Here is a 72,089-nt window from a genome sequence, read left to right on the forward strand (position 1 = left end):
CACACCCAATTTTTCAATGTTTATTTTTTGTGCTTTTTGGAGTTATATAAAAATCAGCCACAGTAACAATGCCAGCTCATCTCCTCACATTTGAGTTTTTTTACAACTCAAAGTTCTTTTCTAGTTCTTGTCTAGACTTTTGGTAACTACCAATTTACGTAAAACTGAGACTCACTCCATGCTTTGGAAGAATATTATTTGGTGCCATTTTCCTCCCTTTTATATGGTTATTTTCAGGATAGCTGACTATTTGATTGCCTTTATTTTTTTTTTCCTTTGCCTTTTTCAAAATAACTTTTATATAACCTATTCCTCATATAAGCATGCATCTCAGTCCCATCACATATTAAGCCAATTTACCCACTGGGGGTGTCATAAGTTGGAGTTCGGGTCTTATCACATAGTCTATTCTTTTACATGGCTTTGGCAAAACCTATTTAGAAAAGCCAACCAATTTGAAGGAAACAAAGTGATTTAATACAGAAGAAAGAACAAGAAATGAAAAAGAAAATGAATTACGCTTTATGATCATTGCTCAGCAAATTATATACGAAGCTATAGGAATTTCATTACAAAGAATGAATCCACTTGAATTCTTCCAGGAATTGTTCATAATGTTGATTTTAATAGAACTTGGGCATAGGTAACAGCTGAGCTATTGACTCCTGACCTCACTCTAGTACCTTATATAGCAATTGTTAATCTATGCAGCACAGTTCACCAATCCCAGTCCCTTCTTTCTTTTCATTGATATTGAGCAGTGAAAAATGAAAGGACCCCTCCTTTGAGGGGGAAAAATGTGGATCACTGAAAAATCATATGAACAAACCGGAATTTGTACCTCTTCTCCAAAGGCTCTTAAATAAAAAGACATCCCAGATGGCAATGAAGCCTGGAGCACAGTGTGAGGTAAAATATGCAAGCTTCTCCAAGAATCCAAATAGGAACTTTCTGTATTTTCTTTTTAATGGAAACCATTGTATAATTTTATGTATTGACAAGCAATACCAAAAGCAACTGTAATAGATATGGATTTTATATAACAGCCTGCGACCTTTTGAAAACATCTGGACTACTCACTTCCCCTCCTGAAATGTTTTGGCGGATTAATCAAATAATAAACTCAGTTTGAACAATATCCGTAGAGTTTCTGAAGGAAAATATTAATTAATTGTCCATACCCATGTTTCTTTCTTAAATTTTGATTTTAAAGAAAATTCCAGGACTTTATCTGGTCAAGGTAATGGTGCAGTAATGGTGCTTTGGGGAGACCTATGGACATCCTATCCACTTCCACCCAATCCATCCCAAAGTGGTTTTCCAAATAACACACCTCACACTAAATACACACATAACACACACACTGCTACTCTCAAGAGTAAACCAAAATAAAAAGCTGAATGTACAAATGCAAGAATAAACTTCTTTTTGCCAGCTACTTTCTACATGCAAAGGAGTTTTTCTACTTAGGACAGGGGTCACGGAACCTTCAGTCTGTGGACCAACACTAAGCCGCAGCATATCAGAAACCGGGCCATGCAAACAAACAAAGCACCATCCACAGGATGCATGCAGAATGTAAAACCACATCCTTATTGGTCCACAGAAAAACCTCTCTCCATGGAACCAGTCCCTGGTGCCCAAAAGGTTGGGGACTGCTGATTTAGGAGATTAAAAATATTCAAGACTATACAAAACAGGCTACAGTAGAAGCCAAATGACCTTTCTGTATAACAGTGCTTTCTTCTTTTAAGGATAAAGAATCCATCCCCAACCTTACCCCAGAAAAGATTCATGTCTTGGGCTGCTATCATACAGAGCTTTGTGCCCTAATCACTTTGGCCTTGAGTCCTTGGAACGACCCACCATCCTCCTCAGTGGTGGGTTTCTACCAGTTCGCCCCGGTTTGGGCAAACCAGTAGTGGCGGTGGCAGGAGGCTCTGCCCACCCACCTGGACGTCATCACGGACACTCTGCACATGTGCAGAAGGTTCTGCGCATGCGCAGAAGCACAAAAGCAACGCAAGCGAGAGAGCGAATCGAGCGCACACACGCACTCCCGGTTCCGAACCGGTAGCGAAGGTAAGTGGAACCCACTATTGGTCCTCCTCTTCTTCCTCCTTGGGGCTCTAAGTGGATCTTCTTCTGACTCATTGCAACTCCACTCAAAATCCATGCTACAGTAAGAGAGCTCTGCAGGGCTTGGAAACAGATTTTTTTTAGATCTTTGAGGGAGCTCCAGACAAGAAGCATGAATCATAAGTTCTGACATTGTTTTTATTGTAAAGAAAAGAATCTTGCAGTTTGACAGTATTTCTCCCCACCTTTCTTTTACTCTCTGGAAAACTAAGGAGGGCATCTTTTGAGATACTTCCCACACCCCTTTTCCTTCTATACCTTTTACATACTGGATGTTCAGTCTGTGGTTCTTCCCAGGGGTGAAATGCTCCCGGTTTGGACCGGCTCGGGCGAGTAGGAAGCGATGATGGCTGGTGGTTCGGAGAACCGGTAGCAATGGCAACCCAAGGCTCCGCCCACCCGCCCAGTCATAGTTACTTCCTGCTTTTACTTCCAGAGAGCCGGTAGTAAAAAAATGCTTAAAAAGTTTTTTAAAAAGTTCCGACGATCAGCTGAGCAACACGTGATCATGGGAACTTTTTTTTTTTTACTTTTTAAGCATTGTTTTCTACCGGTTCTGGAGAAACAAAGCGCTCGGCTGCTCCTCCTTTTCACTCACCCCGAGCTTCCTGCTGTGGATTTTCATGCCTTGCTTGACACACCCGGGATTGTCGCCCTTGTCTTCTTCTTCCTCCTCCTCCTTTCCAAGTGGAAAAATGCCAGGAGCACAAAAAGAAGCGCTTGCTTGCTCCTGACGTTTTTCCATTTGTAAGGAAGCTTTCTTGAAGGCAAGTCTGGCTTCCTGTGCTGCTCGCTAAAAACTTCACCAGTACTGCTGTGCCCAGCAGCCTGTGCCTGCCGTCCCATCCCCAGCCAGCTGAACCAGAGTTGGGGAATTCACCCCTTCAATCCACCCCCACCTTCATTCCTCTTTTCTTTGGAGGCCAACCTGAAGGAGCTTCAAGTCATTCAAAAGGTCTGCACTGAATGTCGGTGTGGAGGCAGGGAGGGGGAGGGAAATGACCCCTCCAATCCACCCCCGCCTTCATTCAAAGGTCTTTTAAAGCCTCTGTGTGTGTGTGTGTGTGTGTGTGTGTGTGTGTGTGTGTACAGCGGTACTGGTGAGATTTTTAGTGCAGGAAGCCAGGCTTGCCTTCACTAGGTACGAAAGCTTCCTTACAAATGCAAAAACGGCAGGAGCAAGCAAGCGCTTCTTTTTGCGCTCCTGGCATTTTTCCACTTGGAGAGGAGGAGGAAGAAGAAGACAAGGGTGACAATCCCGGGTGTGTGAAGCAAGACGTGAAAATCTGCAACAGGAAGCTTGGGCTGAGTGAAAAGGGGGAGCAGCCGAGCAATTTGTTTCTCTCCCTCCCCCCCCGCCCCGTCATCTCCCTGACTGGGTGGCCGAGATAGAAAGGCTTGCAATCTTTGGGGCTAGAAGGTGTTGGATCAGGCTTGGCGAGGGGGGTCAGGCTGGTCAGGTGCTGATCATCAGAAACTTTTTTTTTTACTTTTTAAAGCATTTTTTACTGGTTAAAAATGCTTTAAAAAGTAAAAAAAATTGGCCACGCCCACCCAGTCACATGACCACCGCCAGGCCATGCCCCCAGAACCAGTGGCAAAAAAAATTAGATTTCACCCCTGGTTCTTCCTCCTGTCTCCCAAAGTCCAACAGTTTAGTCTGATGAAATTCTTGTGCCAGTTCTGCTATCTTCAGCTTCTTCACTTTGCTGGCATCCTGCCATAAATCATAAGGAAGTGGGGAGGAATTTGGAGTAGTAACATGTCAGCCCTGGGAATGAGAAGACAAATGGCAGGAGGGGAGATCGTTGACAAGAACCAGAGGTGCCAAACCGGAATAAACCAGCCTCCAAAGATACCTGGCCTGGGAACTAAATGTGAGCTGTTCCCAATCCAGCCCATTGATGGACTGGTCAAGGGGGGAGGGCCAGAGAAAGGAGGAAAAATGTAATCTTTCCACAGGAATATTCAGATCTACCTTTATTTTCACTGCAACCACTTCACTTTAGTAAAAGAACCTATCACTTAAGCCAACTGGAGTCAAGGGTCTTTCTTTCCTAAATGTCTACGTTTAGGCAGGTCTGATATTCTGTCTATAGGGGAGCAACAATAAAGAAACTACTCTAAAGTAACTCCGCATGTTATTCTTGGTTCCTTGCACCTGACATGAACCATTTTGTCTTTTGTGTGCAAGTGCAGTACGTCTGCATGTATATATAGATATCTGGTGCTATGTTCTAGGCTTATTTGGGTGAAACAGCAATATATGGTTGTTATTGTTATTCACGATATTCTTATCAATGAACCCGTCCTCCTTTTAGTCATTTTCTACTCACAGTCCTTGGAAATCCTACTGGGGTTGATCTCAGCTTAGGTATAGTAAGCAGTGTGCACGTAATTTCTTCCTCTGTTATCCAGCCTCTGGGCTCACAAGAGCCATTACTCTTCCCCACACACACACATACAATGTAAAGACTTTATGCTGCAACTTGCAGATGTTGGCGAAAGTACCTGGCTACAACATTTTCAGTGTATTGTCGTTATCACAACTTTCAATGGGAATTTATATGCAGGGGAAATGGATGGCTTGATAACCAGGCAATGTTTCCTTTGTATCAACAGCTCAGAAATTTGGCAAAACAATAAGACAAATGCTTCAAATACATCCAACATACAGCTGTATTCTCAGGTAGGAAAGATAGTACTGAATATATTCACAGATAAGCCCAACTGCGGATAAGCCATCCTTCAAATTTTAAACCCAAATATTATGAAATATGCCACTCATGGATATGTTGATCTCAACATTGTTGCATGTTTTAATTTTTATAATTAGCTTATCTACGGGTGGCACATTTTTCATAGCATTTGGGCTAAATATTCAAGAGGCATTTTATCTGCAGATGGCTTATTCTTGAATATATATGGGTACATTAAAAAAATTATTACCATTTTTATCCTTGTGAATAATGGCTTGAGTATATACGGGTATATTTAAAAAGTATTACTGTACATTCCTGTGGATAAACCCATCTACGGATAAGCGAAAGCCAATATTTTGGGTCTATTTTGAAACCCAAAATTCTCAGCTTAGCTGTGACTATAGACAGTAAATTATTTGCCTCCTTTTTGTGTGAAGAAAGACAAGGGAAATTTGTTGCTCCAGGAGCTGCTGTACCTCAAGAAACCAAGCGCTGCCTGAATTACATTTTTTGCACTTTCCCGTTGATTGGCCTGAAAGAGAACTGATTGGCTGATCATGTTTCACGCCTTTTCTCAGCGTTCCACACTCAGACTGAAAACAATGACATGGTGATTTCAAAATGCTTTAGAAGGAGTGGGTAGTAGAAATGATGCTATGCCCAAAGAATGCTATGTTCTTAATTACTGATATCTGATTAAAAAAAAATATTGAAAAGCATTTTGTAAAACTCTTTAGCATACAAGAAAACATTTAAAAATAACAAAAACATAATATAAAGAAAAAGGAGAAGAATATACTTAGGTAACAGGAACAGCAAACAGCAGAAACTGTTAAGCACGTAGAATAATGTTGGCTAATCTTTCCTTTACAAAGGTAAACAGCCGTTCCTAAACACGGAGAGTAAACACATCAATCAAAGATTATAAATCTGGGATAGCGCTTCAGGTTTTTTGATACACCACATTCCTAGTAAACTTGCATCTCTTTAAAAAGGTATAATAGCAAATATTGGGTATATAATTTAGAACCACTTTCACATATTTTAACCATGTTGCTCTTCCTAATTAAAAAAAATCCAATTATTATGGGGCCAACACATATTCTACACCCTATAGTTATTCCATTTGGGTTTCATACTCATAAATGCCCTCCATCATTTCACTAGGATTCACTAACCTTCTAAAAACGTACGTGGGTGTCTTGTAAAACAGAATGACTCCTCAGTGAATTATCATACTATCATCTTACAATTGCAAGAGAATATTTAATGTTCTTTGAGACCCATAAGCCATTGATTTGTTAATATAGGGTATCCAAACTCTGTTGCAAAATTCCTGCAAGTAACTAATATCTTTCTTAGCAATGCTGTTTATAGAAAAATACTGCACAATTAAAATGACCTCAAACACATTTCATTTCTGGTCAGGTGTCTTAGATGCTGCTAATATATCTGGGTCAAATTATGAAATATAAAAGTGTTTCAATTGAACTTAGTGCCATTTCACAGTTTGAGACAATCTAAATGAATAGATTCATAGAACTATGAAATTGAAAAGGACCACAAGAATTATCCACAACCTTCTGCAATGTGTAGATAAATCAATTAGATCATTTTTAGGTGTGACTATCCAACTTCCTCTTAAAAAGTCCCTATTTTTTGCCTTTTACAAAACCAGATTGCATAGGTTGGATAATCCAGGTGCCAGGATCATTGTCCAAATTTTGACCTCAACATTGAGCAAAGAGATTGGTCATAGCAGGATCTTTACCAGCCTTCAGAATCACTCTTCTATAAACTTTATTAAAATAAGTTTGAGAAAAACTTTACTCAGAAAAGCATAATTATGAATCTACAATATTGCTGTGTAAAACATCAACATATCTCTTATGTCCCTGAACTCAATAACCATCAGGACTATGAGCATTTCCTGTTTTCATAGATTTTATAATGTCTATTATTTCCCAAAGAGATAAAGGCACTGCTAAATGATGAACTGGGTCATATGTAATCTTTTGAAAGGCTTTATTGTATTAAAAAAAATATTAATTTCTTCTTCAGTAACCCTTGACTCAGAATTATAAAGTCAGGTATGAAAATAACTCAAAATATTTCTGGCTTATTAGAAAAAGGGTCATTGCGTATTTTACCCCGAGGATCTTTCATAGGAGAAATAATATTGCTTTGTTGTAGCTATTTCAAATGAGAAGCCTATTATTTGCCAGGCCATTCTCCCCCTACCCCACCCCCACTATCTCTGTTTTAGGTGATTCAATTAATATGCTGTATTCAGGGCATGGAGGGAATTAAGATCCTGTTTAGCAGACATAAAAGCTTTCTATAATTTCAGTACAGGAATTATGCATATGTATTCAAAAACTCCTTCATCTTATTTTCCAAATTGTCTTCTTAGTTTTCTATTTCTAAACCCAGCATATGTTGGGTTTTTTTTTTTCAAACTGGATTCTATGCAACTCTAGGATTCCAAAAAGGCTTGAATGGATTCTGTGATATGAGGGAACGCCCCGCTTCAAAAAAAAAAACACCACTATAGTCCCTTCCAGAGAGATACTTCCCCCCCTTAGTCCATTGTGGATAGTTTATTCCCTCTTCATTCCCAACTGACTGCAAGGAACTAAAGCAGGGTGGGGAACTATGATCCCTTTATGACCTGTGGACTTCGACTCCCAGAAGTTGAAGCTAGCCAGGAATTCTGGGAGTTGAAGTCCACAGGTCATAAAGGGGCCATCATTCCCCATCCCTGAACTAAGGGATTGGAAGAAAGAAACTAAATGGGGAAACATCCATCTGTCTCTGCTTTGGTGCTACTCTTCAAAAAGGGTGGGGCTAGTCATCTGATATTCAGAAGCCCCACCCCATTTTTTAAAAATCAACAGGTTTCATGGCCTGAAAAAGTTAGAAAATCCTTGGCATATGCAATAATGGTTCAAGGTGTTGGTGATATAAAGCCCTACATGGCTTAGGCCAGGGATATCTGGCGGATCACCTGCGGCCAGCAACAGCTCCCCATCGCCCGGTGCGCTCACACAGAGAGGGCCTACTTGGGGTCCCGTTGGCCAAGCAATGTCGGCTGACGGCCCCTAGAGAGCGAGCCTTCTCTGTAGGCGCACCTACCCTCTGGAATCAGCTCCCCTTGGAGCTCCGGGTGGCCCCCAACCGTCGCTCCTTCCGCCGTGACCTTAAAACATGGTTGTTTCGCCAGGCTGACCTTGACTGAAGGGGTTTTAATGGGAATTTTAGATTCTTTTATCATTTGAATTTTAATCTGGACTTGTTGTTGCTTTATTGCTGTGAGCCGCCCTGAGTCCTTTTGGAGAAAGGGCGGTATATAAGTCCAATAAATAAAATAAATAAAATAAATAATAAATAATACAACCACAAATATATACCTTTAAAAAATCCCAAACCACCATTACATTTCAATTTATAGGAGGGGAAAAAACCCACAATCTGCTTTCTGTAATAATGATGTATTTAAATACTGTTTTTAAAAAATGGACAATTTTTGCTTATATTAATTGAGAGTATTACTGGAATATGATGAACTGTTGCAGTAGTGCCTATATTGCATTTAACTATCCATTCACCTAAAGATCAAGATACTAAAAACTAATAAATTCAATACAAGTCTTATATGGTGTTAAAAATAGTATATTCTCACTGGGAAGGATTTAACTCACTATATATCTACTAAATTAAACTCCAGCATACAGGTTTGTAGTACTTTCTATGTACAGGAAATAAATTTAGTTGAAACAGCATTACAACCTAATGTGATTAAAATCTGATGCCATAATTATCTGATTCAGGGCAAAATAAAAAGATGCTTAGTATAACTATGTAAAACATCTGGACGAACTTTAATATGAACATATTAATTGATAAATGCATTGCAATTATTAAAACATTTACTTACCAGTATTTTAAAATGTATCGGGCTCACCTATTTTTTTGTTCCACTATAAAGTTTTTATGCTTATTATTCAGAGTTATCACACCCATAACTGAGTTTGAATGCCATTGTCCATGAATATGTACATGGCCAGCCTGTTTTCTAAATAAGAATTCTTTTTCATAGGGAGGAATGTAAGTTTCTTGTAAAATAAACAATCTCAAATTTTCATTGCCCAGTTCGTCTTCTCTTAGAAGGTCATTTAAGGCCTTTTATGTTCTATTATCATTGGTCAAAGTCATCATAAACAAACAAAATACATACCAACGGATCAAAATTTTCATAGGTTAAAGGGAAAAAACAAATCAGTTAACTGAGCCAAACGTTTTGAAGAACTAAAAGAAAAATATACAAGTGATAAAATAAAAACTACAATGAATAAAAATAAAAATAAGAACGGAGGAATTAAACAAGAAAAAAATGCAAGGTCAAAAAAAGGAACTGAGAAAGAAACTACAGCTATTGGGATTTCTAGATGAGACAATTAACTCATAGTATAGTAACACCACCCATCCCTCTAAAAGGCAGAAAATCAATAGACTGTATATCATATAATAATATATATAATATTTATACTTCTTTATTTCAGATGACCCGAAAACAACAAATTTTGGTGCAGCATCTAGATCAAAAAGCTTCACACATAATAGAATCCAGTGTGAAAAATAATTAGAAACTGAAATTTATTAAATCCTATTCTATTTATGAGAACCAATTTGGTGTAGTAGTTAAGGCATAAGGCTAGAAATCAGGAGATTGTGAGTTCTAGTCCCATCTCAGATGCAAAGCACCTTGGGCCAGTCACTTTATTTCACCCAAGGAAGAAGACAATGGCAAACCACTAAAAAAAATATTGCCAAGAAAATTGCAGGCAGTCTCTTAGAATGGGATACAATTGAATAGAAGAAAAAATCTATAAGATTTTCTTTAGTTGTCACCCAAGCTTTACTGAATATTTCTACTTCTGAAGAATTTGTAGAGATGTGCAGAAATTGTTCATTATTATTTATTTATTTTGCATTTTATTCCAAAGATCTCACTTGTAGGATATGTTCCTATACTGTAACTCCCCCACGCTGTACCTATAATGCAGCTCAGCAATCTCAAGATAGGACTGAAATTTTGTCTAGTATGAAAATAAACAGCCTCATGTTTAACCTTACCGGTATATTGCACTTGCAGGACAGATATTCCACACAAAATTATCCATTAAGACTGCTGTGAACAATGTTATACTGAATATTCTGAAATTGGGTTATAAGCCCTGTAAAGAGGACCCTGCATTCTGTAAGTCTTTCTGGATTTTCAAAATCTGTGGCATGTTATTGAATTTTCAAGATAAGCATTCTTGTTACCAAAGCTATTAAACCCACCATTTCCCAATCTAAAGTATCAAGGCTTGGGTTTCCTACTCCAAAAATGTCTTAGCATCGGTCTCACATCAGACGCTAAAGTTTTATCTGCATAAATCCAGTCCTACCATTCTAAAAGTGCATAAATCTTAGAAAAGACTCTTTAAACTGAAAAGCGACTCCACCTAATTTTCTTTCTCACTTGGCCCTGCAGCTTCTTCAATCCTCTCAAGAGTCTGCTCTCCTTTTCTTCTCAACTTCATTTTTTTACCATGTCATTAAACTTCAGCAGCATAAGCAACAGATGAGCACACTTGAATGAAGCATGATGCCTCCTACTATCTAGCTGACTAGAGGAACTGAATAAGAGAGATAAAACATGATGAAGAGGCTCTGCAGCATGCTAATCTCTATGTCAATGTATCAAAAGGAACAGCTCGTAGGGACTACTAAATGCTATCTAGTTAACCTGGGTTTTGTATACAGTGTGAGCTTATTCACATTGGACTCCCAGTCCCTCTAGATCACCAACCTCAGATGTTTTAACTGTATAACTTTTGTAGTCAAAGGCTTTGTTAGACCTGAAAGTTCCCATAAACAAAGAGCATTATGATACACCTTCAGAGCTTCCCAGAGGCATTGTTCCACCACTCTTTGCCTGGGGTGACTGCACAGTCTCCCTTGACTATCAGCTAAGGAGCCACCAGCTTACCTGTTACCACACCGGGCCAATTTAGCGTGAAGCTTACAACACTTCCTGGAAACGGGCATCTTCAGCAACTTTGTGAAATTTTCTTATTTCTCTGTGCGGACTAAGGGAAAGATATCCGCGATACCAAGCTGTCAGTGTGGAAATGCAATTGTCTCTGGCCATCTCCTGTTCAAGAACAAGACAGTTCGGACACAACCTCTGGCATTTTACAAGATCCATTATCCAGGTGTACAAAAATGCTGGCTATCTCTGAGACTAGAACTCTATGAAATGAAATGTTTCAAAAACTGGATGTTACATTCACAGCTGGGTATAGCTATATGTTTAATTCACTAGAATGAATTACGTGCTGTGCAGATTGTAAATTAAAATACCCATATCCAGGAGAACAGGTACATATATGTAATGTGGTACAACTACTGTCTCATGCAGACTTGGGTTTGTAAACTTTGTAAGCTAAGCTCCATTCTATGGGGTGAATTGTGAAGATCGGCTCACAGCAGATATACTGCCATTTCGTGTGATAGCATACAAGGTGAAAAATGAGTGGAAACAGTTGGCATACCTCGAGAGAGGACTACGATAGGACATGATGATGAAAACAAATCATTTTATAGCCACTCTTTGGCAAGGTTATAACATGATTTCCTTAACCTTAATTAAAACAAGAGATACCCGAGCTCCACAATAGGAAAAATTGGACTAGTTACAGACCAAAATAAATAGGATTCTTAGTGAATCCTAGTTTCAATTCAGTTGTTGTTTTTTTTCCCTCCTGCATAATTCATCCCTTCTTCATCTTCCCATCCCGTTTTATTAATCCCACATTAGGAATAGTGAAAAGGGATGGACTCTGTTCGTACATCCTGCTAAGCAATTGTTTGTGTAGTACAACAAACAAAAGCAAATTATAGCTTAGTATAATGCATGAACTGGGCCATTATGTTCATCCACGGGGAAGAGAACAGTTTCTCCATGGTGATATGCATATTTTTTTTCACACATATTCTGCTATTAGATTAATTTACCCTTCTGGCAATAATGATATAATCTAAATTTAGTTCTGAGCTCAGCCCTTCTATGAGATCTTAAGGGCATCCTAACTTATTGTATTTGGAGGTTAATCATAAGCTAATTAAAATGGGTAGTAAGTTCAGACTTCGAACCTAGAAGACTTGGTCTCTGCAATATAAAAAATACAGATCCGCATTCTTCATTTGGATAGTATTGAATCAGGTGATTGATCTCACAACCAAGCAGTGAATCCTCTCTTACAATGAAAATCAAAAGTGAGCTTTTAAAAAGGGTTCTTTTGTTGTTGTTGTTGTTGTTGTGTATTCTGAACAGAAACTTTAAAAAGGTCTCCAAATATGCACACAGGTAGCCCTCGCTTACCAACAGCCCCGTTTAGTGATTGTTTACAATTACGCCACTGAAAAAGTAATTTTATCATCAGTTCTTGCACTTGCAATCTGCTCAGTGGCTCTGCAGTTGCAGGATCAATATATTTGGGCACTTTGCAACTGGTGGGCATTTACAATTGTCACAGTGTTTCATATCACACGATCAGCATTTATGGTCTTCACAACCGGCTTGTGATGTGTAATCAATAGCGAAATCAACAATAAAACTGGAAGGCGATGTCTTGCTTTTAGCAACCGTGGTGACTTACTTAATGAGACTGAATGGGAACTGAGATCATCAATCAGTTGTGGTCAGATGTTTTGCTTAGTGACCATAGTGCTTAGCAACAGAATTGCTAATCCCAATTGTGGTCGCTAAGCATGGACTACTTGAACAAAGCAGGACTATTTCTCTTTCGTTGATTTTCTTTAAACTTTCACAGCATATGGAATATGATGTACATTTGAAAAGTGATCACTCATTTGCATACAAGCTTATTCCAAAAATAAATTAGTGGATTGGTTTATGTGCCTAGACCTGCAGCTTTTATATTACAAAACTTTCATGAGATGTTGAAGAAAACTGGATAGCGAGCTGATATAGGGGGCCTCCTTTGATACAGTATGTGAAGTGTGTTGACTGCACTAAGCAGGAAGAGCAGCTTTGATTTATATTTATTTTATATTTTACACCATTGGCTAACAATTTTGTTAGCTGTTGTCCAGTGTTTCTTTTTAGTGTTTTTAACAACGTCATATTTTCTTTAAAGTTAAAGGGTAGCATGATGAGGCAGAATCTGCAAATCTTGGAAATCTCCCTTTCCTGTTGCCACTAAACGGCCACTCCTGTCTGTCCTGGGAAAAAATAAAAAACAGGAATTTACAGCCCAATAGAAAGACACAAGAAAGAGGTATCGGGGAGGGTCCCCACCCCCACCCCGGCCTGTTGCTAGCAAAAGTGAGAAAGTAAAAGAAACATGATTATTCATAAACAGAGCTGAAAGGGACAGGTAATCTGTGGTCCTCCAGTAGCTGCTGAACTACAAAAATTAGCATATTAAAGAGGTATGCCAGAAATATGTAGTATTGCCATACCTTCCTCAGGACTGGGGATTTGAAAATGCATTTGTTGCAAGATTCCAAAATCAAGGACATGCCCATTCATATGACATTTGAAATGGATTCATCCCACCCTTCCCCCCCCCCCACATAGACTAACATGGTAGATTATGATCTGTAACCTTTAATGAAGGGGCCTTCACAGTGGACAATTAGCCAACACAGTCTTAGAATTATTAAATTCAATTAAAAATATAATTGGGAAGGGAGCTTTGTGGAACAAAGTTTTCCATGAGTTAACTTCAAGATTACTGCTTTCAACAATTAAGTTTCTTGGTTTATATTTTTTTTAATTGTTTAAGCTGTAGGTCAAATGTTCAGTTAAAATAAGCCCATGGAAATTTGCCTTTTGTTGTACACAGACTTATCTTTTCCCCCATTGTATTATTTCAGAGTTTTCTGTTTAAGTAATAAAGCTTCTAATCTTCTTTGCAGCAATATCTACAGGCAGAGGAACAATTGTGGAAAGACTCAGCATTAATAGATCAGCAGCTTAGGGCAAACCAGCCATTCATCAAATAGAAATAACAACTCTGATTGGATATATAATTCCAATTTCAACACCTCCAATTTTACTTTAAATAACAACAGCGGAATTACTTATTATTGTGCATTTGACATCTTTGGGCTTAACATCATTGTCCAATCATTACATAAAGTTATAGCAATCAAAAAGCATCCTAAGACCTTTGTAGGTTATGCATAATTACACATGCACTTTAAGCTTCTTGAAAAACTTTGAAAGTTATGTGTGATCTCTCTGCAGAAAATTTAGTTGCACTTAACCTAGACTGACTGAAATCAACAGGGCCTGAGCTAGTAAACTTAAGTCCTATTTGTTTCAGTTGAGCTGCTTGATTTATGGCTAATTCTAGATCCACCCATTGCTTCTATCTCACTTCATATGGAATTTAATCAATCTATGCTGATTTTGTTAAATAGTAAGACTCTTCTAAAGAAGGGTCTTCTAAAGAAGGTAGGCAGCTTTTACAAGTTAGAATAACAGAACATATTACAGTAGCAGAATTGACTGAGAATTCTGGGAAACGTAACCCAGACATGTTAGGTTTGAGAAACCTGTGCTATAGCAATTAAAGCAGAATTGCAGGATAATTCCACATGTAGAATTGAGAATTTCTTTCTGTTTTCATGACACATTTACTCAAAGTATTACTATCTGGCACATAAAGAGGAGCTGCACAATTCTGACTTTGAAATGAATTAAAACGTGTGTGTATTTGTGTTTATTACATCTCTATCCATCCTTTTCACTATAAATCAGGATAATGAACTACAAAATAATGTTTCAATGTTACAATCAAAACATCAATATGCACATCAATGAGGCAGTTTCTACCATGAAAAAAAATTAAACCAGCAACAAATGTGTCAGTTTCAGCAGAAAGGTGGAAAATCAACTTGCTCTGGAACTCTTGAAAAATTAGGGTTACAATAAGTTACTAAAAATGCCATTCTTGCACTTAAAGAAAATAAGGGAGAGAAAAAACTGTCCCAAAAGAGTGGGGCAGGAAAGGAAAGGAAAATAATGTTGTGCAACACACTGTTGATGACTTACAAATTTTCCATTCAGGCTAATTGAAGGAAACTGTATGCTTGACAAAAAATACAAAAGCAACATGAATTTAGCTACCCCTTAATCAAATTCCAGGATGGCAGCAGCTCCTGAAATAGCTAAAAATATATTAATTATTCACGGCTGGGAATGCACAATGTCTCATACAGCAGTACTTCCCTGAGAAAGGAGTCTGGATCCTCATGTAACAGAACAGTAAAAACTGTATGCCTGTTGTTATACACTAACCACCTGAAAAGACTCGTCCTGGTACATTTATTAAAGCAACAAAACAACCTTTTATTCAAGTTTCAGTGGCAACATATGTCTAAAGCAGCTCGCATATGCAAATTATACCATGAAAGTAAGCATTCTGCATAATTTCCCATTGCAAGAACTGTCAAATATTTTCACAGTTATTTTGCACAGAAAGTTGTTCTTTTTTGCTTGCTCCCATTTAGGAAAATTAATGCAAGGTCTCCACCTGCTGGCTCTGTATACATCGCACTAGCATCCAAATGAGGTTACTTTTTTTTCCCCACACTCATTGCATCTCATGACATCCATCCCACAAAAAATGAAAATTGGGTTATTTCTGTGGGTTATATTATCAAGCTGAAGCACGTCCACCCTGTACAGATTTATTGTGTATAGCAAATGTCCACAATCAGCTGCAGCATACCATACATACTGTAAGATGCCAATTGGACATGGAGCTCTATGTTCTTAACAAGGCATAGCAAAAGATACCCATTAGCAGTAGTATGAGCTTCATGGTTTAGGACATTTCCTGACTACAGAAATAGTATCTAAGATGTTCTGCATTTAGATTGCAGAGTTTTGGATTGGACCTGGTTATAGAGGCAAGGGGAGACAGGAGGATATAATAGTGTCTTAGCAAAAAGCCTTTTTGTTTTTGTTATTGTTTTTGTAGTTGATTCCAGGAAATGCAAAACCCTGCATTTATAGTTAGTTAATAATCTGGATCATTCTTGACATTTCCTCCAACTGTACTATAAAGCATAATCTTAAAAGGGGGGGGAGCAGGGTAATATGGGTTACCATCAGTGGTGAAATTCAGCCAGTTCTATCCGGCTTGGGCGAACCAGTAGCGCCGGTGGCAGGAGGCTCCGCCCACCCACCCGGATGTCACCACGTCCCGTTTTTGACCCTCTGTGTGGAGGAGCTGCGTGCTCTCACATTTGCGAACCGGTAGTGAAGGTAAGTGGATTTCACCCATGGGTTACCATCCATGCTCTTGCTATTAAGAAGGCCATCAGAAATAGCAGAGGCCTCAAACAGGTACCATGTAGCCTGGCAAGGCACTCCTCTCACCCCCAAGTTTAAGTGTTTCATCCAGAGCTATGGAAGCCTCAGGAAATTACAGTAGCTGCGAACTTCCTTTCCTCTCCAAAGCTTTAGTGCTTGATGGCATAAAATCAAAGGATGGCATATCTCACCCCAACCACAGAAACTGATGCTCTTCCCCTTTGAAGCCCAAAAGGCTGTCCCAAAATGGAGGGAGAAATTGGAGTTGAGGCCAGCAGATCCCTTCCCTTTCACCAAAGCAACTGCAAGAGGAAGTTGTGCCTGACCATCATCCCTCTCTTCAAAACACTTACCTAGGATCTATGGCAGAGGTGAAATCCAATTTTTTTCCCTACCGGTTCTGTGGGCGTGGCTTGGTGGGTGTGGCAGGGGAAGGATATTGCAAAATTTCCATTCCCACCCCACTCTGGGGCCAGCCAGAGGTGGTATTTGCGGTTCTCTGAACTACTCAAAATTTCCACTACCGGTTCTCCAGAATGTGTTAGAAGCTGCTGGAATTCATGGTCTATGGAGATTCTCAGTGATCCAGGTCATGGTTGTCCCAAAGATGCTTTTTCAAGAGACAACTGGGCTTTCTGGTTTTTCTTTGACATTTTGCTTCTCATCCAAGAAGTGAAACATCTTCAAAGAAAAACCAAAGTCCAGTTGCTTCTTAAAAACACACCTTTGGGACTTACCAAGGGTGCCAGGTAGCATAGCCTGGCATAGTTGTGCCTTCCAGGGCTGGTAATCTGGAGTCTCCCACCTCATTTTTTTTATTTTTTTATTTTTTTTTATTTGATTTATATGCCGCCCTTCTCCGGAGACTCAGGGCGGCTTACAATGCGTTAAGCAATAGCCTTCATACTTTTGTATATTTTATACAAAGTCAGCTTATTGCCCCCACAATCTGGGTTTCATTCTCCATTTTCCTTAAAAAGGACCTCATCTTTAGATCAACCGAAGTGGCCAGAATGTAAAACCTGATCAGAAAATCCAGAAAATGTGGCACTATGATTTACAGGCATTGTTGAAGATTGAGACAGTGGGGAAAGTGGGAGATAGAGGAAGACACCTGGAGGCTACAGGAGCATCTCAACTAGAAGGGGAAAAAAATCAAAAGCTGAAACTCCATGGAGGTTGAAGTCTGCTACAGTATAATCTGTGGGGTTTTAGATGTTACTATGCTACAACTCCAGGATCCTTCACCAGTGGCCTGTTGCCTGGCATTAACTTCCTTTTAAATTCCTTTTCCAACAAGCCGGGCTGGCCTAATTCTTTTTACATGTTTTTTAATTGTTTGGTTTATTGTTTTAATTAATGGGGCCAAATTTATATATATTTTTTAACTGTATTTTAATATTTGTATTTGATGTTTTTATTTGGCTGTTCACCGCCCTGAGTCCTCAGGGAGAAGGGCGGTATACAAATTCAAAAATAAATAAATAAATAAATAAATAAATAAACTGGCTCTTGTACAAAATCTGAAAGAATGGTCATTATACTAGATATTGGTGTGAACTCACAAAGGCTTCATACATGCTTGGTTTAAGTGAAAGGACTGAACAAGAATTAGGGTCTTAAAAACAGAATTCCAAGCTTCCTGGGACGCCTGATATCATGACAGAGTTTTGGGTACCCAATTATACTATCAGAGCAAAGTGTCTTCAACTGAGGACTTTATTTTTCTGTTAGACCTTGGCATATTTTAACCAAGATTTTCTGACTAAGTCACAATACCCATGTTCATAAATCACACAAGTCTGCCTAATTGACTGAAGCACAGGAAGTCATCTACGGGATTTGTTTATGTTCAGATCTTTTTCACCTTATTGATTACTGAAGACAAGTCACCTACCTTGAACAGATTATAAACCAAGAATGAAAGCATATGCATAATTTTGCTCCGGTGACCCATGATATTACCAGATTTTTTAAAAATCTTCTAGAATACCAAAGGGAACCCTGAGAAAAATCTAATCCATATCTATTCATCTTTTGGCAGAGTATTGCAATAAACAGTCATTAAGAGTTTTTAAGATAATTTGGGATCATAGTTATAGTGTTGGCTCACTGTTATCTTAAAAACTCTAACCGTTTTAAAACTTAATTTAAGAAGTCTTAGCCTTCCTTTAACATTTTTAATAATCCACTTGTATTATTATACTTGTAGCAACAGCAAAAGGTTTTGCTACATTTAGAGACTAAAATATTCTATCAAACAATGAGCATAGTTTTTGTAAAGTCTTCCTTCAAATATCCTCCCTCCAGCCAGGAAAAGTAAAAGATGCTGCTGTGAGGAAGAAGTTGAATCGCTAACACTACACCCTTACATACAAAGACTCTTGCTGGGAGTATCTAGTATCTTAAATGTCCTCAATAATAAAGAGTGGAAAACATTGCAGGAGTTAAAAATTACTTGCCATGTAGAAGAAAGGTTGTATCAGAACTGGGCAGTTCAAATTAGTTCCTCTAGGGCTACAACTGTCTGGTTTCACATTTAAAGTCTCAATCTATGGTAAAGCAAGCTGGGAAGAAACATCTGTAATAGAACTACCCTACAGTGAATGAAGTTAAGTGAGTCACACAGAGGCATATGCTTTTATGGGCAGCAGCAGCAGCTTCCAGCCATTCAAGTAATCTAAAACAGCTTTAGTGCTGGTAGTTGTTTTATACAATATATTGGGCTCAAAACGAATCCCTATCACACTTTTGCAACAAAAAAAGAAAAAGGAAAGAGGTACACATTAACGTGGCTCGCATTTTAAGACATGTCAGTCTCTGAAGATGACTTGACTCGGGTCAAGGTAACCCCACCCACATTGTTAACATTTCAAACTGCATAAAGTCACTTGTAGAGAACTACGAGAGTTCTACCAAGTATTAAATTTTTAAATTACTATTGTGTGCTTTACTTATCCGAGGAGCTAATTCAGACTCTTGGCCTAGTTCTTTTCTTTCGCCACCTCAGGAAGAAGTAAAAAGGTTCCCTAAACTGTTTTCTCAGAGCTGAACAAATTGCTATTATATACCATAGAAATGGACCCCATGTTCTATCCAGCTCTTCTTGTGGCCCGCCAGCTGCCAGAAAAGCTGGCGGCAGACTAAGATGAGGAGGAGGTTGGGGAGGAACTTGGGCCAGTTCTGAAGCCTGGGGAAGGCTGATGGATGCTCAGTGTCGGACACAGAGATAGAGCCAAGGCTGTCTGGCATTTCCCAGCCACCAGGAGAGGCCTCTGGAGGCTGAGATAAGTGAGGAGGAGGAACAGCTGGAATCTGCTCCAGATGCACGTATGCGTAGAGCAGTTAGGAGAGGTGAACAATGAAGGACAAGGAGTCAACTCGGGAAGCAAAGCAACGTTGATGCTGAATGGCTCCTCCCTGGCTGGGGAATAAATAAAAGGAAAGGGGAGTGGTTGTAGTAGGAGACAAAAGTTCGTATTTCTGAAGATTTTGCTCATTGCATTTCCTGCATCAAAGACTGCTTGCCAAAACTTAATTTGTAGCCTTTTGGCTGGGAGCTCATGGCCTTGCAATTATTGCAAGGAACTGATAAGGTCTGTTGCTGCATTTAACTCTTTGCAGGACTCTTGATTGGACTTTTCGATGGGTGAATGCCATTAATTCACAAGAGGTAAATAACAAGGAGTGACAAGGAGTCTGTTTCTTGCTTCTGCTAAGGCTGGGTCAGAACAGATCTATCCATAAAGATAATATACATTCTAACATTACTTATAGCTAGGTTTTTCTATGCTAATTTCCACATTTGGTTTTATGCAACCTCAGAGGGCACTTTCTGTAAAATGCTGTCCCCACAGAGGTGTCTATACTCTTACATGGTGTTATTCAGGGTGTTAAACTAAATTTAATGCTTTCACAATATTTGTGCCACACACTTCAACTGATCCTACTACTCCTTATTAATATGACTTGCTATTAAACTTTTGCCTGCTCCTGGGAAACAATTATTATTGTTCCTATATTATTCCTGTTAGGTTTCCTTGCTTTTGGTGTACTCATTAATATTTGGTATTTTTTATTTTTATTTTTATTCTGCAAAATCACTTTACATTTAATAAACAGAAAAGGAATGTTATTGTTTGAAATTGTACCTTTAAAAGTCTATGCAATTGGCCCAAGACACATGAACAAAGCATACACTTAAATGCCTCCATGGCAAAAGAGCCAAGGCGAACTGTGTACTGTGCTCAAAAAAAACCAAAAAACAATACATGCACAAAAATCAAGAACAGCAACATAAACAGCAACATGGCTTGTTTTACATTCAGGACTACAGGTAATCCTCGACTTCATTTAGTGACCGTTCAAAGTGAAGAGCCTGTAGTACAGTGGACTAAAGCACGGTTATTAACAGATTAACATCTGCTGTTTGCAATTACTGCAAGCTCAAATCTCACCAGGCTCAAGGTTGACTCAGCCTTCCATCCTTTCAAACGTAGGTGAAATGAGGACCCAGATTGTAGGGGCAATAAGCTGACTTTGTATAAATATACAAAAGTATGAAGGCTATTGCTTAACACATTGTAAGCTACCCTGAGTCTCCAGAGAAGGGCAGCATATAAATTAAAGCAAAAAAAAAAAAAGTTACAACGGCACTGAAAAAAGTGACTTATGACCATTTTTCGCACTTATCACTACTGCAGCGTCCCCATGGTCTTGTGATCAAAATTCAGATGCTTGGCAACTGGTTCATATTTATGACGGTTGCCATGACCTGGGGTCTTGTGATCCCCTTTTGCAACCTTCTGACAAGCAAAGCCAATGGGGAAGCCAGATTCAGTTGAAATCCTGTTACTAACTTAACAATTGCACTGATTCATATAACAACTGGGCATGAAAGGTAAAATGGGGAAAACTCACTTAACAAATGTCTCACTTAGCAATAAAAAATTTGGGCTCAATTGGGGTCATAAGTCAAAGACTACCTGTATTGGATGTTGTAACACCCCTTCCATCTCTATTTCATAATATCAAGGTCAGTAACATGCTCCACAAAGCCATGGCATCTACAGATCTTCAATCTTTAATTAAAAAAAGAGGAAAAGAATAACCTAGGCCCATGATGGCGAACCTATGGCACGCGTGCCACAGTTGGCACGCAGAGCCATATCAGTGGGCATGCGAGTTCAGCTCCGGTGCACATGTATGTGCTGGCCAGCTGATTTTCGGGCCTTCTGGGCCCACCAGAAGTCTGGAAAAACCCTGTTTCCAGCCTCTGGAGGCACTCCGGGGGTGTGGGGAAGGCTGTTTTCGCCCTCCCCAGGCTCTGGAGCCTGGGGAGAGCAAAAAATGGGCCTTCCGGTTCTACCGGAAGTCAGCAAACCAAAAACAGGGGGAGTATGGGGGGGGGTCATGCGTGCAAGTGGGGGGGGCGCATAGAATTATGGGTGTGGGCACGTGCGCTCATGACCCCCCCCCGTTTCCCCCGCTTTTGGCATGTGGTGGCAAAAAGGTTAGCCATCTCTGATCTAGGCTATAAGGTGAATTGAGTGAAGGGAGAATTGCACAATGGGGCTTGGCACCTGAAAAGAATCCCACCTAATCCCCATATAAAAGCAAAATATTGATTTCAGAAATATATATTTGATATCCCCCTTCCCACCAAAGCTTCCCCTAACTGGAATCTGGTATGCGAAAACATCAACAATGTTTTTTTTAACAAATGTAGCTTTTCCTACAGCTTTACTGTGGCTGTTTTAAACTTGTACCACTGCTTTATTGCTGCTTAATAACAATTTTATATCACTGGAGTCGAAGAATATTCTTTTATTTAAAGAAAAATACACTGCACTTTATGAACATCATGAAATATCCAAACTCATCTTTTTTTTTCAGGGCGCTCAGCAAGAAAACTCATATTTACACCATAAACAAGTTGTGTTTTCTCACCAGTACTCATCAGTAGTTATACATATAACACTAAAGCTTTTAGAAACTAATTTGAATTTTACATGGGTATCCCATTTGGTTTCGTATAGATATAAAAAAATTATAACTCCTGCTATTCTTGCCTTTTACAAGAAGAAATATTTCACTGTTACTTCCAACAAGCCCTGGGGCCAACTGGAAGCTTGGTTTTCTTTTGGTTGCACTTTTAAGACATTTAAGTTTAAAATCATGTCTTACTCAAATATGCTAATTCGGTTAAATCAACTTATGTGTTTCAAAATGTAGTTATTAGAACTGTTAAAATGTGTAGGATTAAAAAAAAAAAAACCTAACAGAAAGGTTCAAGCTGTCAGGAGAGCGTTCTTCCAATATACTGTAGGACTTCTCTCTAAATAATATTGAAAAATCCTCAGTGATGAGGCTCAATGCAGTACAGCCTGCAATAAAAATATATACAATTTCCAAACACTCTAATACACAAATAAGATTTAACTAGGTTTTAAAACGTGATTTCTGTATACCTGTCACTCATTCTCTCTCCCATGAGAGAATACACAAGTGTAACAAAAGAAAACGGATTTAAACTATGAAATTATAATACTTGCCAACAGGCAAGAATTGGTAGCAATCAACTCGGCATTAAGTTTCCCTATAATTAATAAAATATCTTGAGATTTACATCTGTCTTAATATATTCTGCAGTTTAGATGGAGCCTTTTTGTGATAGTAAGCAAAACAGAGTATTGTACAAGAAGACAGGAATGGAAGTCCATAACTAAATCTATATTTTACTGAAATGTACTTACATTGAAATGGTCAGTATAAATAAAGAGATTATTTTCCTATTGTATTTGTTTAAATTCAAGCTTTTGACTGGTAAAAACAAATCAACAGCATTTGGCAGTTACGCAATCTATACAACCGTATGCCTCACATACACCACAAAATTTAGCGACATATAGAACAACTGTTCTTGATTTTCACATTTTTGCATTTTTTTCAACATCCTCAAAGGCACACCAACAGTCTCTGGTGATACATTGTATTACATTCCATTTTAAAAAAAACCTGATACTTCCTAATCACTTCTGAAATTAAACAAAACTCCAAATGATTATTACACATAGGTACAAAGTTTAGCATCATAATAAAAAATCTAGCACCAATTGCAAGATGGTCTTTGTCCAGTAAGATAACAGATTAGTTTTGCTGAAAATCTTATTCCAAAGTATTTCTTTTTCCATGCTGTCATCATCCCAATGCTAAATCAATCCTCAGTAGAGACTTTTTAAAGACATAAAAATATATGCATGTGGCAGGGGAGGAAGGGAACCAAACCAGAATACTAATGAACCCTTTACACTATTTAATAGTTATGGGCCTCTGGTCTGGATTTCTATAAATGATAAATTTATAAATAGAATATGTTCTGCATACTGTTCCTGCACTGCTTTTCAAATGAAGGTTGATCTGTTGTCCATTATTAGTTCCCAACTGTGATAATCCATCTACTCTGATTTTAATCTAAAAAAAAAAACATAAGCAGATATATTAGAAAGAAAATATACATAATAATTTGTCCAGGTTTACTGTGAAGACCTGCCTTTTTACAGAGACTTAATTTTTTTTAACTTTCTAATTTTTTTGATAGAACATAGAATAACACAGTTGGAAGGGAACTCAGAGGTCTTCTAGTCCAACCCTCTGCTCGAGCAGGAGACCCTATACCATATCAGACAAATGACTGTCCATTCTTGAAAGCCTTTGGTGATGGAGCACCCACAACTTCTGAAGGCAAGCTACTCCATTGGTTGATTTGTCTCACCATTAGGAAATTTCTCCTTAGTTCTAGGTTGCTTCTCTCCTTGGTTAATTTCCAATCATTTTTTCTTGCCTTGCGTTTTGGTGCTTTGGAAAATAATTTGACCCCCTTGTCTTTATAGGAACCCTTTAAATATTGGAACACTGATATCATGTCTCCCCTAGTTCTTCTTTTCATTATACTAGACATAACCAATTTGTGTAACTGTTATTCATGTTTTAGCCTCCAGCCCCCTAATCATTTTTGTTGCTTTTCTCTGCACTCTTACCAGATTCTCCACATATTTTTATATTATTTTTTATATTTTTAAATCTGTCTATCCCGCCATCAACTCTCTCTCTGTCTATCTCTCTATCACAGACCTGTAATTCTCTAGTTCTGATTTCCAAAGTACAGCCTATACTTCTACAATGAGATGAATGCATAAAGTTTCTACTAGGCTACAAAGTCACAGGAACAATACATAGTCATGTATACTCTACATAGTCTATGTACACTCTACATGGACTGTAGAGTGTACATAACATACAGAGTCATGTACACTATGTGGACTGTAGAGCTTTTCCCAAATTAGTGCATTTGTTATTCAGGAAGTAATGGAATTGAAATTCAACATTTCTGGGGGCCCTGGGATAGGAAAGGCTTATTGTGGCCAAACAAAACATGACAGTAACAGGACTGGCTAAACTCTCATACATAGAAGAATGAGAAAGATTTTTGTAAATGTATATGGAATATAGATTATTCCTTCTATGTATGTGGAATATAAATGTGTGTCTTTATATACATGAAAAAAGATGAATATTTCTACAATAAAAATGCCCTCCAGCCTTTTAATAGCCCTTTTCTACAAGTGAGCATACATCTATTGCCCAAGCAATGCCAATCTTCTTGGACACTAATGAAATGAGCTTCTGACTAAATTCCATTTTCTTTCATTTATCTTTCAACTAACCAAGGACAGTAGTGTCTGATCTGGATTGCGCATCTCTAAGTTTGCACTCAGTCTATTGCTGACTTCAGAAAGGAAGCAAAGTTTCCTTGCATTTAAGCGGAAAAGAAATAAAAGAGGTACTGTCATCAGCGTTCTGGTGGTACCAAATCCAAATATACCAGATGTTATTCAACAGTTTCTAACGGCCACCACATCAAATACAGGTAGTTGTCAACTTACAATTCATTTAATGACCGTTCAAAGTTACACAGACACTGAAAAAAGGAATTCATTACCATTTTTCACACAATTTCAGCATCCCCATGGTCATGTGATCAAAATTCAACCGACTTGGCAACCAACTCATATTAATGAGGGCTACAGTGTCTTAGGGTCATGTAAATCTCCTTTTGTGACCTTCTTTGCAAGCAAAGTCAATGGGGAAGCCAGATTCACTTCATAGCTGCAATGATTTGCTTAACAACTGTGGCAAGAAAAGTTGTCAAATGGAGCAAAACTCACTTAACAAATGTCTCACTTAGCAACTTAAACTTTGGGCTCGATTGTGGTCGTAAGTTGAGGACTACCTGTAGGTATCTCTAACACCTCTTTTTAAATCATATTTCTAAGAACCTAAGCCATTATAAAATTGTGTTTCCGAGCTGAAAGTAATTCAGGATTTTCTGGTTGAAACCTGCCAAGATGCTCAGTAAAACACAGAACACTACTTTGCTGTCAATTTCTTAGCATAGATAGTTCTTGAAGAGAACTAAATTGTCTGCTCCATAATGAGCCCTAAAGGCTCCCTATAGATAATCACATTGTGGCAGATAATCTTTCTACACACATCCACGCTATGCAAACTCATATAGATTTGATGCAAACTCATATAGATTTGATACTGCATTATACGTGGAATATACTAACATCCTCCCAGTATGCTTTATGGCAGTTTATGCATCTTTTGCTCATTCCCTTAAAGGAAGCCCAAACTATTGTTCCTGTTATAGATAAAGCAAAGAATAAGACAATTTTATATAGTTGTTTTAAGAGTCATTTGAAACTGACCTTTCTTGTGAGTACGTGCTCACGTTTCTTCATGAATCTGGATCTGAGCATTCTTGGAGTCCAAAAGCAACTTGTCAGAAGCCTTTGATACGGTTGTAGAATGTGTTTGGTTGAGTTGCTCTCTGTCACAACATCGATTAAATAATTTCTTATTGCGCTTGTGCAGACTTCTATAATTTCTTTTACTTTTATGCAAGAAAGTCATCCGATAGTCTTTTTTTTTACCATGTAATTTCTTTGAGCTGTTCACCTCCAAATTTTTTAAATCAACACATTTCAATTGCATATCTGAATTCTGTGGACCTTTCTTGTCTCCATTTATGGCAATCTGTGGTTCAGAGATCTTCTGGATAGAGAGTGGATCATGAATAACACGTGAATTTGGTAGCTGAAAGTCATCACAACTAGCTGATCCAAAGGATACAGTTTTAGAATACAAAGCACAACCAGAAGCAACCAATACATCTGCCGCATTGTTTTGCTCAAAAAACACATCTACTTCTAGCTTCAGTCCACAACGAGGCTGTTTGAATTGGAATGTGAGACCTTGTTGACCAAGAAATTCTTGAATTTTAAGCTTGGCCTCATCATTCCAATGTTTCCCATCAGCAGGTGTCACTCCAAACAATGAGCACGGATAGGTTAATCGTGGTAAACTAGCTAGCCTTTCTGGGATAATCTTCAGCTTAGAGATATCGGAGATGGGAAGGGGAGCGGATAACCCCTCATCATCAATAAAAGTAAGCATTAATGTACTAGAGTCCCTGAGCACTTCAGAAACTTCAATTCTGTTCCAGGTTTCATTAGGTCCATTTTTTATTAAGCAGCTGGTACCGGGAATTATACATTCTTGTGGCATAGTTGGGAGGTTTTCTGGAAGATTAGAGAGCATTTTGAACAAGGCTATCAGAGTTTTAAATGAATCTTCTAACTGAATACAGAAGTTTGAAGGATCAGTGACTGATGTGACAAATCCAAGATGGTGACTATTCTTCTGAAATTGTGCCCATGAAATTGAATTTGACCTGACTGAGATATCAAGTGATTTCCTGACATTATCTGTATGTCTGTCTAATTTTGTTTGGTTAGATACTTGATTCCAATATTCCAAAAATAAAATTCCATCTATCAAAAGATCTACTTCCCAAATAAGCTCTGATTCTAAGTATTTAAAAAATATAATCTTTATCTCACAATATTTTACCTTCTCCATCATTCCCTCAAAAGACAAATCACTTAGATTTCCAATCCAAATCCATTTACAAAGCACTGCATTCCTTGGAATACACCTTATTTTTTCAGTCAGCACATGTGTATCGTGCAGTGACACAATTTCATATTTTCCTAAATCCACAAAAAGGACCAACATATATTCCTCGTTCACATATTTTTTAATAACTTTAGATCGATACCATCCCAAGAGTTTGTTTGATCTTACCAAACATTCTAATCCTTCACTAATGTCTTCCATAGCAATAAAGCACTTTTTCTCTACCTCTTGAGCAACTAGTACATTTAAATTGAGCATTGTTTGTGCATCCTTAGTTAACTTCACATAGAAGTTCCCATTACTTGAAATATGACCAACTTCAGCTATTTCTATCTGTCCAGGCTTTATATTTTGGTAGCCAATCTTAGTTGGTCTGATTTTAATGCTTTCACATAAAATTTGACTGTCTGATTTTTTACCTGGATCATTACTAATAGTTTCTGAATCTATTGTTGGGAGCTGTTTCATGTTTTGGTCAAAGTTTAGTGAAAATAGGTTCTCTAAACCAAAAAGGGTTTCTCTCTCTATTAATTTATCAGAAATAGATATTCCATGACAAATTATGTCAACCTCCCACTGTTGCTCATACTGTTGTAGAAACTTAATCATGACTGGCTGATTATTTACCTCACTGATAAAGTAAGCATCCATATCAGTACTCCAGTTTTCATTTGTAAACAAGCACTTTGCTTTACTAAGGAAGCAATGTATGCTGAGTCTTGGTAAACTGAGTAAACACTTTTCAATTTTGTAGATATTTTTTGAATTCACAGTTGCTATGTTACCATAATCAATAAACTCTACTTCAAAAAACTTATTGGCTAGGACTTTTCTAACTAAAGCTCTGTATATGCAACAATCAACTTCATATTTTGCTAAAACCACATCATCTTTCTCAAGTTCAGCCTCTATTTCTGATTCTTTAACCAGAGTTTCTCTATTCAGTTCCCCAGCAAGTTGCACAATTCTTTTTTCATCCTCTGAACGATGAACATAGAAACTTGAAAGATTAGCTACATAAGACATATAACCCCAGACTTTAGAATTTAGATGAATGTCAAGTTGGGGAAGATCAGTGTACTTTTGCTTAGTCTTGTTGCTTCTTTCTTGTCCCGAAGTGTTTAATTTTAGCATGTGTAATTTAGTCCTTTTAATTTTAATTTTCTTTGACTGTTCATTAAGTTGATCAATGGTGTCAGTATTGGGTTCTTTGTGAGTACTTTCATATCTGTATCTCAAAACTTTTTTCAACATGAAATCTGAAAAATCCAAAGTCAATGGAAACTTTGCAGGTCCACTACCCTGTTTCTGTTGATCAATTACTATTTTGTTCCTATATTTAGCAGGTAACTTATCATTGCCTGCTTTTGTTTGCTGTCTAATTTCTTTACTTTTAACTTTTTTTCTCTCTATATCCAAATCTATTTTATAAGGCCTATATTTATTCCCAATATATTTTTTAAAACCTTTTTTTATATCATTTGGATTCAGATGACTTTCTTTTTGCTTTAGTAAATCTTTAATCTTTCCATTTATTTGTAGTTCTCCATCATACAACTCCATACCGAACTGCCCATCAGATTCTTTAGATATTACTACTGCCTTCAACTCTTTTTCCAAATATTTTTTTTCAAACCATGCTTTTATTTCAGATGAAATTTCAACATCCTTTAGACCTGATAAATAACACATAATAGCTTGCATAGGTGTGAACATTAATTCTGAAACACTGTTTGGGATAGGAATCAGTTCCTCTTTGGCCACCAATTGTTTATTTCCAAAGTCCACAAAATATACTGGGCAGAAATCGGGTGATTCCATTGGAGATGCTAAAGCTCTATAGAAGACTCCATCCTCAAAATATTTCGCTATGCATAAACAGTGAGTATTCATTTGGATTGCATGGCTTGGTTTTGAGCTAATTTCTGAAATCTTTTTATGTATCTTGGCCATCTCATTTGCATTTCTACTTAACTGGCAATAGAATTTTGTAGGGCTATATATATAAGATACATATACTTTCTCTTCATTTCCAACTTCCATATTAAAAGATGAATAATAAAAGCTACTTAGAGAAAATGGAGTTATAAGAGCTTGCGCACATTCAAAAGGGTAAATTTGTGCATGGCCATTTTCAAAGAAAAATTGCCTTAAACTAGTAAACGGACTCTTCAAATCAACAATGTAATATAAATAGTTGGGAGTCTTAAGAACCAGGGCACAAATTGAACAAATCAGTTGTTCATTAGAAGACGAAACAAATCTTTTAAAATCACTGCATATCTCAGCAGTCCAAATATAGGGGTCAAATATTAACGATTTACTGACACCATTAAGACAACATCTGAATGCTTGACATTCCAAAATTAGGAAGTCTGGATGAATAGCTTGAAGATCTTTCAACAAAACTCTTTCCCTGTTACCATAGTCTACAAATATCACATCAGTTTCAGTTTTGGATACGTGTTTCAGTACAACAGCTCTGTACCATTTTCCATCTGTAGAATATTTCACAACACAGGCAAGCTTTCCACTTTCATAAGGTCTTTTTTGAGTGTTGTAAAAAATCTGAATTTGTTCCATCATACTATTTAGCTCGGGTAGCTTATTTTGTATCTGGCATAAAAAATTGCCTGGTGAAATAATATGACAACATACAACATCAAACACACAACCTGGTTTAAATTTGTACTCTTTATAGCATTCTACTCCATCTGTTTTCTCAAACATTTGCTCATATTTATTGGAAAGTATGTTTTTCCATGGTGGGAAAATGCTAGCATTTTCTTTTGTCACAAAGTCAGTATTCAGCTTTTTATTCTCATCAGTAGTTTTAGGTATCAGTACTTCATTCTTCTGAATAGATGCTTTACTTAGTATTTCTCTATTTTTATTTTTTTTTGAGCATTTTCGTTGAAAGCCCCTAACTGTTTTCTGAAACAGATCTTGCTTTACCTCCCAATATTCTGCACATCCAGCCTCAATCATAAGCCTGAGAACATCAGTTTGCTTGGAGCCATTCATACACTGCACATTGACAATATAATTCTCCTTTTGTTTTGCAATGACATGCAATGTGATTGGTTTGTCAACCACAACTGTTTTAAAGAAATCTGTTTCTTTTTTAGTCCATATATCTTCAATTGGAAATGCATTAGCAAGTGTACAGGACATGGCTAATGCCGGTAATTCTTGAAGCTCTGGAAGCAAAATCTTCACATCAAAGAGTGGCACTGTGTCCGTGTTCCCAAAATCTAAAAAATAAACATCAACATTATTGTCTACGATTTGTCTAATGACAGCCCTATAAAAATACTTATCCTTGCTATATCGGGCACAACATAGTCTTCCAGGCTCTGGGTTTTCTAGAATTTTATCATTAACTTCATCTCCATCATACACATCTGCAACTTTCTTCATTAAAGCTTCAAACTCATCTAAGAAATCATTCGTTTGCACCCAGAAATTTGATGGATTCAAAACATAAACTGCAAAAGCAACACAAATTGAACTTATTTTCATTTCTGCTCTTTTGTAAGGAATTGTTAAAGGGGAACACAGTAAACAAGTATCCTTTTGATTTGAAGAATAACTTGATTGTTGAGTAGTATTGTAAATCTTCTCTGCCAAATTCACCTTAGAATTTTGTACACTTCCGCTTGTACAAGAGACATCCGTGTTGTATTTTGGATCCATATCGTTTTCCCTAGATAGATTTTCACTTGTCTGTGTCAATGCACATTTACGTAATGTAACATAATAGGTGTGCTCTTTACTATTGAACCGATCTATGTGGGCCAAAATAGTCTGTTGTGTTAATAGGATTTCTTTAAATTCTTCTAGCTGAGCATTTTTTTTCATTTCATCTTGATCACTAAGACATGATAGAGCACAAGGAAATGAAAACATAGGTACTGAAATAAATTCTGGTGGAAGCTTCAAAATATACTCAGAAGACACAGCTTCATAGTTGCCAAAATCCATAAACCAAATCTTCACTTTGTCAGAAAGCAGTTGTTGTATTACTCCTCTCTGCCACTGACCGTTTTTTTGTCTAGCTGCACAAAGGGCTCCAAAATTGTCACAAGATGGAAGTTTTACTCTGCTAATAGAGTCATAATAGGAAAACATCTCTCTTATCAATGTATCCAGCTGTATCTGTTGTCGAAGTAACTGGCAATAAAACTTACTGGGGCTAACTGCTACTGATATTTTTACTTTTTCTACAGCACCAACAGACAAAATTGGTTGAAGATTTCTTAGAACTGGTGGAATATTTGGTTGAACTCCAGCATCACAAAGTAGAGTACCTGGCCTTGTACATTTCTGTTGTGGTAAATCCGGCATTTGTTTACAAAGCGACTCGTGTGGAAATGCAGTTAACATTTCAACAATTAGACAGAAAGTATCTACATCAACAAGTTTTCCTATTCTGAAGTCAACCACATCAGTAGCAATTTTGGGCACATGAAAAAGAAAAATTTGGTTTGGCAACGTGGCTTGTATATGACCTTTAATCTGCAAGCCTATCAAAGATGAAAAGTAATTAAAAGCTTTGGCAGTCCATTTTTCTTCAATCGGAAGGACATTTGCAAAAATCCCATAAACCATCTTTGGAGGAAGCTGAAACAATTCATCAATGGGAGATGCAAGGTGAGTTTCATGCACTGCCAGTATTTTCCCATTGTCCATAAAATGTACATCATAGGTATCATGTCTTTTTTTTATTACTTTTCCTCTGTACCATTCTCCACACTCCGAGTCTTTGACTAAACAGAATTCACCAACTGCAACAGAAGCTTTCAGTTTTGGTACTTGCTGTATTTCTTTTTGCAATATATGATAATCAAGCTCACATTCTGTGTTAAATTGGCCTTGAAATTTTACAAGGACTTCTTTTCGATGGTAGTATACATCAGTTACCTTCACATCAACATCTAGAAATGTTGTTGATGAAGATGAATCCATCCTACCTGAAAAAACAGTATAAAATTTAACATTGTTAAATGTTTATTTTTCATTTTCACATAACTTGTTTATAAACGATTTTGATTATATTGACACAATCATATGTAATAGAGATGTTACAATCACTTCTATTATTAGCTAAAGAGGTAGTTCTGTTGTACACCAAAATATGCAGAACTTCAGACTGACAGATTTTAAAATATTAATAAATTGAATTATTTAATAGAATATGAACAAGCTGTATGCTTGGGCATCTCTTCCCTTATCTCATGCTTTTAGTCCAACATTACCAATATAGGTTCTCCTTAATTAGATGAAGTTGTGCCACTAAATTAGAAATGAGAACATTTCAGGAGAAAAAGCAGAAGGAATATTACAGGGTGCATTCACACAGAGTACTTTTATAAATCAGGTACAGCCTGATAATAATTAAATAATGCAGCTATTGTTACTTTTAGGCCATAATTTGTGGAACAAGCCACAATCTAAGGTCCACACAGCACACAGTTAAATATAATAAAATAGGCCAGATTGTGATATGCCAGTTCAGCTAGCAACAAACTACCTTCACAATTATACTTGGCTGGACAAATCTTTGTGAATGCAGTCTCCATGCATTAAATATTAGTTTATTACAGATAATCCTCAATTTACGACCACAATTGAGTCCACAATTTATGTTATTTATGGGAATTTTTTTACGTGAGTTTTGCCCCATTTTACAACTTTTCTTGCCACATTTGTTAAATGAATCACTGCAGTTGTTAAATTAATAACACGGTTGTTAAGTGACTCTGGTTTCCCCATTGACTTTGCTTGCGAGAAGGTCACAAAACCTTCTTACATGACTCTGGGACACTGCAGCCGTCATAAACGAGAGTCAGTTGTCAAGCATCGGAATGTAAATCACATGACCCTGGGAATGCTACAACAGTCCTAAGTGTGACAAGTCACTTTTTGCAGTGTCGTTGTAACTTTGGTCACTAAATGAACTATCGTAAATCGAGGACTACCTGTATTGGACTTTCAACACATTCTCATTCAAAATGTCCCCATTACAAAATGTCTTAAAAGTTTCTCTTTCGGCTTACTTATTCATCAAATTTACATGACCCATCTTACCGCACCAAAATTGTGACTCAGGGCAGCATATAATAAACCAGTTCACTTATCCCCCTCCCCCCCCAAAAACGTTATTATTCGGGGGGGGGGAATAACAAAAATTGCAATTAAAGGCTAAGAGAGGGAGCAAATACCAACAACCAGGGAGCCACACCTAAGTACCAATGACCATCACCTCAGTATTAACTGGTTAAATTTCACATTCTGGATTTGCCAACCAGCGAGAAACAATTAGCAAAACAATTAGCACAGGAAAACAAGCTTTAATCACACACACACACACACACAAAATGCCTCATTTGAAAAGACAGCGAATCCACAGACCTCTTTGCCTTCTAAGTATTATTATCTAAAGCCAGTTTCCCGCTCAGGGTAGTATCGATGAACTCCTGGTTAAAGCGGCTCTTAAGCCTGCTAATGGTTTGTCTGTCTTGGGTTTTTTTAATGGCAACTGAACTTGCAGAAATAAAGAGATACTTTTGCCCCCCCCCCAAAAAAAACAAAAAAAGCTGAACGGGCTGTGTGTGTGTGTCGAGGCTGTTTCTTCCAAGGTTTCTTGACCGGGGGGGCGTTATTTATAAAGAGAATTCAGGCGAGGAAAGGATTCTTCGCCCACAATCCGTAGTGGCCAAAGTGGCTCTCGGCGACTCTGAGCGCCGATTCCCCACCACCAACGCCGCGGGCCTCCTTAGCCTCCGCCCGAAAGCGCCTTTGCGGATCCGGCTGCGCAAGCAGCGTAAAGGAAGGGGCCGCTGCCTTCTGATTGGCAGTTTTCTCAAAGCGGGGAGAGGGCGTGGCGGGCGTGGCTAGGGCGCGGTGCGAGAGGCAGAGCGGGGAAGGCGGAGCCTCTGGATGGGGCGTGGCGGGGGTGGAGAAGGCGCGGCAGCTGAGCGACGGCGGAGGTATGTTTTTTTTTTTTAAACGTTTAATTTCAATTCGAGCAAATGTCGCTTTTTTTTGGCCGCGTCACAGCAGCGGGGTGGGCGTAGGTGCCAGAAAGAAGTGGGAGAGGGAGGGCTGTTCCAACGTATTTTCCAAAGCACTAGAAGGCAAAAGCGAGAAGCAATGGATGGAAGCTAATCAATGAGAGGAAAAACCTGGAATAATTAAGGAGGAACTTCCTAACAGTGAGGACAATTCACCAGTGGGCTTTGCCTTCAGAAGTTGTGAGTTGCTAGTGCTAACATCACTGGAGGTTTTTAAGAAGACACTGGACAAACATTTGTCTGAAATGGTACAGGGTCTCCTGCTTGAGCAGGGGGTTGGACTAGAAGACCTCCAGGGTCCCTTCTGGCTCTGTTGTTATTATTATTATTATTATTATACACAAAATGACAATATACACAGCAAACGAAATAACCATGCTGGATTTCGTATCCCAAATCACTAGTCGAACACTTCCCAAGCATTTAGGACTGTGTGATGTATTGGCAGATTATTATTATTATTATTATTATTATTATTATTATTATTATTATTATTATTATTATTATTATTAATAATAATAATAATAATAATTCCTTTTACTTTGGAAAAAGTAAAGAATTCATTATCCCTGGTCAGATTTTTGCTTTCATTCTGCTCAAACCTTTCCTTACATATTATCTCTCAGCGAAAGGGGCCGCATGTTGTTAATATTTCAATGGTAGTTGATAGCCAAAGACATCTGTACTTCAGTCCATACTGTTATAATTTAGCCCATACCAGGTTATGCTGGAGATGAAGCCCAGCAGCCTTGAAATAATCTCAAAAAGTTTAAAAACCATGAGTTAGAGAAGTATTAGATTGCCTGTTAGGAAGAATCCTCACGTTTACTGTAAGATTGTAATAACATAAATAGAGTGTCCCATTGTATTTCTGCAAAATTTGTTTTTCAGGGTTACTAAGTCTTTGCTGTAGATGAATTTTAAACAGGAACGAAAACATACATGTCAAAATAAAAATAAAATACAGGTAGTCCTTGATTTATGAGCACAATTGAGCCCAAAACTACTGTTGTTTCATTTGTTAAGTGAATTTTGCCTCATTTTACAACTTCTTGCCATAGTTGTTAAGTGAATCGTTGCAGTTGTTAAGTTAGTAACACGGTTGTTAAGTGAATCTGGCTTCCCCATTGACTTTGCTTATCAAAAGGTAGCAAATGGTGATCACATGACCCCCCAGGACATGGCAACCGTCATAAATATGAGTCAGTTGCCAAGCATTCAAATTTTGATCATGTGACCAAGGGGATGCTGCAGTGGTTGTAAGTGTGAAAAACGGTCATAACTCACTTTTTCAGTACCGTTGTAACTTTGAACTGTCACTAAATGAACTATTTTAAGTCAAGGACTACCTGTATAAACTCAGTGCAACCTGGGTAATATTTCTTAAGCAGATGGTGATGTAGGACACTATTTAAAGTTAGACTCACTTCATGTTACATGATTGATCACCTTCATCATGTCCCCATCTGAGTCTTTTTTTTTTAAGCTACGGTCCCAAACAGTGGTGGGATTCAATTTTTTTAACAACAGGTTCTGTTGTTTTTGCCTCAATGTGCATCACTTTACATTAAGTTGAATTAATGGTCCATCAACTGGTGGACCTTTCATCCAGTTAAATATATTCTTCTGCAATCCTTCAGTAGCTTTGATTTTTTTAAAAAAAAATCAGCCTGCACAGTTTATATTGTCTGAAAATTTGGTCAGCCTACTGCTTATCCCAAGAGAAGATAGTTTATAAGAAGTTTTAAAAGCACCATTTTGAATACAGATCCTTGAGAAATTCCATTTCTTAATAATCTCTATTGCGAAAATTACCCATTTATTCCTCCATTTAACTTTTTGAAGCCATTTAGAAATTCATAAAAAGACAGATTATCTTATTCCATAACTGCTAAATTTACTCAGAGCCTTTAATGGAGAATACGGTCAAAAGCTTTTGAAAATCCAAATATTCACAGTTAAACTTGTAAACAAGACATAATATTTTGCCTTCTGCATTATTACAGGGACATTACTCTAAAATCCCTTTTAAAAAACATGTTTGCCCATGTGAAACTGGAGATGTTGAAATAATGCAGCATGTGTTATTTTATTGTACCATCTATAGATATATTTGTAATAGCAATAGCAATAGACTTATATACTGCTTTACAGTGCTTCACAGCTCTCTCTAACTGGTTTACAGAGTCAGCATATTGCCCCCAACAATCTGGGTCCTCATTTATAATGGATGGAAGGCTGAATCAACCTTGACTCTGGTGAGATTTGATCTGCCAAACTGTTGGCAGCTGGTGATCAGCAGAAGTAGCAGTAGCAGGAGTGCAGTATTGCACTCCATGGCTAATACCTAAATCCTGCCTCTTTTACATCAGTACCCTGGATGGTACGACAAAACGTAGGTGACCATCCTTTTCTTGGATTGTAAGCCAGTTAAACTCAGATTGTAGCAAAACATTGGTGCAGAAATTATGAAAATTAGGCATCAATTGGTGAACGGTCTTCCATAATTTTAATATTTTAATTTCATCTATTAAAATTGCCTGTGTTACTCTAGTTTCATTTAAGACTTTTTAGCTGTTTTCAGTTGTATCTTTTATCACTCTCCGTTAGCTATAACAAAGGTTCATTTACTCATTTGATCACTGTTATTGATCATTTCCCTCCATGTGTCTGCTGAAACCCTCCAAAAATGTTTGCAAGTTCTTGCGAATTTAAATTGTGGAATCTATACCCTGTTTCATCCAAAATAAGACATCCCCTGATAATAAGCCCAATCGGGCTTTTGAGCGCATGGCAATAAGGCCAAGTGCTTATTTCAGGGTTCAAAAAAATATAAGATAGAGTCTTATTTTCAGGGACACATGGTAGGTAATCCTCACTTAACGGCCATTCATTTAGCAACCATCCAAAGTTAACGGTGGTGCTGAATGAATGGTTCTAACATTAGTCACGTGATAAAAATTTGACACTTGGCAGCCCGCCCACATTTAAGATCACAAGGGTGCTTCAACTCCACCTATCTTCCCCTTCCCCCATCTCTGCTTTGGCTGCCACGTACAGTGGCACTCCTTGGTGGTAGTTCTAGGACTAATGCAGCCTTAAGCAGTCTCAGCTGGCTGTCCCGAACCCTGATCTCTACTTCAGCTCCAGTGCTCCCACCATTGGGGAGTGCTGTCTCAAGCCCCATATCGTGGTCAGCCACCCCAGGGCCACAGCACAAAGTGGCAGCTCCTCCCAGCACTCCACAGCAATCTGACTCCTTTTAAGGAAAAAAAAATGATAGCATCAAAATATAATTTAAAAAACCATTTTTATTAAAAATAAGAAACAGGGAAATGTAAAGCTCCCTTTTTAATTTTAGGGAATTAAATGCCAACAATTATAAGTGGATTCGGTGAAGTATTTAGCACCCATAACCATGAACAGCAGTTTAAACATCAGTGTCCCACACAATAGTACAAAAGAGAAGTTAAGATTGCTGAGCAGCACATGCAATGAGTCACCAGTTCATTTTTGTCTGGAAATGTTCCACATTACACAAAAAAAGAACCGCACAATCCCACAGAGCATTTGTAGCAAGCATATATATAGAGACAGTAATGATAGATACTATATTAAAATTTCTGAAACCTTACAGCATGTAATTATGCGCATATTAAAATAAAGCATAGAATTCTGATGGAGAATTCTAGCTAAACCCATAGAGCTATAATTTGGGGATAAACGGATAAGGAATATTTATTTTCTGCAGTTGTTTCTGTCTCACTTTCCTATTAGTTTCAGAATGATCTTCCTTCATCTCTTTCTCTCCCAGAAATTTCTGCAAAGATCTCTCTACTAGACCAAAGACTGAAGAGCAAGTTGACTTTAGAATGCATTCCATCATTAATTGTTTAAAACATTTATATACCCAATTCTGAATTTAAAGAATTTAAAGAATAACCATTTAAAAACTATAAAAGTAAACATTCTCCTTTTTCAGAGATTTACTACCTCCATCTTTGCTTCCCTATGTTTCAGGATCTTCTTTGATCTCCCCCAGATCTGTTTTCTGGAAAAAAAAACTTAGTGAAGAAAGAAGAGATTTATCTGGATACATGGTGCCCTTCTTGTCTATTCATTACCAGTTGGTTCATTTTCCTTACTTTATGGAATACATTCGAATTGAAACCAAATTATTGGGATTTTAAAAACCCTCCAGGTACTAAGAAGAGATTGGGTCCTTTTGTTGTATCATTTTAGTCTTTTCATTATCCGTTCCCTCATTTTTCGAAGTTGCCTTTTGTAATCAAAGATTTCCATTTTGTTATCAATCAATTTGCCAGTTAGTAAACTGTTGGAGAACAAGTTTTCAGAAACCATAAAGATCAAAGAGTTTTCTGCTGCCAGGTCTAAAAATAAATACTTTTTTTTCTTAAAATGTGAGCAAGAAAATTAGAGAAATTTACCTAACTTTATTAAAATTTATATTAACCTTGGAGTATTTCACAGAAACTGGTGTTTGGATTTCACTTGCATGCTTGATGCTTGTTGAATGTTTTCAGATTAGTGTGGGAGAGGTTGTATTGACATACTGTAGTGGTAAGCCATTTATTATTAATTCTATTATATCCTGTGTGATATCCTTGAAAATGTATTAAGCCTTCAAACAAAAATATATGAGAGTTTTTAGAAGTATGAAAAGCAATCTTGAGAAGCTCTTTGAACCCTATCTTCTGCCAATTTAGAGTTTAAATAATGCTCTGAATTCTGCCTACACATTTTGCTGTCCATAGATTAACAATACATGTTATTAAGAGCCAATTTCAGACAAGCATGCTAATAACTACAGGTTAAAGCAGTGACTCACTATTGTGAGAGAAAATTACAGAGTTGCACATTCTCACATAAATGCAATCATTAGCAAAACATTCTTAATTGAGTAAGCTAAGTATGCATAAAGTAGGGCTACCAGATCTGAGCTGCAAAGAGCTTTCTTTTGTCTGGTCATCCAGATTTTTTTCTGTTTATATCTGATACCTTGAGAGATTTTGATTGTAAACCAATACCATGAATGATATAGAAAACTGCTTTGCTCCAAGTCAGATCAATTGTCCATCTAGTCCAGTACTGGCAATAGTAAAGGCAATACACTTGGAATTCTGGATTTTAACTAGAATTTTTTTTTCTGCAAAGCATGTGCTCTATTACTGAGTTATCACCTTCCCTTATCTGGGGAATAGATGTAAGTCCTGTCAGATATAGTGAAAGTAATTGTATATACAGTTGCAACAGAAATGAAATTCAGGTGATCCAAGCTTTAACATCTTGAAAGTTTGGTCAAGAGCCTCTTGATCAAACCTACAATTTGAAAGTGCTCTGTTGGCAATAAACTCCAGAGAAAATCAATAGAACTTAGTTCGAACAGATGTTTTCTGTAACAGGTCACAGCCTTTCCACATATAAAAAAGCAACCAGAGGATCAACAATATATCAAAAAAGAAGAAGAAGCTGCTGCTTTGGTGACAAAGAGACATTGGCTGCAAACTATTCTTGCTGAAAATAGTCACTGTACCTATTTTGCACTCTATTGTCCCAGGATTTATTTTTTAAAATTTTATTGCCACTTCACCCAACAAAATACAAAACTGGGAAGAGTTATTTCATTCTGTTGATGAAGAAGGCTTATGTCATAAATTTGCTTGGGATCCAGGTGCTAAGACTGTCATTTTTTGCTGCAACTGGCTAATAAGACTATCTCTCTGAAAGTTTATTGGTCAGCTGTCCCAACCTGGTCAGTTAGAAAAGAAAAGGCTATTGAGTCCATTGCTAGTGAAAGAACACTTTACTAAAGCCAAGTAGTTCCAGCGTAGCAAATCTGAATCTAATTTTTGATGCCAAAATCATCTGGTTAACTCTTCCCTTTTCCCCACCGTTCCCTCTGGATGTCTCCTATTGTCCAATTACATTCAAACAAATTGTTTTGTTAACAGTCTCTGGTTTGGCAGGCTGGAGAGTGTTGTATTACATGGTGTGACCTTGGACCAGCCAGTAGCTCTCATGGGATGGCACAGTGAGTAGTTTTGATTCCCCCTTATCCCAACTCCTTGCCTCCCCGCAGCTCCCTCTCCCTCTGCAGTAGACTGGCATCTGACAAGGATGGCTGCTGCAGCAGGATGACAGTCCTGACATTATTGTACTTAGGTGGTAAACATGGAAAGGGGGGAAATGAAAATGTCACCTAATTATTTTTATATGGTATTACAGCTTGACTGTTTGGAAGAAGCAAGAGAAAGGAGGATAGGTGAGCAAACAAAAGAGGAATTAAGAAGCCCATTGAAAAAAAAGGGAAGGCGAACTGATCGCTAAACTATGTTTGCAAATGGATTTCAAAGCTTATTTCACAAAATTGGGGAAAATATGAACAAGGAGGATTAAGAAAATTTTCAATGATTTTTTTTTCTGTTAGAATAATGTATGCAGAAGACAAACTATTGTGCCTACTCTCTGGAATAGCATCCCCCCAAAATCTTTATTTCCTCCACCCACACCACTAACATTTAGAAAGCAATTGAAAGCTTGCATGTTCTCCTAAGCCTTGGGACAGCATGATGGCCACTGTGGGATGTTTTGGTTGTTGTGATGTCTCCTTTGGACAACTCCTCTGAATCTTCCTCAGAAGCCAGCTCGAGGGAGAATGAGATCATTCCTGGCACATTGGGAATTACTGACCTTGAACTGCGAGCAGAACAGGCTTCAACTCGGGACAGCTTGCAGACCAGTGAAGAGGATGGAGAGGAACTGCCTGCCATGGTAGATCTCAGATCATGTAGGGCAGAGAAATGGCGGTCTGCCAGATAGCTTGGGAAAAGGCCCCGCCCCTCTTGATGGGCTGCACCGGGAGCTATTTAGCACAGCAGGCAGAGGGAGACGTTGCTGGAAGCAATGTGTGTGGGTTGTGGCTGTGTGCTCATTTGTGTTTCCTGAGATTCAGAATTTCTATAATCCATGAGCTAACATGGGGAAAGACAAATAAAACCCTCTGTAAATCCCACTGACATGTGAGTGTGAATGAGTGGGGCAGCACAGTTGTTTATACTGTTTGGCAGTAACAATTATTCTTTCCAATTAACTCATTTACAAAGAATGGCAGATGAGTAATATTTTCAAACATGGTTCCTAAGCCTATCTTGGGACATTTTTAAAATCATTTCCTAGGGACAGAATCTCCATTAAAGCAGTGTCATTCTGTTAGGAGGAGAAACATATGAAGAGAAGGGAATATTTCCTACCAACTGGCTGTAGGCATATTAGTTGGATAAAAGAACTGATGTAAGATACAGTAGAAAATAGCTGAGGTTTTTTTTTTAAACCTGCCATTAATCTACTTCCATGCCAAAGGCTAGATATATGAAAGCTTAGAGCTTTATGCCTTCTATTTCCAATTTAAGGTGGTGATGTCTGCTTAGATACGTCCTTTACCTGGACTGATCTGTGAGTGTATTTCTGGCAGGTAGAAGGATATATTTAAGCTCTCCTGCCAGAGAGATCTTACAGTTCAGATGGCCTCATTGGATGAAATTGAACACAAATGTATGAACTATAGATGCCTATGTCATCTGCTTGACACCTGTTGATTATATAAGGCTACGGTCAGTAGAATTTGACTTGTTTCAGAAGAAAATTCTTACTATATAATCCAAATAAAAAGACTTTGGTGCATGAATGTTACGGCAAAAATTACTGCCAAATAGTCCTAACCATGTGGACTGCCAGAAAATTACTATATTATAAAAAAAAAAAACCCAGCATTTTGCATGTACTTTACTTCTATAAAGTAGGAGGGTTATTGCAAAGCTTGATATTAGGCTGATTGTTTCTTCAGATTTGATTACAAGCACCATGTAGCTGCAAATGCGAATAGTTACGGCAACTATTCAGTTATTACTGGAATAATTGATAGACTGTCTTAATAGGCTATGATTTGAATCAGGATTATAGGATTATTATTATTATTATTATTATTATTATTATTATTATTATTATTATTATTATTATCTATGTGGAGCATATGAGAGAACCAGTTTGGTGTAGTGGTTGAGGCATCAGACTAGAAATTCAGGGACTGTAGGTCCTAGTCCCATCTGGGGCAGAAGGGTGACCTTGGGCCAGTCATGTTCTTTCAGTCCTAGAAAGAAGGCAATGGCAAACCACTTCTGAGAAACCTTGCCAAGAAAACTGCAGGTTTTTGCTCAGGTAGTTGCCAGGAGTTCACACTAATTCAAAGGCGACCCTTCCTCCTCAAAAAAAAATAAAAAATCATATGGAGCCTATGTATATTCCTATGAATTTGCCTTAAGTTGGCTAAAACCAGGGAAATGGTGCAACATGGCAGATGAAAGGAGGCAGGAGCATCCTATCCAGACACCCTCTTGTCAAGAAATCCCAGAATCTTCTGCTGCATCTCAGGGCAAACTAACAACATAGACTGCAACAATCCTATTAGTCAAGGTGACTAGGGATCAGAAGAGAATGCAAAGGTTATCTGGCAACAAAACATCCACCCCAGCGAAAAGCCTGCAAAAAGCTATTCACTCCCTATGTATAAACCAGCATGTTTTTTGACCCGGCATGTTTGTATAAAATTTTATGTTTGAAATGGAGGGGGGGGGTTGTCCAAGAATTGTACAAAATACATCAAGAAATTGCAGCTTCCTGCACTATCACCAGCGGAACTGCAGAAAAACTGTGCTACTCTGAACATCATACATTTTAAGAAGATACCATATTTTTTGGACTATAAGACACACTTTTTTGTCTCCCAAAAAGGGGTGAAAATGTCTGTGTGTCTTATAGACCAAATATTGCCGAAGCCTCGCCCACCCACTGGTCGTTTTTTGCCCTCCGCATGCCCCATTTTCGGGCCTTTTTTTGGCCTGTTTTCAGGGGGTTTTTTCAGCCTATTTTTGAGGCTTTTTTCAGCCCGTTTTTCAGAAAAAAGGGCCCAAAAAAACTCAAAATGAGCCAAAAAAAAAAAGCCTCAAAAATGGGCCAAAAAGCGTCAAAAGCGGGCCAAAATAAAGCCCCGAAAATGGGCCAAAAAAAAGGGCTGGAAAAGGCCCCAAAAAAGCGCCAAAATGGGGCGCATGGAGGCCAAAAACTTTTTTTTGTTGTTTTCCTCTTCCATATTTAGGTGCGTCTTAGTCTGGTATGTCTTATAGTCCAAAAATACGGTACTTGGTTGATGCCTAGGATGCTGGCATCAACCATCAGTGCCAGTCAATGATATTTGTGATACGTTTTTAAATGTTCAGTTGACTGAGTTTCATGTTTAATAATAATAATATCATCTTATCAGTGGCCGCAGCAAAATCTCATAAACTGATTATCTACAACATTATGATCGAGTTGTCAAAATCATACAAGGGAAGTTTTGCCAGAAGATTGGGCTCAAATGCAACAAAAATTACTAGAATCTTGTGGGGATTTTGAATCCAAACAGACAGACATCTGGTCCACAACACACCTGACATCACTATTGTGGAAAAGAAAACAGTCTGATTCAGTGATGTTGCATTACCAGGTGATGAATGAATTGAAGAGAGACAACTAGAAAAAATAATGAAATACTGCGATCTGCAAATTGAAGTTCATTATTGTGTAGGAAGAAATCAATGGTTGCACCAATAGTAATAGGAGCCCTTGAAGCAATATTGAAAGGGTTACCTAGATACATGGAAACTTTTAACTTATCAGACCTGAATATTCTGATTTTGCAAAAAACGACTTTACTCGGAACTGCCTGTCCCAGACTGTGAATCGAATTGAAGAGTGTGGCAAAATCGCACAAACTGATTTCAAAGCTAGTTGCTAAATTAATCCACTGGTCATTATGTAAAAAATACACCCTACCTGTATCCAAAAAGTCATGGGAACATAAAGTGGAAAAAGTTATTGAAACTGAGATGGTGAAGATCCTGTGGGACTTTTGAATACAGACGGATCGTCATTGTTGTGGTCCGCCAGCAGCCTGCGGAGCTGGCAGCGGAGTCAGACAGCAGTGAGGCTAAGGAAGAACATGGGCCAGTCCTGGAGGCTGGGGAAGGCCCGGATGAGGGCTGTGTGTCAGAGGCAGAGATATGGCCATCTGGGAGTGAGGTGCGGACTCCAAAGCCTCCAGAGACTGATTTGAGTGAGGCAGAGGAACAGGAGGAGCCTGTTCCTAATGCACGCATGAGAAGAGCTGCCAGAAGGCAAGAGCAGCTCAAGCAAAGAGGACAACTCGGGAGTAGGGCCAAGAGATTATTGGCCCCTCCCATAAGGCTTAAAACAGACCAGCAACGGCATTTTGGGTTTGCTGGAAAACAACATTGGTAGCTTCGTCGTCTTCTTAGTTTATGTCTTGTATTTATTTTTGTATCTGTGACTTCTGAACATTTGCCAAGAAAGGCCTTTGGCAGTTTGCCTAATTGGACCAAGGTTTGCAATAGAACTGAAGAATTTGTGTTGGGAGGAATTTGCTTTAATTTAGTTGAACGACGGTGGGAATGAAGTAATTCTCAGCTGCTTGAATAAAGTTTGTTTGTTTTTTTCACTGACTGATTTTCCTACTACTTACTTGGGCCTGGGTCACAACAGTCATTTGGAACACAACATGCCAGATATCACAGTTTTCAAGGGATGAAGCATACAATTTATTGATATCGCTGTACCAGGAGATGCCAGAGTTGAAGAAAAAGAACTGGAAAAAATCATGAAATATCACGACCTGCCCATTGAAACTACACGGTTACGGATGAAACATGTAACAGTGATACACATTGTCATTGGGGCACTCGGTACCATGTCCAAGAATTTTACAAAACACATCAAGAAATTGCAGCTTCCTGCAATAACACCAGAGGAACTGCAAAAAACTGCGCTACTCGGAACATCGTATATTTTAAGAAGGTACTTGGTTGATACCTAGGATATTGGCAGCAACCCGTATCAACCATTAGCACCAGTCACTCGTGACACATTTTTAAATGTTAAGTTGACTGAGTTTCATGTTTAATGAATAAAAATGATGATGATGATGATGATGATGATGATGATGATGATGATGATGATGATAATAATTAAAAAAAATCATGCATTTCACAAAGGACAGAACTGAGTTTTTATCGTAACCACTTTTCTCTAGGGGTTTCTTTTGTGAACTAAAGCCACTAGATGGCAGACACATGTTTAGAAAAAAAAATGTTGACAAAGCTACTGAGGGCTTGAACATGCTTCGAATAGATATTTCAGTTAGTATTTGTGTTTAGTGTATTTTATAAAATATATACAGAAGCTGTAAATCTGCTACTTTTTTGTCATCTCTGTGATGGAGGATAGGAATCAATCCTCATCTGTTTTCCTACTTTATAGGATTTATGGGTCTCAGTATCATTATTGGGGTTGGTCCGCATTTTGTTGTTTTCCCTCCTTATATGAGACCCTGTTCTTACTACACCAAGATATGAAAACAATGTTTTTGTGTTGCACAGTATAGAGAATAGTTGCTGTAAAATAAAACTAAGAGAAGGGTGTTCCAGCTGCGTAACTTCATGGCATGCCCCTTATAAAGTCAGGACCTGCATTGGCAAATATCTGAGGTAACCTCCAGAGAAATTAAGTTGGTTAACCCTGGGAGTTAATAGTAGAAGGTTCACAGAGCAGTAGCAATCATTTTAATTTTGTTTATTGCCTTTACCCAAAACTGTTATCACCCCACTGATTTCCCCCCCCTTTTTTTTTTTTTGTATTTTTCCTATATTTTAAGAGTAGGTTATCAGACACCAAGAGACAGGCAGCCTCCAAATTGTGCAAATAGAATAAATGAAATGAACTTTTTGAGAAAATCTATATAAGCAGTTGAACTTTTTTGCTCCTAGAAATTTTAAGTAGTCATTTGGCTGTTGTTTGGTAATAGTAAATGGAGTAGCATCAGCTAAAAGGTCCTGAGTTCAAATTTCTTCTCAGCCATTAGCTTATTGGTAACTTTTGATAAGGCAATTTTTCTGAGGTGCTCCATACCCATTTGTAATACAGCTGTAACTATCTATCATAGAAAGATTATTGAAGTGCTACACAGAGAGGAAACTATTCTTTTCCATTTGGGCATTGATTGCATAGCCATCATTTTTCTGTAAATGAACTCTCCATGAATTATTCCCATAGTGACCCTTTAGGCTTGGTTGGGCTGAAAGAAAATGACCAGTCCATAGTGATCCAGCTAAACTTTTTTCTGACTAAATATTGGAAACGTTTAAAGAGCTCTTCTTTATCAGGTCAAAGATACAATTTTTTTTCTCCTTTTTTATCTCTCACTATTATAACTAGATTTATTTCATAATCTAGGTTCATTGAGTCTACCCTCCACTTTAAAGTTTTGTTTAATTCTTAATAGTGTTATTTGATCAGCACGTTGGATACTTCAATTTTAGATGACATGATCAAATTGAAATATTTCCAGGATGGATGGTTGAGAGAGACTTTCTGTTCCAGGAACTGTGCATTTATTTATTTTCTCTGCCTTTCTGTTACCAGTGAATAGGAAGCCTTTTCCATTTATCCCATGATTATTATGTTTCCTCTAGAGTTTCCAGGGAAGGACTGGTGTAACCAAGTAAACAAGGATGATTCCAATCTGCACAGTTGTTGATACAAAGAACTCTGGATCCCTGAGTTAATTCCACATTCTCATTGTAGAATGTACATCTGTAGAGAATGCTGTAAAAATAAATATTTTCATCATTATTGAGCGCCTATTTTATTTTATTTTATTTGTCAAACATGCACAAAGTAGCAAGTAGAAGTATGAACGTAAACATGAACAAAGGAAATAAATACAGATAAATGGGGACCCTAGGTAGGCTATGTAATCTTGCTGGGTTTCATGGAAAAAGGAGTGAAAGTAAATAATTTTAATGGTTAAATTATTGGGAAATGATCCAATATTTTCTGAACTCAGTCATTCTGCTACGTTCTCTGTTGCTAAAACAGAACATGTAACTTGGGAAGGGGACAAGGCCTGTGGTTTAATTGAAAATATAAAATAAATGTGCTTAACATAATCATTCTTTCAAACTTTTTTTCTGCTATGTTACATATTACAAATGTAATGTAGAAACTCAGTGCCTACCCCTCTTAGAAGAATGAAATATTTTGGGAAATATTAAAAAAAGACAGAATATTATATTTCTCCAAAGAGACAAATGGAAAATCTTTTTTTAGAGGCAGAAAGCAGCCCCCACTTTGCTTAATAGCCCACAGTAGATGTCAGCACTTAAGAGATAAACAGCTTATTGAAAGAGGAAGACAAGTATCTAGATAGCTCTATACATAGCCAAACCAAATACTGCAGGCAGAAATCCATTCAAGACAGGATATTTTGAAACTCCCTGCAGCAAAGTCTGAACAAAGGCAGAATGGTAGGATTAGAAGCAGCCCCCCTCACTCAAGATCCAAAATAGGACAAAAGCCATTAAGCCACAATAGGAATTGCCCAACATCCTTTCAGAATACAAGCCCCTTCATTGCACCATCCCAGAGCAGTCCAAACTTCACCTGGGAGCTCAGATAAACAATAAGCCAGAGGCTGACCAGATTAGCTCAGACAAACACCTAGGATTTGCATTTCCTCTTTTGCCTATAGAACCAGCTATGACCCTTACATGACCCCATAGGAATCTGACCACAGCCAATAGAATACATGTTTTTGTGCAGGAACAGGAAGCTCAAGTGCAAAGCCCAAAAGAAGGTATAAAAGCCACCCACTCTCAACTCCATTTTGGTCAGCTGCACCAGAACCACACACCCATGTGGTTCTACTTCATCAATAAACTATCTTTCCAGTGTCTTTCTCCCAGCTTGAAACTGAACCAGATGGACATTTCTTCCCACAGTGACATTTGAAGAGGCTCTGAAGCTACAGTCTGATCTTCAGAGGTTTCGTTTGGGTTCCCCCACCCCAGCCCCTGTCTTTCTGTCATGTAACTCCAGAGCTTTGTTTATCTTATAGTCTTCCATTCAAAGTATTGCAGAATTAGAAACAAGTTGCTGAATAACTTTTTGAATACCTGTTTTGTATTTTGGATTGCCCTGCAGCAAAAGGACTTATTTTGTGCAGAAATATCCAAATGGCTAATAAAGACAACCTATAAATAAAAGTGTATTCAGTCTAAAAACAGTCTTTTCTGTTTCAGATTGTCAGTTAGATTGGGAGGTTTCATTTTTTTTCCTTAATCTAATAATGCAGAACAGTGTGTTAACCATTATGTTTGGCTTGTTAAACATTTGACATTTACCCTTTGTTTACAAACAGAAGTGATGACCCGGAGCTGCCTCTTTTTTTGACATTTGCTATTGGTCAAGGCATTAAACATGAAAAAGCACAGGGCAAGTAAACACAGAGATCATGCCGCGTCTACATGATTTTTCAATTTTTTTAGTGAATCATGAACTTTTATTATAAATATTCAGGTACATATGTAGCAGAAACACCAGTCTGACTGGGAAGTTGGATGATCAGGCCCACCAAAGTCATTCTTCAGCAGCTTTTCCTTAGGTTTACATGCAGCCATACATAGAAAGACTCTCTAAATATTTAGTAGTGTACTATAATTGTAACCCTTATATGAACCTAGCAACTGAATGTTACGTATAGAGAAAAATATACTCTGAATTTCTTCTTTTACTTGGATTCATAAAGACGTTCATACTGGGACACACACACACACCGGCCTCAAAAATTGGTTGAACTCCTTTCAACCTGATAGGTGCTTCTTGTATTTTAAAAGTCATTTGTAGGAGAAGGAGAGGCAGAGCCTAGAGGCAGAGTCAGGAGAGGAATCAGCCTGGAGTCATTACATTCCCACAAGTGGTTTAAGCTCAATCCTTCTTGAATTCCGTTGACTCTTATTTAGTGCCAGTTTAGTGCTGACCATTTGCTGACTAGGGGTGCAGTGGGGGAGCAATTAAGACACTGGACTCATCAACGAAAAGGTTGGCAGTTTGAGACCCAAGCACTGTGATGGGGTGAGCTCCATCACGCAAATGGAAATAGATAAATAGGTACCATTTCAGTGGGAAGGTAACAGCATTCCATTCACCTCAGCATATAGTCATGCTGGCCAAATGACCACAGAAATGTCTTCAGACAATACTGGCTCCCTTGGCTAAGAAAACAAAATGAGCACACACAGAGAGACACAACTGGATAGGGTAAGCCTTTACCTTTTATTAGTTGGCTAGATTTTTGTGTATAGACATAGGCAATAAATAATCTTAACTGGAATTTAATGTGTGGTCCTGATTCTTCAGGCCTGACACATTTGTTTGTTAGACATAATGCACTTTTGAAGATGGCATTGCTATGTAGACTTATCTGGACCTAAGTCCATTAGCTTCATTAGAGTTGTTTATAACTGAATTTCCTACCAAATAAATATCCATGGAATGGCATCATGGGAAGGTTTTCCGTATATCCTGTGTTCCAGTCATATTGGCATTTATTGGAGAACTATCTTCTTCTATTGGGTTAAAAGAAGTTAGAATCTGTCCATGTAGCATGTTGATGTCCACTTAGCATGTTCATGTCCATGTAGTACAAATGCATCTGAGACCAACACACAGGTAATTTTACATTGCCCCCATTACCAATTAGTTGTGAAACTTCATTCTTGTTTTTTTGAAATGTTATAGGTCATAATTTTTCTTGATTTTCCCACTTAAGACACCATTTATTATTAATCACATTTGTATGCTATTGCATATGACATTGCTAGATTTTACCAATGGCAATTAAAATTCACAAACAGATAATTTGTTTATCCCACAGCATGGGTAAATTATTGCAATTTTTTCTTCATTTTAATCTTTATCTATTTTTACATCCTTTCTGAGACTTTCAAAGGCCTTTAGTCTATAGACTTAGTATTAATATTAAGAATTTTATAGAGATTTTAATGTTTAGTATTATAATAGTGCTAGAGGATCCTGAGATCCTGAGAATCTAGCACATGACTCGGCTGAGGACCTGGTAGCCGCCTGGGATCGGGCGGCTGGTGGGGCCTTGGACCGAGTCGTGCCTTTGCGGCCTCTGACCCGGTGCCGATCCCGCGCAGCTCCTTGGTTTACTGAGGAGCTGAGGGAAATGAAGTGCCGGAAAAGACGCCTGGAGAGCGGTTGGAGGGCCAGTCTCACTGAATCTGATCGAACACTGGTAAGGTCGCATATTAAGACCTACCTAGTGGCGATAAAGACGGCAAAGTTTAATTACTTTTCCGCCTCTATTGCATCATCAGGGAATCGTCCGGCCGCCCTGTTTAGGGTGACCCGCTCCCTGCTCCATCCGGGAGTGCGGGAGGATCCCCTGGAAGGCAGGGTGGAGGATTTCGGACAATACCTGTATGACAAAATCTCTCGGATCCGGGGGGATTTGGACTCTGACTGGATAGATCAGGGCAGGGTGACAAGGAATAGTCTTGAGAATGTTATCTGGGAGGAGTTTGATGCTGTGACTCCCGATGATGTGGACAGGATTTTGGGGAGACTTAGTACGGCCACATGTTTACTGGACCCATGTCCCTCCTGGTTGGTACTGGCTTCCCGGGAGGTTACACGAGGCTGGCTCCAGGGTGTTATCAACGCTTGGTTGAGTGAGGGTTACTTCCCCGCTGCCTTGAAAGAGGCAGTGGTGAGGCCTCTCCTCAAGAAGCCGTCCCTGGATCCGGCAATATTGGCCAACTATCGTCCTGTCTCCAACCTTCGCTTCATGGCGAAGGTTGTTGAGAGTGTGGTCGCGCGACAGTTTCCACAATTCCTGGAGGAAACATCTTATCTAGATCCGTTCCAGTCAGGTTTCAGGTCTGGGCACAGCACGGAAACGGCATTGGTCATGTTGGTTGATGATCTCTGGAGGGCTCGGGACAGGGGTTGCTTCTCTTTTCTGGTCCTGTTAGACCTCTCAGCGGCTTTTGATACCATCGACCATGGTATCATGCTGCACCGGCTGGAAGAGTTGGGGGTGGGAGGCACCGTATTGCGGTGGTTCTCCTCCTTTCTCTCCGACCGGTCGCAGTTTGTGTTGGCAGGGGGGCAGAGGTCGACCTCGAGGCCTCTCGTCTGTGGAGTGCCGCAGGGATCGGTCCTCTCACCCCTTCTGTTCAACATTTATGTGAAGCCGCTGGGCGAGATCATCCGTGGCTTCGGGGTGAGATACCATCAGTATGCTGATGACACCCAGCTGTACATCTCCACCCCAGGCCACCCCAACGATGCCCTTGAAGTGATGTCTCAGTGCCTGGAGGCTGTGCGGATCTGGATGGGGAGGAACAGGCTCAAGCTCAACCCTTCCAAGACTGAGTGGCTGTGGCTCCCGGCATCCCAATATAGTCAGTTGACTCCATCACTGACTATTGGGGGCGAGTCCTTGGCCCCCACAGAAAGGGCTCGCAATCTGGGAGTCCTCCTGGATATGCAGCTGTCCTTGGAGGAACATCTGACGGCTGTAACCAGGGGGACCTTTTATCAGGTTCGCCTGATTCGCCAGTTGCGGCCCTTTCTTGATCGGGATTCCCTGTGCACAGTCACTCATGCCCTCGTCACCTCTTGCCTTGACTACTGCAATGCTCTCTACATGGGGCTCCCCTTGAGGGGCACCCGGAGGCTCCAGCTGGTCCAGAACACAGCAGCGCGGGTAGTGATGGGAGCAGCATGGCACTCCCATGTAACACCGCTCCTGCGCGAGCTGCACTGGCTCCCGGTGGTCTTCCGGATGCGCTTCAAGGTGTTGGTTATCACCTTTAAAGCGCTCCATGGCATAGGGCCTAGCTATCTTCGAGACCGCCTGCTGCTACCGACGACCTCCCAGCGACCTGTGCACTCCCACAGAGAGGGCCTCCTCAGGGTGCCATCAGCCAAACAATGTAGGCTGGTGACCCCCAGGGGGAGAGCCTTCTCTGTGGGGGCACCTACCCTCTGGAATCAGCTGCCCCCAGAGATAAGGAGAATCCAAGACCTCAGTGCCTTCCGCCGTGCCCTTAAAACCCATTTTTTCCAGCAAGCCGGGCTGGCTTAGGAAGAAATTTTTTAAAATTTTTAAATGTTTAATTGGTTTGTAGTTTTTTAAATTTTGGGCCAAATTTATATAGATTTTAATTGTTTTTAATATTTGTATTTCATGTTTTTAATTCTGGCTGTGCACCGCCCTGAGTCCTCAGGGAGAAGGGCGGTATATAAATTGAAAAAAATAAAAAAAATTTAAAAAAAATAATAGTATTAGAAATCTTAATTTTTAGTTATTTTTTTAACCTAAGTTTTAGTGTTATTATTGAAGTAGCTTTAATTTTCCCTGATTGTATTTAATGCTCTATGACTGGATATGTAGAAAACGGTAAATGAAGCCAGCAGATATAACAGGGACTATGCCCTGCACCATTTTGCATATGAAGAAAGATAAACATTTATAACTCAAATAGGGCTATGGATAATCTTCCAAAGTCAGAATGACCATTACATGATAAGTTCCAGTCCTGGAATAAAATTGTCTGTCTTCTGAAGTGTGTTTTCTTGAATGCTGAACATAATGGAATATTCTATTCCACTTTCAAGATATCTGACATCCCACAACTGACTGCTTTGCTTTTAATTTCTTTTCCGGCCATTGCTACATAAACACTGAAGGTTATATAAGTGTAGCAAAAGAGCTGTTCACATTTCTTTAAACAGCAGTCCCCTAATCATGTCTGTTGGGAAAAACGGAATAGGGCTGCCCTAGAATGTTATTATCTAGAATGGTATTACAACTTGTTAATAATATTTTTAATCTCTCTATAAAACAGTATCTGTATGTAATTGATTACACTGCTGCTTCAAATTCAGCATCCAGAATTCCCTTAGTGGCTCAAGACATGCCCAGACTGTCTTACAAAACAAACAGAAGCACCCCTACACAATATAGAGGATTTTTTGTCCTTCAAGGAACTATTTCATGACCGTAAAATAAATAATCTAATTAATTATTGAATGATATACCTAAAGAAAAAGAAAGCAACCATCCCTCACCCAAGAATTAAATTAATATAAATCACTGAAATATATTACATATATTCTCTCTTCTAGTAAAGTATTTTTAATAATAAAGAGCAGTTGTGGCGCAGTGGTTAGAATGTAGTACTGCAGGCTACTTCTGCTGACTGCCAGCAGTTCGGCAGTTCAATTCCCACGGGCTCAAGGTTGACTCAGCCTTCCATTTTTTCGAAGTTGGTAAAATGAGGACCCAGATTGTTGGGGGCAAGATGCTGACTCTGTAAACTGCTTAGAGAGGGCTGTAAAAGCACTGTGAAGTGGCATATAAGTCTAAGTGCTGTTGCTATTTTGAAATCTGTGTCAGAAAAACAGTATTTAATAACCAATTCGCCCAAACTGGCCCGAACCGTCTTAATCCCACCACTCAGACAGACAGACAGACAGACAGACAGATTTATCTCATGGTCATAGGATGGTGTTGGCTCCAAAGAGGGAAAGATCATCTGGCATGATAATGGGATTTTCCAGTGTCATGAGCTATAAGAACTCCACATTCCCAAAGTCTTGCATCATAATTTATCAAATGTGAAGCCAAAGTAATTTTTGTTTCTCCTGTGAGCCAGCTTCCTTCTCCATTATATCTTAGCTATGGTGCAGTTTGACACAAGGACAGGTTTACCGACTTTGTAAAAGAGGCATAGCTAAATTCGGTGAATCCCATTAACCGAAGCAAAAAATATATATGAAATTCCTCTTCTCCAATGAAATAAATAGGATTTTAACAAACAATGTGTTGCTCATCAATTCAGTTAAGTTTTTGGGATTCTAGTTGGAAATACCCACTATTGATTGTAATCTTCTCTCTTCATTAAGTGTTAAGCTTCCCCTTGCAAACATAAATGTAGTCTTTAATTATAAAACTTGATTAAGTGCTGGATAGAACTAAATAGAATTAAAATGTTTAAAAGATTATCGGGTGATAGAGATATTTGTTTGTTTTTTTAATATGACCTTGTCAGGTTGACATTTTCCACTGGTCAATGTGCTTGGAGTGATTATTTAATTGCTGAACAGACTAAACGTGTTTACCCAAGCCCCTCTTGTATGGTTTGGTAAAGGGGTGATGCAAGATACAGGGGTGTGTGATACTTGCTCTAAGTAAGTTAAGTTAATGTTGTTTAATGTATTTTTAGTCCATAAACTAAAATGAAAATCAGTGTGATATCACGTTAGCTGATTTTCCTGATGTTTGGCCTGTCTTAGTTTTTAATTTGCATTATTGCTTTATTACATATTATAATCGTTCACAGTTTTTTTTTCTATTTGTATCATCTCCCCTTGATGGTTCAGACTTATCAAATAAATACAAAATGATGGGCAAACACCTTTTTGTGGGTTAATTTATGCTGTGGATTATGCAGATGAAAATAAGCCCCAAATATATAGATTCATTTATTTCCAAGGTCTAAGGTTAAATTTCAAGAGCAATTAAATTAATGATTGTGACAAACAACTCAGTACTTTATAATCAAAGAGTGAATCAGTCATTTTCAAGGAAATAAAGTACATGCATGCCTATATGTGTGTGTGTGTGGTATAACCTTGCAGTAGACATGAGAAAACAAGTCAGAATGTAGGATAAAGGTCAATGAATCTTGCATCAAATAATTACATCTGATCTGATCCTTTTCAAAGCTAGAGTTAATGCCTATTTTAGAGCAATCATTGAAAAACTAAATATAATTGTTCAATAAAGTGGTGACTCCTAAAGGCATAAAAAATATCCTAGGTGAGTCCATTTAGCTATCCATCATATATGTAGAAGCGAGGTGGCTCACAGAGTTAGGATGCTGGGTTGACAATTTGCAAGCCCGTGTTCGAGACCCGAATGGTGCTGTGTGGTGGGGTGAGCTCCCGTTATTTGCTCAGCTTTTGCCAACCTAACAGTTTGAAAGCCTACAAATGTGAGTAAATAAATAGGTACCACTTTGATGGGCTCATTAATGGGGACATGAAAAGAGCCCCATCTGGGCATCCCCTGAGCTACGATGATGTCATGGCCGATCCTTTCACCACTGAAGCACTTTGGCGCTTCCAACATGGAAGTGTAGATTTGATCATATATGCTGATTGGCAACAGCAGTTCAAGATTTCTGAGAGCAATCCTTTCCAGTACTACCAGGACAAATCTGGAACCTTTTATGTGTAAAGCTTGCATTACATCAGGGAGTTGCCTCTTTTCTAAAACAGATTTGTGTAATAGACAGTTGTTTTTAAAATCTAAATCATTTCTAATTGGGCTATTTAACAAGCAGAAGAACATTTTTATAAAGTAAACACTATTTAGGTTTTATGAAACCCAGACTTTTTTTTTAAGCAGTTTTCATTCAGGAGTAGATCTAAGGAATCATTTAACACTATGAAAATCAGGAGACATTTTTCACCCCAGTCAGAAAAATGTGCTATCAGTGGTAAAAGTGTCAAGGAGTTGGCATCAGGCTATTATAAATATCTGAAGCAGGGGGGAAAAAATGTGTTCTCAGGCATAAAAAAAACATCATTTTGGATAGAAATCCATCTACCGGTACAAAATCCTGAGGTACCAGGAAGATTTAGCAGTGCTGACTCTGCCGTTATTTATCAGCACTGTGGATGTGACTTAAAAGGGGTATCAGTGTTAAACCAAAGTGAGATTGAAACCGGCATCTGCCTGTTCTGCCTGTTTTTCCGTTTCTTTATCAAGAAAGTTATAAAGGAGCTGCTTTATCTGAAGTCTGTGGATTTCTTGCAAAGCAGCAAGAAATGCTTTACCTTAGTTTATTATAAGATTCAGAACCCCAGAACTTTGCTCCAAGCATACTTGTTGGCTGCAACCTTTGCTCAGGGTAGTAAATGTCTTTGCCGCGTGGCAGTGAGCTATTAAAGTAGGAATGGAACAAAGACCGCTTTGCAGTTACTCATACCAAAACTCTCTCTAAACAAGAAAGGATTTACATACAATTTTATTATCTCCAGGCTAGTTAGCATCCTGATACACTAAGGAATGATAGCCTTACCTATTTACCAGTATTGCTGAACTGTGCATAAAAACAAATTTGAATTTGATACCTATTATAAAATGAAGTCATTCAAAGCAAGATCTGATAGCTTCCTTACTACTGATTTCTTGAGAGTCTCAGCAGTTTATTAGCAACGGCTTTCAGTTAATTTTCCTTTGTCACAATTATTAATTTAAAGGGGAGTTTCTTAAGCTCTACAATTAGGTTAAATGAGACCTGTGTATACTTAAGGAAATACCTTAAGTAGTAGATAAATACTGTGGATTCAAGATATGACATGGTGTGGAAATAAATTACTCTCTCAACAAAGTAGAGAATCATAATATCAGATTCATCCTTTGTGTGGCATTAAATATTACAAGAAGAAAGATTAAACTATATACTACTCTGCAAGCAAAAATGAAGAAACAGTCAGCAAAAACAAAACCAGAGCTGACTCATAATTGATTAATTAAATTGGTGTCACCTCTTAGCAACCACATACATGTATTTTCTTCATGATGATCTATCCCTAACCTGCATTCAGGTCTTCCTACAGTGTACTCATTGCCACTGTAATTGAGTCCTTCAACCTTGCTGCTAGTGTTTCTCTTCTCTTTCCTTCCACTTTCCCCAAATTTACAATCTTCTCCAGAAGTGAGGTCTTCGCATAGTGTGTCTGAAGTAGAATAATTAGAGCCTGAACATTTCTGCCTTGAGTGAGAACTCCGGGTTGATCTTTGATGATTCGTTTGTTTGTTTTCATGGCTGTCCATGGAATTCTCCGAAGCTTTCTCCAGCATTTATAACACCTATCTGACTCATAACTCCCTTGCAAAATTAAAGCTAATTTAAAGAGAACAAATAATCAAACCAACAAGATACAATTTCAGCAACATTCCATTAGATTACAGTGAAGATTTAGATTTTTTTATATTGATGTTATTAAAAATTACAATTACAACAATAAAAATTAATACAAAGTATAATAAAGAATAAAAAGAAAAATGGTGCAGAAAAGAAAAAAATAGAGAAATAGAAAAGAATCCAAAATAAAAATATAGTGATTTAAAAATATAAATATATAAAGAAAAAACTTCCGCCTTTATCACAACAACTATAAACAATTTTAATCATTATCACTGTCTTTTAAAATACAATTTCTTCTTTCCGTAACCTATCTCTTATATATAAACAAATCCTTAAAGCCTCATCATTTCAGTTCTGATGTAGGCAAAAGTCCATTAAAGATTCCCAGAAATAACAACATATCTATTTTAACATTGATCACGTAAGCCAACTTTATATTCCTTTTATTTCTAACAATCTTCATTCTTAATGCCTTCAAATAATGTCCCAGAACTTTTCATTTTTTTTCTTTCTACCTTCTCACAAAATTCTTCAGAGCTTTAAGAAGCCTATTTTGAGTTATTATTTGTATATTCTTTCAAAATTATTAAGTTATCAATTGCTTTCTTTAGTATGTCATTTTTGTAGCCTGACATTTTTAAATCCACTTTCAAATCAGTCTTAATTTTACCAGGTAAAAAACTTGTTTCTCTTCCGTAGGATCTTTTAAACAGTCTATCCATAGAGGCAGATATTATTAAAAACAATTTCTGGGTCCATTAATTAAAAATATGTTTCAATATTTCCAATATTAAAATATTTTACTTCATTCTATATTTTTAAGTCAAATTCAAGTGTTCTTTCATTGTAATCATTAGGTCCTACTAGTTCCCACTAGTGCCCAATTTTTAACATCTTACCTTAATAACAATTAGTTTTAGATCTAATTGATTAGTTCCTATGAACTGAAATTCATGATAATGTCAAAAATGAAGCAAATAAAAAATATTCAAAAATGCAAAAAAAAAAATGTATGCGATGCTGAAAATAGATAAAGAAATCTAAAGCAACAGAGACAGAGGAGCAATGGCCAAAGACTGGAAAATACCCATTTATATTTCAAAATGAAAAAAGGCTGAGTGATTGTCCAAACTACCAAACAACTCTGATTATCTTAAAACCCAGTAAAATAATTCTTAAGATTTTGCAGTTTGGATTTCAACAATATAAGGAGCCAGAACTGCCAGATGCTCTTCAGAAGAGACAGAGGAACCAAGAACCGTTTTGCTAACATCTGAACAATAGTGGAAAAGACAGGAATTTAAAAATTATTTTCGCTTTATTGATTACATTAAGACTTTTTCAATACATTGGCCACAACAAATTACAAATAACTAATACAAATATGGATGTTCTGGTTCATTACAATTGTGTTCTGACAAATATGTTTAATAATCAGGAAACAACATGTAGAATGGAATACAGATAAATTAAATGGCTCATGAGTAATAGTTGAATACTATTGATTGTATTAATTGGTATGCAAGATGCATAAAATTGAATTATAATTGCTTAGGAAAAACATCAGGTATCTCAGATATGATGAGGATACCAGGTTGATTGCTGAAGGTCAGAGACATAAGGAAACTCTTGCTAAGAATGATGTCAGCGTTCCAAGTAATGCACCCATAAAAAGCAGAATTCTGAGGCAGGGAATTCCTCAAAGAACAATTTATTGGATACATCATATTGGCACAACTGGTGAAAGCCGATTCTGAAGTTCCCGCTACTTTCACATAATTAAAAAATAAAAGTTTCCCCTTTCCCCCCAAGTCACTGGTCATGCTGTCCAATCAATGTGCTGACCAATTGCTTGGTTATTTCACTCCTCCTTTGTCTGGCCACCTGTGAAAATGTCCTTGGTTCCCACAGGAAATAAATTATTTCTTAGTTTGGCTACAAAACCCCATCTAACTATTTCCCCCCTCACTCTGTTGTGTGGCAACCCTGAAACCTCCAAGATGGCCTCAGCCAGGTTCACTTCAGGGTTGACAAATGAAAGAATCAAAGAAGAGAGTGTGAAATCTGAATTGCTGATCAGTACTTCAAAACAGCCCCTAAAATTATATCAATACACAATGCCAACCCATCATAAACAGCTACAAAAGTAGCTGTAGTAACAGAGTTTATCTTCTTACATTCAAAATTTTATAGGATGTTGATTACATCCCTGAAATAAAGAGGCACTGGTACTTGAGAAAAAGAAAAAACTACAATCCAGATAAATTATTAAAGAGCAAGGACATCACACTGACAACAAAGATAAATGGCCATAATTTTCAGTATTGTATAGCAACATAAACCCATGATAACTACACCATCAGAAAGGCTAATAAAGAAACATTGAAGAAAAATTGCCTTTGAATTGTGGTGCTGGAGAAAATTGTCAGGAATATTTGAGACCGTACACAGAACAATTGTTCAGTAGTAGATGAAGTAAACAAACTGTTCAGTAAAAGCACTAACTTAGATATTTTGGACACATAATACAAAGGCAGGAATCAACAGAGAAAGCCATCATGCTCAGAAGAATCAAAGGCAATAGAGAAAGATAGGGAAGACAAGGATCCTTGATATTATCACTGATGACACAAACCAGAGCCACCACAACTCAAAGCAACTAGACAATCCTGGTGAAATGAATGACCACAAAAATATTACTATGACTGAAACATCTATAAAAATTCAAACAATGTCTTCTTCTTTTTCTAATTAATAAATTAATGGATGCAAATCTTTCCCCCCCACAAAGTCTGCCCATTTGTCAACCTCAACTAACAATTTTAAACTCATAATTGAATCAGATTGTTTGCCAGAACAAATGGTGTTTGGATTAGGCATATACAGCTTAATCTTGCCCTTTCCATCACCATTTCATTCTTCCTTTATTTTGGCACTCTGTGGCAATTTACCATTACCTAGCTATCTTTTGAAAGTAGGTATTCCATTTCAGGCCATGCTGCAATTCTGCAGTGCACCTCATCAGAATGCTGTGCTTTTCAACCTACATATACAGAATATACATACTAAAATCAAACTACGAAGCCGTCAGTCTGACATATATAAGGAGTCAATAGGTTTGATTGTTTTTTTTAGATTTGCATAGGATTGCACTACAGGTAGTCCTCAACTTAAGAGCACAATTGAGGCCAAAATGTGTTGCTAGGTGAGACAGTTATTAAATAAGTTTTGCCCCATTTTGCAATGGGGCAAAATTGTTACAACTGCCACAGTTGTTAAATGAATCACTGCAGTTGTTAAGTGAGTCACACAGCTGTTAAGTGAATCTGGCTTCCCCATTGACTTTGCTTGTTAGTAGGTCGCAAAATGTAATCAGATGATGCCGGGACACTCCAAGCGTCACAAACATGATCCCAGTTGCCCAAGCATCTGAATTTTGATCATGTGGCCACAGGGATGCCTCAGTGGTCGTAGGCGTGAAAAACAAAGTAAGTCACTTTTTTTCAGTGCCATTGTAACTTTGAAAGGTCACTAAATGAATGGTTGTAAATCGAGGATTACAGATGTATATTGTACATCTGTACAATATACATCTGTAATCCTGTACAAGGATTACAGATGTATATTGTACATCTGCAAGCCTCTTCATGCTTAAATTAGACTGTCTCATTGAACTTGGTATGATCTGGATAGAAAGGGACCTCATGTCTTCCCATTTTCCCACAAATCTTCAACACACATAGGAAGCATCAATCACCTTTTTATTACAAAATCACCATGACTTTATTGAATAAGTAAATATAGATGAAATTTATTTTGCTAATTGATTACAAAGACAATTGTGGGATGTCTACGTATCTCCTTTATTGACTTAACTGTAATTAGACTTTTCTATAAAAAGTGGTAACAACGTATTGAAGATATAGTTAAAATGGGATTCAAACAGGGGTGAAATTGACCCGGTTCTATCCAGCTCAGGTAAACTGGTAGCGGCAGCTGTGGAAGGCTCCGCCCATCTGCGTGTGTGTCATGACATCGCTTTTTTGTGACATTTTAAGCCTCTACGCACGTTCAGAAGACTTTGCGCATGTGTGGATAACGACACGCGTGCATTTGCGAACCGGTAGGGAAGGTAAGTGAATTTCACCCCTGGATTCAAATACTATCACAATTGTACAATTTATGTATAAAAGGCCTTAATCATGCTATTGGTTTATCAGAGAACATTATCATTGACTCACATTTGAGGTCTTTCAGACTGAGATCTTGAACTGTAGATGGGGGGACTTCACCACTAGCAGTGCTGGGCAGTATAGTTACAGGGCTGTGAAAGAAGTGAGATAATTTTGCTAAATTAAAAATGTGACAAATTAATGAATCCTCTCTAGCTAATGAGCAACCTAATTTCAGTCATTTCTGACGTAATAGATAATAGGTGTTGGGTTTTTTTGCACATGAATTAATATGTTGCTTAATTCTTAAATGACATTAGGCAATTTGTAAGTCTAATAGAAACACAGCTGATTTTGGAAGGTATGAGTACTTGTGTAACTCTTCAAACATTGAGAAATAGGTTGAGATGATACATATAGAAAGTTTTTAGGATTCAAGTTAACAGTCATATCTAGGATTCATATATATTTAAATGATAATCATTTAAGTAATGTTAACAATGCATTTAAAAACAAAAAAACCCAAAACAATCCCCATTGCCTTCCATCTCCACTATGACTGTAGACTAAGGAATGAATAAAAAGTGTAGCCTTCCAACATATATCCAAAACCAATGTTTTTCCTTATTCTTTCTAATCATCTTCTGTGTCCCATTAGCTAGCCCTCATTTCTACCCTTGTCCAGAATTCTGAAACTCTCCAATGTGAAAATGAATTACTTAATTTTAATATATGGAAAATAATTGATGAATGGGATAATTAAATTGAAGGATTTTGATATCTGGTCTGAGTAGGAATTCGAAAATTAAAGTAGCTCTTTCATCTGTCTATGCTTTGTTTTTGGATTATTGCTTTGTCCAGTTATTGTCCAAACCAAGTTTATGAATTTAGAGTTATTTGGATGGGAAATAGTTGGGTAAATTTAGATGATGATGATTTATTTTTATAATATGAGAGGAGGGGATAGATTTGTGTATCATGGATAGCCTGTGTCCCATATTTTTCAAGTGCTTAACACCATTTCTAATTTCAACCCTGCCTGGGTCCTTCTCTTGATCTGGAGACCCAGAAAGAGCTATGGCAAGGACCTGGAGGATTGTGTAATAAATATGTCCAAACATAGATCCGATGACCTAATCCGTTTAGAAATACTTTCGACCTCACAGATATTTTCATCTTTAATGTGGAATTACACAGACTGGGGAAAAAAAAGTTGTCTCCAAATCTTTCCAGTTGGAACAACTGAAGCCCATAAAGTCAACTGCATGCCTGATCTGAAATCTCTGAAATCAAGAGATCAAATGTCCTTCATTTTCTCAGAAATCCCTCTGCATTTAGCATAGCTTAGTCATGTGTAATCATAAGGTAGATTAATACCAGAAATATCCTTACTTTTTAGGTTTGAGTATTTAACCACCCCTGAATCGCATCATTCTTTTCCCCTTGACATTTAATAAAACCATGTTTTTGATCAAGATTCAATTTAAATATGGCCCTGTAAAAACTAATAATACATTCTGTTTCTGTGGGAAAGTAGAAAATGTTTCTTTTGCAATGCCATTGTCATGTCCAAGATCAACAAAGCAAAGCAAACAAGAATGACAAGCAATTACCAAGCACTGATTTTATACAGTATGAAGAAGTAAAACAGAAATTGTAAGATTATGGCTAAAGAAGAGGCATTCGGTTATGTTTTCATGTGCCTCTATTAATTTTTATGGCATTAAATGAAACATGGTTTAAGTGAATTCAAAATACCATATGGAGCTTTTGTGTGTAATTTGTGTATGTGTGTGTGTGTATAAACTTGTTGTCCATCATCATCTATTGATTTTGATTATGCACCATCAAAACTCTTAGCAACCACAAAGACAGATTTTTCTCCATGACAATCTGATCCTAATTTGGTCTTTCAAGTCTTCCATCAGTACACCCATCACCACTGTAACCAAGTCCATCTGCCTTGCTGCCAGTTGTCCTCTTTCCTTCCACGTTTCCGAGCATTGGAGCCTTCTCTAGAGAACTAAGGTTCACATAATGTTTCTGAAGTAGGATGATTTAATCATGGTTAAACTGCCCTGAGTTTCTTCGGGGAGAAGGGCGGGATATAAATTTAATAAATAATAAATAAAAATAATAATAATAATAAATGAATAATAAATAAATAATGGTCATTTGTCCCTGTAGTAAGAACTCTAGGCTGATGGTCAATGACTTTTTTCCAAATAATCCAAGAAAGTTACTAAATGCATTCACCAAGAGCGATGATCAGAGCTCAGTTGTTTATTAAAGTTGTAGCTATTGTACCACCTTCGTTTTCTTATTACATTTGTTTTCACAATTTTACAGGGGTGAAATGTAAAATTTGTTACTACCGGTTCTGTGGGCGTGGCTTGGGGGGGTAATGTGACGGTGGGCGTCGCCAACTTTTGTTTTTTAACTTTTCAAAGCATTTTTTCTAATGCTTTGAAAAACCTCTCTGACGATCAGGCAACTCAGCTGGGATCGTCAGAGAGGCTTTTTAAAAAATGCTTTGAAAAGCCTCTCTTGCGATCAGGCAACTCAGCTGGGATCGGCAGAAAGGCTTTTTAAAAAATGCCTCTCTGCCGATCAGGCAACTCAACTGGGATCGTCAGAGACTTTTCAAAGCATTTTTTTTACCACCTCTTCGGCCAAGAGGTTGCAGAAAAAAATGCTTTGAAAAGCCTCTGATGATACCAGCTGAGCCACGCGATCAAAAGAGCCTTTTTTTTTAACTTTTAAAAGCATTTTTTCATCGGAAGAGACTATAGAAAAAATGTTTTTAAAAGTTAAAAAAAAAGCCTCTGATGATCGTATGGCTCAGCTGTGGGTGGGGAGTGCAGGGATTTTTGCTTCCGGTTCTCCGAACTACCCGCCGCCATCGCTACCAGATCGGGCAATCTGGTCCGAACTGGGAGCATTTCACCCCTGCAATTTTACTAAAACACTTAAGAAGGAGAGATAGCTGTGCATCCACATTTTTGCTGATAGAGTCTGTTGGCATTTGAGGAAGGGATGGGTGGGTTTCTTGTTAACATTGGGAAGGAAGAATTATATTACAGTTCCAGTTAATTCTTTTTAAAGTCTCTCAAAACAATCAAATCTGTCCTTTTTTTTTTTTTTTTAATCTTTGAGCTTTGTTTTTATGATAAAGTGTTTTGCTCTGCAATGGTAAACAAGCCATGCACAGCAATGCATTTCTAACAAAAGTTTCACTAAAGGAGATGGGGGGGAAGCTGTCTGCTCAGCTAATATCTTATCCTGGGCCAAAAATCCTCTGTTCTGCCCTTAGTGAAGATATAAGGGTGCCCATAAAGTACAGGTTTACACTGATAGAAAAGACTATAAAAAATGTAACCTTCTTGCCCATGCTACTTCACTGCCATTCAGCAGGTGAAACAGTTCTTTTGTGTGGTAAGCCTTCTTAACAAGAATGGGATCAAATAATAAAGTGTCAGACTTGCCTCAGCTTGAAACGCTAAGCAGGAACGATCCTTAACTCCATTTATTGAGAAAGGTGTGGTTTACATAGCCAGAACTGAGAATCACGTGCCAAAATCCCCAAGTCTAACTTTTCCCTCCCTTAGTTGCCTCCCGGCATTGGGCCCCCATGTCCAATCAAATTCAAACAAGATGTTTTCATAACTGTCACTTCAGCTGTAGATTTGATATGCAGTTGCATTCCATTCCCAGCCGGTTGTCCTTGAAGCCTGTAGGCTCCTGAAGTCCTTTCCCAAAAGAAAAAAAACTACCATCTGCACCATTCAGTTAACTTATATTCTATACATAATTCAGACACATGTTCTAGAACCATAAATTGTGGGCTGGTGAACCGCGCAGGAAGCAACCAAGGTTTCCTCTCATGAGTATCACTATTCAAAAGTATTGGTTGTATAAAAATCTGAGCACTTGGGGTCCAATTAATTGGAATGCCCAAAGTTACCTATAGCCTCCAGCTCATCCTTGTTTTTAGAATATGGGTTTGCTTATTCAGGTGGTCCCAGCTATCTTTATCAGAACATGCATGTTAAGGTGGGAATGTCAGAAAAAGAGTACATAAACATTCCCCCTCTCCAGTTTTAAAGCCAAGTCGTGTGACTTGGGTGTGGCTGTCTTTCACGAATCACATTGACCCTGCCTGAGTTGACATGCTACTAGCTAGATATGGTTTGTGAGGTGTGCTTTGAGGTAAATGCAGGTTAACCCTTCTCTCCATCACACCTGAAGATCAGGGCAAGACATGACTGGAGAGAAGTAGAGCCATATGATAAAACTTCTCCTTCCCAAGGCGCAGAGATCGCAATATTCTTCTGCTATGTGAGCAAATGTATATGGTGTTAAACTCCTTAGCATAAGTAGAGGGAAGTATCTGGTAATTGTGGGAAGTACATATGTTAGAATAGGCAATAAGGATACTGTAACATCATTCTAAGCAGTCTAGTCCACGCAAAAATATATAACCAATATTACCCCCATACAGTGCCGAGAGGAAAGTAGATTGAACTATCAATTACTGAGATACAGGGCAAGGAATTAGTGAGCAGTTCTTACCTTACAGCAGTGAGTTATATTTTAGAAGAAAGCCTCATGACAATTTGATAGACCTGTAGATGGACATTCTATTAGGCCAGAATAAATTATGCTTTACGGATGGATTTGCTGCCAGTCCACTTATACTATATATTGAATGAGAACTTTCTAATCTGTTATAGGATTCTCTAATAATGATCCCAGGAACCATTCCCTTCTGACCATTTATTTGTTACTAAAATCATACCTTACAATTTAATATTAGGCCAAATGCTCAAAAGCACTTTCACTCCTGGTAGGAAGCCATGAAAGCACATATGCAAGATTCCTGCTACCCTAACAGCTCTTTAGGAAAACGGCTTTGAGGGCTTTTGAGGAAAAGACATGCTTATTTAAGAAAGCTGCCTGTAACAATGGTGGGACTATTTAGAAGTTTTAAAGATATTAAATATTTTTTAAAAACCAAATGTCACTCGATTATAGCTTTAATATTTACTATACAACCCCTGCCGGTTGAGTCATTGTTTCAGAGATATTTCCTTAACTAAACAGAGAAATAGAATGACCACAGGTGGGCAAAAAAGCAGTGGGGGTGACTTCAAATTTCCTGCCATCTTCCCGGTTGAGTTTCTTTGTGGGAAGCTGGCAGGGAGCGTCAGAAATCTTCCTTTCTTCCCTCCCTCCTTTCCCTTCCCAGGAGGCAGGTAAGTAGCTGCTGCTGGGTGGGTGTGGGAGTGAGGTATTGTGAGATCTTCTGAAAATGAAGATCACATGACTGTGGCAGCATCCCAGCAGCTATCAATAACATTGACAGACACAACTTTCCCGAATTTCATTCCCTCAGGAGTCATGGGTCCTGGATTTGGGACAAGTTAGCCCATTTGAGGTACTTTGGCTCAAAAATGATTGCCCTATGATGCACTATTTTTTCCAGTTAAAGGTTGTGAGCTTTAGTAGTATATAGATAAATAGCTGAATATATTGTTTTTTTATATGTGATTAAGCGATGAGAACTGGTACATCCAGGCTACATTGTGAAATGTAAAGTAAATTTTATCATTATATATTGTTGCTGTCAATTTGGGGTAATAAGTCATCATAGTGGCATTTTGCGTATCTTGTGCATTTAAACATAGGAGTTTTCAGAAAAAATATTGTAGCCAAGTTTTACTTGCATTCAAAACAATGACAATTCTGCAGTAATTTCATTTCATCCTATTTATTTGCTGTCACAGAGCTTCCTTAAATGATAAGAGTTCAGAAATATATATCTTCAGGAAAACAAATAGTTAAGGATAACAGCAGAGATTGCTCAGTGTGCAAACATGTCTGCAGAATTAATGTTCAACTAAAATAAATTTGTTTTGGTTTCCTTCACAGAACTTTTAGGACAACAAAATTGCACAGAGGCCTTCCTAGAATTCTGCAAGTCCAACTCATTAAACTGAAATTCCTAACAATTGTCTCCACTTCTCATTCAATAAGATTTCAGTAGGGGGAAAGGCGAAGGAATTCAAAATATTATGAATATAAGATCTTCTCAAGAAAGTGTGATTTAAAGAGGTATGATCAACCAATCATTTAAAGATACAACAAATCCATCTTCACTTTGCTTTTGCAGGAAGAAGCACAAAGTCCAGGGGGTGGGCATTTTCAGAGTAAACTGACAGATTGGACACCCAGAAGGTATAAAACAGCTCTGAATTAAAGCTATTTGCATGGGATAACTTTTAATCTCTGGGTGAAGACAATATCTTGAATAGAATATATTGGAAAAGGTTAAATGGCATATTTTTTAAAAAATAGAAATCCAAACTAATTATTTTTGTCCAATAGTTCAGCTTTAAAAATAGAGTTGCATGAACAACATACTGTAACATTCTAATTTTTAACCTCAATTATAGTTGGATGAAAGAGCTCCTTATTTATTTATAAGACTTTATGCTACCTCAATCACAGTCGCCTTTAAGATTTTAGAGCAAAAACACTAACAATGAATTGACAGTTTAAAACAATACAGTGATAACTGCTATATACAAATACTAGAAATAATACTGTGCAATAAACCAAACTATTACTATTTATTCTCATTCTATGCACAGCATAATTCCAAGATTATTTTTGGAATAATCAGGTTTTTACAAGTCTCTGGATTACCACAGTGGAAAGTGTCTTTCTTGATTCTGGGCGTAAATCATTCCATAGGCTAAGATTTTTCAAATTGGTTCCATAGAGCCCTGAGGTTCTCTGAGAATTTTGATAGGGTTCCATGAGACAATAAAAAAAATTCACTCAAACACAGTCACTTTTCTATCATTTGACCTTTGCCTCTTGATTGGGCAAAATTCTGAGAATTTTTGTTTTAAACAGTTTCCACAGCCAGGAAATGTTTAAAAATTCCTGTTAGAGGAGACAAGCCTCTTTGGAGAATTTCCCTTTCATTAGCTTTCCCAATGTGTGGGAACTATCAAGAGGCATTCTCTGTTTTTAATATGGTGGATAGACAGATTCAACCCTGAATAAGTCATACTGAAGGTAACTGGTAATAACCAGCACGTTATATTGGAGTCAGAAACAAACTGACAATCAAGTTATCCTAACAATGGGAGCATATAGCAGTTTTTTAATAACAACAATGTCAAATGGCAGTAACATGTATGGACAATTAGTTGTCTGTTACCTGTTGGTCTTTAAGGAATACTTCATATAAGGGAAACTGCAGGAGGCCAAACAAGATATGATTAGTGTGAGTGATTATGTTCATTAGTGAATGACTTATGACCGTTTTTCACACTTCCAACTGTCAAAGTATCCCCATGGTTGCATGATCAAAATTCAGACGCTTGGCAACTGACTCATATTTATGATGGTTGCACTGTCCTGGGGTCATGTGATCACCTTTTGCAACCTTCTGACAAGCAAACTCAAGAGTAAGTCAGATTCACTTAACAACTGCTGTGATTCACTGAACAACTGTGGCAAGAAAGGTCATAAAATGGGCCAAAACTCACTTAACAAATCTCTTGCTTAGCAGCAGGAATTTTGGGTTCAATTGTGGTTGTAAATTGAGGATTACCTGAAGCACTTTAGCCAAAGCAAAGCAAAGACTCTACTGGCCATGCCTCCTTACCTGATCGTCAAGTAAGAGTTATGAGACCAGGAAAGACCCTGCTACATGTCTTCCTTTGTGGAGCAGCACAACCCCTTCCAGAGTCTAAATTGGTATTTAATATATTAACAGATTAACAGAGTTAGAAGGGACCTTGTAGGTCATCTAGTCCAACCTCCCACCCAAGAAGGAGACCTCACACCATTTCTGACAAATGGCAGTCCAATCTCTTCTTGAAAGCCTCCAGTGAGAAAGTTCCCACAACTTCCGAAGGCAAGCTGTTCCATTGGTTAATAGTTCTCACTGTCAGAAAATTTCTCTTTATTTCTAGGTTGAATGCCTCCTTGATCAGTTTCCATCTATTATTCTTTGTCTGGCCTTTGGGTGCTTTGGAAAATAGCTTGATCCCCTCCTCTTTGTGGCAGCCCCTCAAATATTGGAACACTGCTATCATGTCTCCCCTGGTCCTTCTCTTCACTAGACTAGCTATGCCCAGTTCAGTGGTCAGATTCAGCCGGTTCTCTCCAGATCGTGCAAACCAGTAGCAGCGACAGCATGAGGCTCCGCCCAGTGATGGGATTCAGCGAGTTCGCACCACTTCGGGAGAACCGGTTGTTAACTTTCTCAGCAGTTTGGCAAACTGGTTGTTGGAAGAAATCATTACAGCAGAGAACCGATTGTTAAATTACTTGAATCCCACCACTGGCTCCGCCCATCCAACCTGACGTAACATGTGCCTACTGCGCATGCACAGAAGGCCATGTGCATGCGCAGACAAGCGCACTCACATTTGTGAATCAGTAGGGAAGGTAAGTGAATCCCACCACTGGCCCAGTTCCTGTAACCATTCTTCATTTATTTTAGTCTCCAGTTCCCTAATTAACCTAATTGTTCTTCTCTGCACTTTTTTTAGAGTCAACATTTTTTTTATAGTGTGATGACCAAAACTGGATGCAGTATTCTAAGTGTGGTCTTACTAAGGCTTTATTGAGTGGTATTAGTAATTCACTTGATCTTGATTTTATCCCTCTGTCAATGCAATTTAGTATTGCAGTGACTTTTTTGACTGCCACTGCACACTGCTGGCTCATATTTAGCTGATCATCCACTAAGACTCCAAGATCCCTCTCACAGTTACAGCTATTAAGCCTGGCTTCACCCAGTCAATATGTGTACTCTTGGTTTTTCTTGCCTAAGTGTAAGACTTTACTTTTCTCTACATTGAATTTCATTTTGTTAGATAGGGCTCAGTGTTCAAGTCTGTCAAGACCCGTCTCGATCTTGAGCCTATCCTTTAGGGCCATGATGGTGAACCTATGGCACAAGTGTCAGAAGTGGCACGCAGAGCTATCTTTTCGGGCATGCGAGCCATTGCCTGTTGCTCTTCTGGGTTTTGGCGTGTCAGCCAGCTGGTCTTCACGTGCACAGAAGCGCTGGAAACCAGAAGAGCAGCCACCTGGCGTGCATGTGCGCACTGGGAAGATGATCTTCCGGTTTCCGGCACATGCATGTGCACCGGCTAGCTGGTCTTCACGTGCACATGCGCACCAGAAATCGGAAGACCAGGTGGCCGGTGCACATGCATGTGCCGGAAACTGGAAGATCATCTTCCCAGCACGCACATGCACACCTGGCGGCTGCTCTTCCAATTTCTGGCACATGCGCTAGGGTGTTAGCTATTCCTGCCAGCTTAGTTTCATCTGCAAATTTGATAAGTTCCCCTTCTATTCCCTCATCTAAGTCGTTTATGAAGATATTGAAGAGTATTGGTCCTAAGATGGAACCGTGTGGTACCTCACTACTTACTTTCCTCCAGGTAGACGTAGAGCCATTAAGGACTACTCATTGAGTACGGTTTGTCAGCCAGTTACGATGCTATCTATCCCACTTTTTTCTAGCTTGCCAAGAAGTAGGTTGTGGTCTACTTTGTATGACCTAGAAGTTGGTGATATTCTGAATTAACTCCATCTTGTTTAATTTTCCAGCCTCCAAGTATCCCCATATAGCACTCCAAGAGATATAACTGGGTATCATCTGCATATAAATATCACACATTGAATTGACATAAAAGTTATCTAGCAGCTACATCCAAATGTTCAATAAAAGAAGGAGGGGGGACAAAGACTGAGCCCTGGATTTCCCTTACCTTATTTTAATGATATAGCCAATTTCAAAATATTTCCAGGCAAAAGGAAGAAAGAAAAATATGCAACAGAGTGTCCAACTTTGTTGAAGTACACTGATTGACAAGATTTTTTTCCAGGTCTGCCCATTTTAAAAGCAGTCTTTTTATGTTGACAGTGAGGAAAAATCTTTTGGACCTGAAAAATCAAACAACTAATATATTTAGTTTTCCAAGAAGGGCTTGGGCCAAGATAAATTTTTAATTGGAAATTTAAAATGGCTCCCACTGTAAAGAATGGTTTCTTTCTTTGTTACTTACAGGAAATGGGGGTCATTATAACGAATGATGCCTGAATATCTATAGAAAATCATATTGTTTTTCCACTGGAGAAATCACTCATCCATCAGTTTGTTTTTCTTGAGAACGGCATTTTACTGAGTATAAAAATAAATATATTGTAGTTAATGATTGAAGAAATCTTTACTTTGCTTTCCCACCTGCCAAAAAAGTTAAAAACAACTAAAATCAACTTGCAAATATATATGAATGAAAACGTAACATAAGTATTCAATCATTAAAGCACATTTTCAAGACAAGCAGTCAAAGTTGTCAAATAAAATTAAACAATAATGAAGCCAAATGCTTGTTTTAAAGGAAATACATACTTTATATATAGAGTGAGAGCAAGAGGAACAGATAAAGGGGAAGATGACAATTTCCTTGGGGTCAAAAGTTCCTATCAAAAACATTGTAGAGATTACAAAGGACAGACATATTTATAGGACTAGAGATGAGATGGGTAAAAAATACAGTTTTGTTTAAACATGT

The 72,089-nt window shown here is 38.1% G+C and overlaps 1 protein-coding gene and 2 long non-coding RNA genes across 3 annotated transcripts; 2 read left to right on the plus strand and 1 right to left on the minus strand.

Moving 5' to 3' along the window:
- Positions 1 to 22,053: 22,053 nt before the first annotated feature.
- TDRD15 (tudor domain containing 15) lies at positions 22,054 to 34,044 on the minus strand. Its single transcript, XM_034432192.3, has 3 exons — positions 33,700 to 34,044; positions 26,016 to 32,258; positions 22,054 to 23,715 (listed from the first exon to the last, which is right to left on the minus strand). The coding sequence occupies exon 2, from the start codon at positions 32,251 to 32,253 to the stop codon at positions 26,035 to 26,037; it is 6,219 nt and encodes a 2,072-aa protein (XP_034288083.2). The 5' UTR covers positions 32,254 to 32,258; positions 33,700 to 34,044; the 3' UTR covers positions 22,054 to 23,715; positions 26,016 to 26,034.
- A 162-nt stretch (positions 34,045 to 34,206) lies between these two features.
- On the plus strand, positions 34,207 to 47,123 carry LOC117674282 (uncharacterized). Its single transcript, XR_015731286.1, has 4 exons — positions 34,207 to 34,277; positions 38,382 to 38,562; positions 40,334 to 40,413; positions 46,964 to 47,123. It is a non-coding gene; the product is annotated as an uncharacterized LOC117674282 (long non-coding RNA).
- An 18,016-nt stretch (positions 47,124 to 65,139) lies between these two features.
- On the plus strand, positions 65,140 to 67,487 carry LOC148116742 (uncharacterized). Its single transcript, XR_015733752.1, has 2 exons — positions 65,140 to 65,529; positions 67,408 to 67,487. It is a non-coding gene; the product is annotated as an uncharacterized LOC148116742 (long non-coding RNA).
- Positions 67,488 to 72,089: the final 4,602 nt, after the last annotated feature.

This window comes from Pantherophis guttatus, chromosome 1 (assembly GCF_059756535.1).
Source record: "Pantherophis guttatus breed Tessera chromosome 1, ASM5975653v1, whole genome shotgun sequence".
NCBI classification, from domain to species: domain Eukaryota; kingdom Metazoa; phylum Chordata; class Lepidosauria; order Squamata; family Colubridae; genus Pantherophis; species Pantherophis guttatus.

Excerpts from the sequence above, each read along its gene's own strand:
- TDRD15 (XM_034432192.3), bottom strand. The coding sequence starts at position 32,253 with ATGGATTCATCTTCATCAACAACATTTCTAGATGTTGATGTGAAGGTA.